This window comes from Aristolochia californica, unplaced genomic scaffold (assembly GCF_029961685.1).
Source record: "Aristolochia californica isolate CCGP_79_NKW_82.1479 unplaced genomic scaffold, dmAriCali1.0.hap1 SCAF_8, whole genome shotgun sequence".
Classification (NCBI taxonomy): domain Eukaryota; kingdom Viridiplantae; phylum Streptophyta; class Magnoliopsida; order Piperales; family Aristolochiaceae; genus Aristolochia; species Aristolochia californica.
The window spans coordinates 4690709-4762797 of NW_027182279.1; the positions used below are offsets into that span (position 1 = coordinate 4690709).

At 36.0% G+C, this 72089-nt stretch overlaps 4 protein-coding genes across 4 annotated transcripts; 1 reads left to right on the forward strand and 3 right to left on the reverse strand.

Annotated features, from left to right (window-relative positions):
* Positions 1 to 13848: 13848 nt before the first annotated feature.
* Positions 13849 to 15606, reverse strand: LOC137939086 (large ribosomal subunit protein eL6-like). The gene is made up of 4 exons (XM_068784277.1): positions 15272 to 15606; positions 15064 to 15170; positions 14242 to 14423; positions 13849 to 14143 (listed from the first exon to the last, which is right to left on the reverse strand). Exons 1-4 carry the CDS (start codon positions 15526 to 15528, stop codon positions 13988 to 13990), a joined length of 702 nt encoding a protein of 233 aa, XP_068640378.1. The 5' UTR covers positions 15529 to 15606; the 3' UTR covers positions 13849 to 13987.
* A 13055-nt stretch (positions 15607 to 28661) lies between these two features.
* Positions 28662 to 29531, reverse strand: LOC137938203 (uncharacterized). Its single transcript, XM_068783195.1, has one exon. The coding sequence runs from the start codon at positions 29529 to 29531 to the stop codon at positions 28662 to 28664; it is 870 nt and encodes a 289-aa protein (XP_068639296.1).
* An 8333-nt stretch (positions 29532 to 37864) lies between these two features.
* On the reverse strand, positions 37865 to 44006 carry LOC137938740 (large ribosomal subunit protein uL13y-like). Its single transcript, XM_068783762.1, has 4 exons — positions 43645 to 44006; positions 43420 to 43536; positions 43254 to 43341; positions 37865 to 38190 (listed from the first exon to the last, which is right to left on the reverse strand). The coding sequence occupies exons 1-4, from the start codon at positions 43914 to 43916 to the stop codon at positions 38047 to 38049; spliced, it is 621 nt and encodes a 206-aa protein (XP_068639863.1). The 5' UTR covers positions 43917 to 44006; the 3' UTR covers positions 37865 to 38046.
* Positions 44007 to 45373: 1367 nt separating this feature from the next.
* On the forward strand, positions 45374 to 59323 carry LOC137939067 (vacuolar protein-sorting-associated protein 37 homolog 1-like). The gene is made up of 7 exons (XM_068784242.1): positions 45374 to 45660; positions 45963 to 46187; positions 47716 to 47803; positions 51938 to 51977; positions 58090 to 58136; positions 58256 to 58376; positions 58864 to 59323. Exons 1-7 carry the CDS (start codon positions 45644 to 45646, stop codon positions 59025 to 59027), a joined length of 702 nt encoding a protein of 233 aa, XP_068640343.1. The 5' UTR covers positions 45374 to 45643; the 3' UTR covers positions 59028 to 59323.
* Positions 59324 to 72089: the final 12766 nt, after the last annotated feature.

Consider the following 72089-nt stretch of genomic DNA (forward strand, 5'->3'; position numbering starts at 1 on the left):
TTCTTGATGACTATGAGATGATTTCTTAAGAATCCATTAATAATACAAACTTCCTTGATTGAATGACATCTCTAATGGCAATGACACCAAAGAAACATTCAAATGCAATATAGTCAATCTAGGGATCCCTATAAATTGAGGCTTGGAATGACCTATATATAACATCCGATGAATTTTTTAATATGAAGAAAAATAAAAATTAGCATAAATTTTTAAATAATTAAAAATGAAAAACCTTATTGGTGATTTCAAATTTGTTTTTATCCTAACATTTATTTACCATTCCATGCATTCATGTTGAAGTTCACTTGAGAAAATTTTTGTTTTAGTTATTTTTAACGATAAAATACAGATAATGGCATTGTTGTAACATATTGAAATAAATGGCATCCTTATAAATGGTGTAACCTCTTTAAAGAAGAAATTTTTGGGTGCAACCAAAGTTCAATCGACTTAAGTCTGACCTCTAAATTAGACTATCAGGTTTTATCATGGACTAAAAATTAATTCTTACAAACTAAAATTATGAGATATTATTTGTATGAGCACGTCTAAAATCCTAAATGTATAGGATTCTACATGAAGCATATCATTGATATGTCCACCTTGTGTTTAGATGATGCTAAGGTGAGGCATGGTCCATATTTTCTATGATGTTTCTTTTAATCATTTTAGTTTGACATAGCTAGAGCATGCCACATTGGAGTATAAGGATTCAAGAACTAAGTTTGACATAGCTAGAGCATGCCGCCGTCCCTGGTACGTTTTTTTCTTCCCTTTATCTCTGCAATTTCACTAGAGGTATTTAAAAAAAAAAAAAAAACTACCGCCACCGTTTCGCCCGACATCCTCGTCATCGCTCGCCACAAGCCGTCGCTTAGCGACCTGCCCCTACTACTCCACTCAGCCGCACTCCGCCATCACACGTCGTTCACTCTGACAACCACAGTGCCGGCAACCACCCAGTCAGCGCCGCACAGAACCCCCCGCTCTTCCTTCTCTCTTCTCTCGTCACCAATTTACCGCCAAAATCAGTAGACCCTGTTGCTGCCTACCACTCGCCCTCGCCGCCGTTTGCCCCCAGCCTGCCGGCGTTGCCCCCCCTGTCGCCCGTCTTGGTAGCACTGAGATGTTACGGTCCCGGATCTGGCACAAGGATTCTTTGGGTGGATCTACAATCTGCCACGGATTACCGTACGGATAGTAAGGATTGAAGGAAGACATGGAGAACGAAAACGAAAGATCAAGCCAAAGGGAGACTTGAAAACCCTAGAGCTCGTTGAGGAGAACTCTAAGCCTCTTTACGCTAAATTTAACCTAATTCTTAATACTTCAATGCTTCCGTTTCTCATTACTCTTACCCCTTAAATAGGGTTTACCCGGTTAGGGTTTATGATAAAATATTCTAAAAATACCCCTATAAATAAAATATTCCAAAAATACCCCTATGACCTAAAACTGAAATAAAATAAAGTAAATTAAATAAAACAACTAAAATAATAATATTATTACATGTATAACATTTAATGTTATTGTGTGCATAATATTACACCACCCCCCCCTGGAAGACGAGCTTGTCCGCATGCTCGAAAGTAGGGTATGTATGCCAACGTCTCCACCTGTGCCGAAGTAACATCCGTGATAGTTATGAACACCCTCAGGATGCCCAAACTTGGAGTTTTTTTTTTTTTTTTTGGTGGCCTGGTCCGAGTTGGCCTGGGTTGACTCGTTTCAAGAAACCCGGTCCGGCGCGCGACTCTGTTTCCTGCACTCATCAAATTTTCCTAACTTAGGAAAATTTGAATCGAAACCCATCTTCTTCCTTAGGCGAAAATTTCGCCGACGAGTCTTCTGCGAAAATCGGAAACTTACCGTATCCTCTTGCCGATCCCGAACATAGCGGCCGTCGGTAAGTGCGAAAACCTTGTCGACAGCTGCTCCTTCCCTCACGGCACCGACGAAGGCGGGCGACGGTCGTCTTCCGTCCTCACGGCCCCGAACAGGGCAAAAATTTCTCTGATGGAGTCTCCTGCTACTCCGGTGGCAAATCGGAGCCCGTTGGCTCCCTCGGAACAGAGACCCCTTGCGGAAATTTCGCCTACGGTGCCGACGAGATCTCCTGCTTCTCTGGTGACGAAGAGAAGTCCGTTGAGGCGTCGCCACTTGGAATTTTTCCAAGATAGAGTGCTCTCCGAAACACATCCCGATCGGAAGAAGCACCGGAAATATTATCTTCTCCTGTTTGGCAAGGTGTTTTGCTTGTCGTGAGCCTTGTTGGTGTGAATTCAGATTTGAGGTCTCACCTAATTTATCCAACGCCGACGAGGTGTTAGCAGAAAACCCCTCCGATTTTGGATTTCTCGAGTCCCTACCGTCAGATTTTGGAAATTTGGAGTCCAATTTCAGATTTGTGTCCCCAATTTCGGATTTCGTCGTCGTTGGAGAGACAGGGGGTGCTCTGATTTCTTGCATCTCCTGCCCTTCCGAGACATGTCGAGCGACTTCAGTAGTGAGTTTCTCTCTCGCAGCAAACTCATCTCCCCCTCCGTTTTGGGCTGGCGTTGTGTTCCTTCCACTCGTTAAACTTGTTACGTTGTCCATCCTCCCATTCAACCTCTCTATATCGAGATTAAATTTAGAGAACCTTTCGAACATCTCATCAAATTTTTTGTCATTATTTGCCTGACATCTGAGGATCAACTCCAGTAATTCACTTTTGCTGATTTTCGTTGGAGAACCCTGCTCTGATATTACTGTGTTCCCGCTCTGATACCAGTTGTTATGGTCCCGAATTTGGCACAAGGATTCTTTGGGTGGATCTGCAATCTGCCACGGATTACCATATGGATAGTAAGGATTGAAGGAAGACATGGAGAACGAAAATGAAAAATCAAGCTAAAGGAAAGCTTGAAAACCCTAGAGCTCGTTGAGGAGAACTCTAAGCCTCTTTACGCTAAATTTAACCTAATTCTTAATACTTCAATGCTTCCGTTTCTCATTACTCTTACCCCTTAAATAGGGTTCACCTGGTTAGGGTTTACAATAAAATATTCCAAAAATACCCCTATGACCTAAAACTGAAATAAAATAAAGTAAATTAAATAAAAAAACTAAAATAATAATGTTATTGCATGCATAACATTTAATGTTATTGCGTGCATAACATGAGACGACCTAAGTTAAGGGGAAAAATTATTTTCCCCCATTGGGCGCACCGTCCAACAAACGTACGTGCACAGTGTGCGAACTCGCACGTGGGCTTTTACAAGTGTGAGTTTTGCACGTGCGGTATTTTTTTTAAAAAAAAAAAAACCTTTTCATTCTATCTGGACAATGCGATTCAATCTGCCCTAGCCACTGTCTTTCCACCAGAAGATACAATTCCGTCTGCACCAGTCGCCTCCAGTGTCGCTGCTCTACCACTTGACAATGAAATTACGTCCGCACCAGCCACTTCCAGTGCTACTGCTCTTCCATTGGACGATGCAATTCCGTCCGTACCAGCCACCTCCAGCGCCACTGCTCTGCCACCTGACGATGAAATTCCGTCCACACCAGCTGCCTCCAGTGTAACTGCTCTTCTACCAAACGATGTGATTCCGTTCGCCTTAGTCGACTCCAGTGCCGCTGCTCTGCCACCTGATGATGAAATTCCGTCTGCACCAGCCACCTCCAGTGCCGCTGCTCTCTCCAAACCACTTCCAAGAACATTCTTTGTGAATATTAAGATTGGACTCTCCTGTAGGAGCTCCATCTTGCAGGGGCATGATAGAGATAAAGATAAACATAGTGATAGTTATAAAGATAATAATAGAGATAAAGATAACTAGTGTTTGAATTAGATATAAACTCGGATTGAAGAGTCCTAATCACTTACACTCTCTCTGTGTAATTCTATAAATAGTTTACACCTGATCAATAATAATCACGACAATATTATTCTTTATTCCTATATTCTATGTCCAGTTCCTTAACTTGTTCAATTTCTCTTCCAATCGACTGTGGGCGCCGTTGCTTGAAACTGGAAGAGAGCCAGCCATCTTGCCTTGGATCAGTCAAGTTCTTGTTTGCAATGGAAGAAGAATTCGGTGAAATCTCCCAAATGGGAACTAAGCAATTGAATGCAAGCCAGAGAAAACAAAACGAAGAGTTGGTGTTTGTTTGTCGCCTTCAAAGGCCTTTTTTATTTTCTTGGGTTGGCATCAATCATGATTCTTTAAGCTTTTTTGCAAAGGCCATAAGCATCTCAATAAAGGCATGATTTACAGAGTGGCATGTCTTGTTTCCCCACCAAGATCCAGCATTCTCAGATTCCCACTCTAAAACTAATTACCCATGCAGCGTAAACATGCATGTATGGACCTAAAAGATTGCATTTATGATCTAAATGGAAGCACGGTGGGCGGCAAAAATGGAATTTGGACAGGTACCACTGTTGCTCATATTGGATGTCAACCCCAGTTTATTTATTCAGTTACAATTTTTGTGACGACAGGGCAAGATAGAGAAAAACAGGCTGCTCTTTGTGGATTTTGTATCTAAGACGATGGTGTTGGTTCATTGATGCCAAGACTCAATTATATAATTCACTCATGTAATAGATGGAAAACTCATCATAATCTCTCTCTCTCTCTCTCTCTCTCTCTCTCTCTCTCTATCTATCTATCTATCTATCTATCTATATATATATATATATATATATATCCATGGATTATGTTTACAGGACCAAACCGCAGAACTTTGTTAGTGCATTTTACTTTTCTTACTCTTAATTTCATTTACACACATTTTTATTATAGTATCAAAGCCGATGATTTATCCTCTCCATGAAGTTAGCTTTTTGGTATTTTTCAAACAAACCAGTTTTAATTTTTTATTGAATCATCCTTATTCAATGAATATTTCAGTTAAATACAAATGATTTGCCTTTGGTTTTATCAAAATCCATTGATAAATAATTTTTAATTTCAAGTTTTTAGCATTGGGAAGAAAACTATTTGGATCTTTTCCATTTTAAACTACTATCCACTTTGCTCAAAAGTGAAACATTTGTTAGAAACGTTCCATTCCGGGTATTTTGCCTTTTATTTCACCAAAATACATTAGAAAACAAGATCGCAACAGTTGATTTATTAACTAAGGCTCACTCGAGTCAAGAGGAAGAAAACAAGCCAATTTGGCTTGAATGAATATAGTGGAGGATCAAGTTGAAGCTGGAAATCTGAGCCCATTATTCATTGAATACATTAAAGACCTAAGTATAAAAAAAAATTGCGGTTTTTTATTTTGATATGCTATTGTAACAAGTAGAAGTCAGAAACTCCATCTTGAGGGGGAGTGTTAGAAGATGTAATTTCTATTTACTGAGGTTCTAAGATTATATTTTCTCATAGAATTTTCTTTTCAAGGGTGAAGGGAGCAGGGATATTAGTATCTTTTTGTCATTATTTTATGTCATAAATAGGAAGAGGGAACCTTAGACATCCTCTTCTAATTTTAACATGAATTGCTTTCTCCAATCAAAATTTCCCCATGTTCTAGATCTCTCTTCCATGCCTTCAACCTTTGCTTCTCTTGCGCTTTGAATTTTCATTTTCAGCTCAACCGTTCAATTTCCAAACATTGAGAACTTGTTTATTCAAGATATTTTAAACTCACACAATGTCTCTTCCGACTCTTAAGGATTCCATGACACTCCTAAGATCTCTATATGTTAAATCAATTTTGGAGTTTGAATTTGAATATTTGAGAAGCCACCTTTCAAGGGGTTAAGTATTTCTAAGCTATTACTTTGAAATCTTTAGTGACTAAGCATAATACTAGCTAGAATCCTTGCCGCATTACTTTGAAATCATATTATTACTTGTTGATACTTGTTGAAATCAATTGGTTGTACTTGGTCTAATAAATTTGAACTCAGATCCTTTACTTAGAAATTTTTACTTAGTTCAGAAAATTATATGTGGGCTGGAATTTTGAAACCATATTTACATTTGAGCTGCTCTCCCCGATTTTAAAAACCTAACCAAATGTATTTCGAACTTAAAATTTTAAATCAAGTCAATTAAATACCTATTGAGATACTATTACTTAGTGTAGCTGCATAATATTGATAGTAAATTTTATTTGAGCTTGTATTGTCAAGCCGGTCTATTAAGAGGCTATATATGATGAATAGCAAGGAAACAATCCTTGTGAGTATTCTCAACTTGTTCAGTGACGCCATTATGTCTAAGGATTAGCTGCAATTAAATTCATTTGGGGGTGTCTACCCAAAACTGCCTAGTTACATGCTGACAAATCCCTTTGTAGGTCTAGGTAAGTGTACCTAGTTGTTGCTAATCGTAAGTTCCAATTGTAGGTTGGTGTGTGTTAGAAGACATAAGTGATATTGAGTGGCATTCATATAAAAATATCATATGTTTTATCCTTTCTTACAACCTGTAAGAGTAAAAGGCAAATATATATTTTTTATTTTTACATTATTATAAATAGAGTAAGGGGGACACAAGAGATACTTAGAGTTAATTCCCTATGTTTGAGTACCAAATGACATCTACATCAAGTTACCATAAAAGGCCAATCACTATCCTCACATAACAAAAAAAAATTACAAAACATGTCCTCACATAGAGTTTACAACACACTAGGCTCACTTGCCTAGACCCACACTTTGGGATTTCTCAACACACTATTGATTTTCAGGATTTTGTGGACTTAGTGTTTGTAACTTGATGTAAGAGAAGGAGGTGAGGAGAAGAAGTGAAGGATTACAGGAAAAAAGGAGAGAAGGACTCCCCTGCCCCAAAATTTTCTCATAGGACCTAACACAAGTTTCTTGAAAAATCCAAAAATCCATTTGGCATCTAAATTGATTTATTATGCTTTAGTTTGTTGTGTTTGATCATGCTTGTCTTATAGATTTATGATGATTTGTATGTGTAAATGGGTATGATTGCATTTGTGTCTAGATATGTGAGATCGTATGTCTCAACCAAACTCTGTCCTTGAGTTTTGAAACATATAAGTTTTTTTTTAATTAAAACATTAAAATTTGCATTTGGGCAAAAAAATTTTGAATCCCACATAAGCATTACACTTTACCTATTATTGTTGATTTGGCAAATTCTCCTTTATTGGAACTTGAATGTGTGTATGTGTGTGGTTGCCTTTGTTTTTGTGGATGATTCTAAGTGCTACCATTTGTTTTGGGTGGAATGCCAAGGGGCATATCAAATTTGGCCTTTCAACAAGAAAGATTGAGATAGAAGTCATGCAACATTTTCTCTATGCACAATTTTTTTTGTTTTTTTCTCATATATTTGAAATGAATTAAATTAGAAGCATTCAAATTAAATTTTAATGTGTGATTAGCCATGATTTGGCATATGGACTATGTAGTGATGAGCATAGAGTTGACTTAGTACATGATTTGAAATGTGATTTGCTGCATTGAGTGAATTACTTGTGACATTTAGAATCCTCTTTGACCTCTAGAAAGTTGAAGTTTTTATCCCAATCAGTTGCCCTTAGAGAAAAGAAAATGATTCTTAGAAGTTGTGAAGTCCCCTAGCAAGATTGACTTCCAATTTGATGTAGTCTAGATGTACTCATAACATTTCTTTGCCCCCTTTTTGTCATTTCAATAAAAAGTCACATTTATAGAATGACCATTTTAATAGTGATCCTCTTTGGAAAGTATAAATTGAAGTGGAAAGTCCTTGGTGAAAGTGGTAAAGAATGGGAGGATGAAACCGAGGAACCCATAGAAAGTGAACCAAGGAGAAGAGGTCCAAAGAGATCCATGATTTTCAAAAAGTTTGAGTGCCCCATCTAGCACCAAGACATGAGCCTAGAAAATGAAAAGAAGTCAATTGACTATGTGAAAGAGCTCGTTGACAAGGCCACCTTGGTGTTGAAGAAGTGAACAAGGGAGTACAATAGTAAAAAAAGAGGGCAAAGAAGTGAGAAGAGATATGTGAGATGGAGTAAAGGAAGTTTGGAGAGAAAAAATGACATTTGAAAAAGATGTCGATCAAGGAGTTTGAGAGAATGTGGGAAAAAAAAAAGAATTTTGGTAGCTGAAGTATTTGATGTTAGATAAGGAAATGAGATTGGCTGAAGAGAATCATCAAAGTCACCTAAGGTTTGAGAAGGTAAAGATGAGGCTATAAGTGTCTAAGGAAAAGTAGAAGATAAAATCAATGAAGAAAAAGATGAGGAGAAGTTTATTGTTGGCTTGGGTAACTTCTCAAAAGGGGGGTGAATTGAGATATTCAAATTAAAAATTGGTTGTGTGTGTAAATAAAAATTCATGCATACAAACATTTCAATATAAAGTATAACATACACACCCCATAGGAACAAATAGATTTTTTGTTACCGATATTCCCCTAGTGGTAGTCACTGCTCAAGAACCCTTGTTTGGGAAATTTCCACTATATGCTCTAATAGCTAGAAATATACAAAAATAGATTTCGGCTCTCTTTAGCACGTGTAGGTCAATACACGATTTGTACCATCCCAATATCCCCAAGAGATTGTTGCTAGATTCTAACTCTAGATAGGCTTTTCTATCTAAAATTAAATAGGTTTTAGATGAACCTTTCACAAATACAAATAAAAGAAAGGTAAAAATTACACCCTTACTTGGAAAGATGTTTCTCCTTGAGATATTCAAGTTTCTTCCTCCTTTGTAACACAATGTGAAATGATCAAGGATCTTAGACTATATAAATGCAAGGATTGATTGAAAGAGAAAATTTATTTTATAAAGTATGGGGTTCTCTCTTTCACTCTAAAGCACTTTAAGTGATATTACCAATTAATGCTCATTCTCCTGTCTACACATGGTTTGGTGGGGGTATTTATAGCTTTCCCAACTCAAACTAGTCGTTATTTGCCCGTTTGCAAAAATCAGTACTTTGATTGATCGATCACTATAAAGTGATTGATCGATCAATCAATTAAAACAACTGCTATTCTGTCAAGTAACGTCTTATTGATCGATGGACTGATCGATCAATATGTTACCATTGGTCCAAAAAAGTTGAGTTGACCGATTATTACTTGTGGATGATTGGTCAATCGAGGGTTTCTCTGCCTGTGCAATACAAGTATGACCGTTCAGTGTATTTTGGTACATTCGATCATGCTTTATGTCCCTTCTTGGCAAGGTTCTATTTGATCGATCAATCATGTGGGATGATAGACCATTCCTTGTGAAATTCACTTGCCTGGACAATATTGATAGATCAATCCAAGTGGGATGATCGATAATGCGTTATAGCATGGAATGGCCATGTCCTAAATGATCGATCAATCAACTATTGTTGATCGATCATGCTTTATATTTTTGGCCTATCCAGTTTTGGATGATCAATCATTAATAGTAGTTGATCAATCATTTCAATGCCAGTTCAAAAGTGTGGACTTTTTAAAGCATGAGAATATTTTTCTCTAAGTGCTCTAGCATGTTCTAAATGATGTTTATGGTGATTCTAAAGATGTCTAAGTACAAATTATAATCTAAAGCCTCAATTTCACATATATAGTTAAGGAACGGGAGTTATAATGCTCTCTTAAAAAGTGAACAAGTTTAGACATTCGTCTATTACACTTGAACGCTAGTCTTCTCGTTGTCTTCTTCCTTGTGAGTGCTTCTTCAAGAGTTGTTCTTCAATTGTACTCAAAGTCTTGAGTTTGGCTTGAATCTTTAGAAGTTGAGATACATTTACTCTTGAACATAAAGTATCTAAATACTTAGATTTTCAAGTTGTTAGATCAATTAAGTTGTGTTATCATCGAAAGCAATATGGGAGTCAACCTACGGTCAATAGAGGTATGGTTGATTCCATACCCACACTTTCACTTAAAAATAATCATGAGTTGGACAAGTGTTGGAAACTCCATGACAAACCAACCACTATAAATCAACTAACAACTATTTATGAACCAAAAGATTATGAACCAAGTCATCCTACCAGCTCTAGAGTGGGGAAGAGGATTATGCAGTCTTTAAAAATCTTAAGAGGATGTTGATTATTCCTTTCATCACTTCAACAACTACTATTGCCACTACAAGTATATCTTTTTTTTCTTCCATGACTTCTCGTTGGGAAGATTGATAATTTATCAGACTTTGTTTCCTTGCCCAATGAATCAGTTTGTATCTATCATCGATGTTTTTCAAATAACTTTTTAAGGCATTGGTTCTTTTTCTTCATCTCCATCTCCATCTCTACCCTTTCTAATGTTCTTTATGGGACTTAATTTTCACCAAGTATTATTTGTTGGTTAAATCACTAAGACACTTGGCTGTTTTGTAACTCTTTTTCTACTCAGTGTGTCTTTTAGAATAATCAAACCAAATGGTTGAATAGTGGAGGCCATGAATGGAGAGGTCTCTATTATCTTGATAATGATGCAATTTCAACATTAATAGTTGTAAATCAATAATCTCACTAATGAGACAATAGGCTCAATCTCCCTTCCTTACCTGTCTTACAATATTTAATCCCTTCATTAAAATTTGTTCCTAGTTTTGCTTGTGAATTCTGTGTGACAAATAAATGTTTTAGAAGTTTTTCTCATTCTCATTTAGAGAAAGTTAAGTCTAGTCCTTTTGCTTTAGTCCATTAAGATGTATGAGGACTCACCAATGTCTAATATTACTCAATCTCATTACTTTGTCATATTTGTCGATAATTGTAATCATGTGGCTTGTCTTTATTTAAGGAAAGACCAATTTGAAGTGTTTAAGGTTTGGTTGGAAGTAAAAATTGACATTTGTTAGGAGTTGCTTGTGTACTTTTACTATCTATTAATGTTCCTCTACCAGCCATATATTATCCTCACTACATATTATCTCATTAATCGTTTGCATTCAAGTGTACCTGATGATACATCTCCCTTTTTGGCCCTATTTCCTAATTCCCTTTCATTTCCACCTCCACCCAAGGTGTTTGGATGTGTAAGCTTTATTCACAACTTATCTTGTAGCAAAAATAAACTTGAAGCCTAATCATTTAAATGCTTCTTTCTTGGAAACTCTTGGAATCAAAAGGGATGTGTGCGATATCATCCGGCTTTACATAAAACTTTTGTTTTAGCTAAAGTTACTTTTTTTGAAGATCAACCAATCTATTCACACACTATTACTTCCCCTAAGTTTTTCTTCCATTGCAGGTATGTCTCAACTTGCTATGCCACTAAACTAGTCTTTACTACAACCTTTGGTACATCCACAAGATGGGACCTTTTCTCCATTGTCTGATCACCCACTTGGGTCATTGATTCTGATTCTGAGGTTAGTACCCCTTCAACGCCTACTATTTTTTATCAACATTATGATGATCGACCCATTACCCTTTAGAAACCTACTCGTTCAAGTGTTCAACAAAAGTCCTCTTCTTACCATCATATCTCTAACTATGTGTCCACTCAGATATTGTCTTCAGGTTATTGCATTTTTTGGCAGCCCTCTTGTTTATCACTCTTCTTAAGAGTTATCAAGAGGCCCATCAACATCCAAAGTGGAAAGCTATCATGGAAGAAATATGGTTGCTATGTAGGACAACAAAACATGGGAGTGGACTTTGCTATCACCAAAAAGAAAATTGTGAGAAATAGATGAATATTTATAGTGAAACACAATTTGAATGGCAACATTGCCAATATTAAGGCTAAGTTAGTAACCAAATGATACTCTTAGCCCTATAGTATTGATTATTAAAAAAATTCTCTCCCATGGCTAAACTTAATTTACTACATGCTTTCATCTCATTAACTGCCAATTTTAATTGGTTCCTTCATCAGTTGGATGTTAAGAATGTTTTTCAAAATGGAAAACTTCAAAAAAAGATCCATATGTCACAACCATTGGGGTTTGTGGTTGAGGGGGGCTCACTTCGTGGACTTAAGTAATCTCCACATGCTTGGTTTAATAAATTCAATAGAGTGGTCATTGTTTTTTGGATTTAAAAGATGTGAAATAGATCATTTGGTTTTTGTTAAAAATCAAGTACTTCTTATGGTTGTATGTGGTGATGATATAATATCGATAGGTAGTGACAGACAAGACACTCGATAGACAAAAGAAGCAATAAACAATTTTTTTTTACTTGGGCTATAAAAGCTGCAATCTCAAAATGGCATTGTTTTGTCATATCGGAAGTTGTATTTACTAGAAAAACACCAATATGCTTGGGTGTCGACCTCTTAACACTCATATGGATCAGAATGCTAAATTATATAGTGAGTTAGGTAATGAGGTAGATATGGGTAAATTTCAATGGCTTATTTGTGAACTAATTCATCTCATTAACTTGACCAAATATATCTTTTGTTGTAAGTGTTATTAGTTAGTTTATTCACTGCTCTCAATTGTCCCACTGGTAAGCACTGGAAATGATACTTGGATATCTCAAGAAAAAACATAGGCAAAGACTGTTGTATAAAAATAATGTACATATTAATGTGAAAGGTTTCACAACTGTAGACTGGGTTGGATCTTCTGACAATAAAAATTTTACTTTGAGGTGTTGCACTATGGTTGGAGGCAATCTTGTTACTTGGTACAACAAGAAACAAAATGTGGACAAAAGATCAAGTGCAGAAGCGTAATATCATATTATAACACATGTCGTAGTCACTATTATTAGAACTTGGTTTTTTATACAAGATCTAGGCCACTACATTGTAATAACCAGTTTGCGTTGCATATTTCAAATAATCCAGTGTTCCATGAAAGAGCAAAACTTATTGAAATTGATTTTCTCTTTGTCAAAGAAAAGCTACGAACTAAAGTTATTTACACGAAATAATTAAAAAAAAATGTAAATTTTTCTTTCTTCTCCGCTTCAGATTGTCTTATTGAAAACAAACTTGATCTAATGATCTCTAAAAAAGGTCCTAAGTCTGTTCTTAAATATGCTGTGGAGGCCAATTAAGTTTAGAAAAATGAAACCATTCCGTTCAATGCAAATACTCATTACTGGCATGAAGAGCGTACAGTGAGATTTTAGAAAAAACTAAATGATGAACTAGCACAACCATCCAAACTTGAGATTAAAATGAGTGAATCGAAGTGATTCGGCAACTTCTGAGCGTAGTTCAGTGATGAAGTCTTATTTTGAAGAAGTGAAAATATTTCATATTTGTTTTGACAGAAAACTTGAATTTTTGCTTTCTTATAACTATAAGGTTCTATACGCGCCTTAACACTCTTAGCTATTTATGTCTATTCATTTTAAATTGCAACCAATATTACCTTCTAATATGTGCATCTTATAAATTGAATGAACTAGATCAATGGCAAAAACAAAGGCTTTCTACCTGATAGAGGCTTTCTACCTGACAGTGAGAGTTCATGGACTTCTCTATCAGCAAGGTAGTTGGAGAGTCCACTGGAGGACAAAGGAAGAAGCAGTGGGGAAACAAAGAAATTGGAGAGAAAAAAATAAAAGAAAACAAGTTTCTTTTCTCTTATATAAATACCCATGGAAAATGAGAGAAAAAATGGAGAAAAATATAGTTTTTCTTGTTTAGATACCCAGACTGAATCCTTTGCATGGGTCTCAAATCACATTTGACAGCTGATTTGGGTCTCGACTAAAATATTTGATTTATCAGTCCAAAGACTCTATTACACTGCACCACATGAGTTTGCAGAACTCATAGCTACAGTAGATACCAACAATAACAAGCTTCATGAAGCCGTAAAATGAACTAAGAAAAACTGAACCCAGTTGATAGGACCAATCGAGCCTATCAATGCATACATTTGTCTATCAAAAACCTTCATTAAGTACCATGTATAACGAGCCCCAATTAATCCTCAAACTTGAATCAAATAGAAACAAAAATTTCACCAATAACTCCAGCTGATGTTCCACTGGTCAAACTATTAACTGTTAAAACTACAGATACGAGCAAAGTGAAAGCAAAAGTAATAGGGAGCCCATACCCATGCAAAAAGGGTTCTCTTCTAGAAAACAAGCTCATGGGGTTTCATGCCTGACCTAAGAGAAAACCTAGCAGCCAAGTAATTCTTCAAATCGGGAACCGCCTCAATTGACTTCAACAGCTGCACATCTACTGCCTTCTGATCATCCTTCTTCTCCTGAGGAAGAACCTTTGTCTCCTACATTTTATTTTTGGCAAAGCCAAGCAATCATGCCACTGATAATATATAACTAAACTTCTATCACAATCATAGCAGAGCAAATGAAGATAACATACCTCTTTCTCTCCTTCAAAAAACTCGCCTTCTGTCTTCTTTTTCTTGTTCTGGACTTCTCTTGCAAAATACGTGTCATCAAATTTTGCAACATCTACTCCAATGAGGTCAACCTTGGTAGAGGTTGCAATCACATATGACTGGTTGACACGTCGGAGAGGAACACCGTTAATTTTGAATGGACCTGCCAACAGAAAACAGATACCAAATTTCACACCACCACAGAGAAGGTCCAAATAAAGCTACACTCTTTGAAGGAAAAACAGGATGCAAAATCCGAATAACAGAGACACCATGTTGGGCAATCTAGCTACTCTAATAACTTATATGGCATACAAAACAGACAAGTCATGCTACATTTCAGCCAATATACAATCCAGTCAAGTGTTTAGAGAGGCTTGTATGGATAAAAGACACAAAAATAGAACAACCTACTCAAGCAGACCTTTAGATGAAAAATATCATTTTATGAGCAGCAAAATTACCAAGGAGAAGAACACAACAGAACCAGAAAAACTTTGTAGATGGCGGACATACATATACAACAGTAAGCCGGTATTGTAACATATGTCGGGTAAGGGGTAGTCTCATCGAAATGAATCAATTTTGTTTTATCCTAACTTTCAGTTCCGAAAGACCAACGCGATCATGGTTCAGGAAAGATGATGCACAACCGTACGATGGGAAGCACAGATGTGGGAGTATAAAACTACTCAGATATCAATAAAAGAAAATCCGTCTAGCACAAGAAGGTAATCCTTCAGATTTCAGATATACACAGGCACTCATGTAATCAAACTAAAAAAAAGGCCACAATACCGCACCAGTGACCAGCAGCAAACCAGAGGAAAGCTGTTTTAGGAAAACAACCCTCTTGCCCATGAATCGTCCAGCTAATAGAATCAAAACTGTCCCAGGTGTGATGCTTGCCCTAAACATCAATAACAGAAATCCAAGTAAATAAAAGCACATAATCATGAAAAATAAGGAAAAGGTGAGAAAATGAAGAACAAAATACACAAGCCAAAACACCTGAGCTTGGTGGGATTGTGTTTCCTATTGTTCGCCAAAGGCTTCTTCACATCGTCGGCAGGGTAGTACTTGGGGGCCTTTTCGACAGGTTTAGGCAATGCTGGCTTTGGGTCGTGTTTTGGGAAGACACCGCCGTGTTTAGCCTTAATGGCCCAAAGACCTCTTTTGTGATACATTTTCGATCTAGAGTACTTGCCGATACCCCGAATGAGCTCCGGGTTTCGGCTGACTCTGGGTTTCCTCTCCTTAGGCGACATGGATGATACTGCGAGAAAGTTCACCCTTCTGGAAGAAGCTCCGGAAACGAAAACCCTATAGGAGGTCGGAGGGGATAAAAACCCTAGAATCCACACACCTTTGTAAAGTGGACCATCAACATATTTCCAATAATGCCCTTGATTTTTGAAGCTACTCAATTATCTATAGTGACTCGAGCGTTGGTTGGGTCACCATTCTCTTTCATTAAAATCATGAAAAAAACATTAGGGTGATAAATGTTGGGTATCAAGGAGAGGTGGAATACTTCACTCCATTTCCCCCTATCTATCTATCAATATATATATTTATATTAACTACCATTTCTATTAAAATTACTTGTATGAATATTTTGAGTTTTATACTAATTTTATAAATTCATTTTATCTATTTACCCATTATTCATCGATGATCGGGTAAACAAATGGATAACAGAATGGCTTATTCCGTTTTGGTCAAAACGACCAATAAAATAATTATATGAAGAACGGAAGAGATGATGGAATACCTCTTATTGGTTTCGTACATTACCTGTTTATACCCCTAATAGCAATGTCACGAAGCAATCCATTTTGGATCTGAGTTATTTTTTAATTCTCTTTTTTCTATATTCGTATCCTTCATTAACTCTGGAAGGAGTTGGTTTCTAAAGTGGCTGGTCATTGACATTTGAAAATTTTTTATTTATTAAAAAACCAAATTAGTAAGGTATAATTTAGACCAATGTTATTTTTTATTTATCAAATTCTTCATGTCCTCCCATAATAAGTTATTGATTATATATTAATTATATGTACAAATCTTTATTTGATTACAAATTTTAACTAATATATTAAAAAAATATATATTGTATTTTACTATATCATATAATTTGTAAAATTTATACATGTTTAATATAAAGTGTTATTTTATTATATTATATCAAATTATATGATATATCATAAATACTTTGTATTAAATATTATGTTATATTATAATCAAAATTATATTAGTTGGTAATATAATAACATGTATACTATATAATTTGCATTATAACATGTATAATATATTACAAAAATGATTTGATTCACTCAAGTAAGGGAAATTATTGAATGTACCACATGCTTAACCATCCTAGACTCTACACTCTGATAGGTTGTAACTTATCCCTTACAAGATAGATGTCATTTAAAGCATCAATCACAACATCTTGTTGTTGAGAGATGAGATCTCCTGACTTTATAGCACTAATCCTCTCTTATCATCCATGGGACTAAGGGTCCTTCCCAGTTGTAGCCTATTGAAAAAGTGTAGGTTATTGGGCACTAGAAAATCTTGTATGTATTGAGTGTACTGACATATATATATATATATATATTAAAACTATTGGGAATGATGGAAAACCAAGGTTAGGATTTGTTTGGTTAAGAAAATTGTAAAAACCTAACTTTATCATAAGTTACACAAAAATTTTATCATAAATAAAAAGAACTCACCAAGAACTGCTCTGCTTGCATTGGGGTACATCTTGAGCTATTTTTTTTTTCAGTTCTATTACTTAATTGGGTTTGTTTTCTAATTGAGCCAATATTTTCAAATCTTCAATTGGATTTTTAAATTAAACATGGACTTGAAAATCATTTGAAATTGTATAGCTTGAGCTAGAAAGGCACATAAGAGGGGTGTATGTGTGAGTATGCTTGTATTGTAAAATCAACCTATTAAAAGTGTATTTGTGTGAGTAGGAAAGTGTAGGAAAAAATGTCATAGGGAAATTTTCTTGTTGACCAAATGTTTTCTAGCATTCGTGCCATTTTTGGGGACGAGAAATTTTTTATCTTGATTATTCTTGATTCCTCTTACTTTTAAGAAATGTTGAAAAGGATATGAAATTGAGTTTCCAATTACTCCAATAGGAATCTATAGGAAAAATAAACCAAGAAGCACTAAAGTAGTACTTGATCACGTACCTCTTATATTCAACCTTATTTTTATTACTTACAAAAAATTAATTGATTTCTAGTGTAAATACAAACACCATAACTAAATTTTCCATTATTCCTTTGGTGGTCAAATGTAAGAAAACTAGTCAAAGGGATTTTTTTCCGATAGGAAATTTTTTTAATAAAAAAAATAGTTAAAAGGGAAATTGATTTTCTCATCGTTTTATTTTTCTATGGCGTCACAAATGGTCCCCCCTGAAAGGCATTTGCATGTACTGAAGTACCAAGCAACCAACCTTTGTACCACCATTGGACAAACCTTGTGCAAGCAAGTCCGCTATCTCAATTCACATCATTCTAATGCTTTAGAGATTGAGGTTGAGCTATAGAAAAATGTGTTGCATTCTTATAGGTTTGGCAATTGTTGCCTGTTACTACCGAAAATCCAATTATGATCATTTGTCGGCCTGGACTTAGATAACCTAGTTTAGCTATTGTAAATCCCTATTGTGGGCAAATTGATGTAATCAGTTTTTGTGAGCTTTTTGTTATATGTGACGATTGGCTTTTTATGTTGTAGGATTGAACTTCACAATAGAAGACATCTTGGGAGTGAATGTAACAACCCGAGTTTAGGTTGCGAACCACTATGTAACACCAAAACGCGATTTTAATCAAAGTTAGCCTAGTGACCAACAGTTAATATTCTGAAACCACAATAAGGCAGATGACTATTAAGAAAAGCAGGTTGCAATTGCACTTGCTTAGATAAATGAACTAAATCATAAATCATTTGTTGTAGCTCCCAAAGTTAAAAGCTTGCTGGGGAGACAGGGAACAACGCTAGCCATGGACTTATTCCATCTTCCACAAACTAGAAGGTGAGTGATTAATATTCTCTTCTTTATAAATGATAAGGCAGCAAGCACTCTTGTCGTTGACACCCAGAAAAAAATGATCCTTCAATGTTGACAAGCAGACAAGATTTCATCTGTTTGTCTCCCTGAACATGCATCAGATAATCATAAAAGGAGTCTCTTCACAGTCTGTCACCCATCTCTTGTCCAGTTGCAGGTAGATTACAGTCATCTAGCATGGCTTCTTCGGGGGAGATGTTGTGTAGATGTCCATGTAGCCTCAGAGATTTGCACCAATCTTTTCAAAATTTTCTCCAAGAACAGGGCGGACCAAGAGTTGGATGAATCGGTTAGGCTACTTTATGTGATTAAAATGACTAAGGAAGATATAATGCAGATGAAAGAACATGTTAACGACATCCAGTCGGCTCTTCACCGAAGACCAGGAGAAGAGTTAGACATGGAAAGCGAGATTGGTGTGTACCAGTCATTCAGAAAGAAGATGAAGAAGAAGATTGCCAAGCACATTGTGAAATTTTTTATTTTTTATACAAAAATACATTCAGAATACGTTTATATATAGGGAACGAATCCCGTTTGAAATTAAAATTACAGATCCGTTATTGTTGGATCATATGACCAGTTAATCTCGGATCGTAAGACCCATTATGTTCGAATCTTCAACACTCCCCCTCAAGTTGGAATATATGTTAATGATACTCAACTTGTCGAGTAATGCCTCAAATTGGGACAAACTCAACGCCCTAGTAAATAAGTCTGTAGTTTGGTCATTGGTTCGTATGTGGGCTTACTTGATCATCCCGCTTGAATCTTTTCATGAACTAAGTGACAATCAATTTCAATGTGCTGGGTTCGCTCATGGAAGACCGGATTTGAAGCGATGTGTAAAGCAGCTTGGTTGTCACAATACAACATAGCTGGTTGAGTATGTATGATTTTCAAGTCTTTCAAAATATTTTTCAACCAAGTAATTTCTCAACATGTAGTAGCCTTGGAACGATACTCTGCCTCGGTAGTTGATTGAGCCACCGTTGTTTGCTTCTTTGTTTTCTATGAAATGGGTGATTGTCCAAGAAATATACAATACCATGTTACTGACCTTCTTGTGTCCCTACAACAAGCCCAATCTGCATCGCAAAATGCATTTAATTGGAGTGTACTTGTAGAGGATAATAGAATACCCTGTCCTGGAGTTTGCTTCAGGTATCGAAGAACTCTATGTGTTGCCTCAAGATGTGGTGTACGTAGTTTTTCCATAAATTGGCTTAGAACATGGATGACGTAGACCATATCTGGTCTAGTGATGGTCAAGTAAATTAATCTTCCCACAAGACGCCTGTATGATGAAGGATCATTTAAGAGTTCACCATCGGATTGTGTAAGAACCAAGTTTTGCTCCATTGGGAACCTTGTAGGTTTTGCTCCTAGAAATTCAGCGTCTTCTAATATTTGAGCTCACCAAGATCATTAAGTTTGAATTGCTTGGATAATAACTGTTTCACATCTTCAATATGTTGCAGATTGTTACCTACCAAAATCATGTCATCAACGTATACAATTATTGTTGTAAAATTGCCATTGTGGGATTGGACGAATAAAGAATAATTTGCCTTTGACTGATGAAACCCAGCAATCTTGAGGGTTGTGAAAACTTAAAAAACCACTATCTAGAAGCTTGTTTCAAGCCGTATAGGGACTTGTTTAGTTTGCACACTCTAGTCTCCCCCTTTCGTCCAAAACCAGGGCGTAGTGACATGTAGACATCTTCATCAAGATCAACAAGTAAGAATGCATTGTTAACATCGAGTTGGTGAAGATGTCATCCTTGGATAACATAAACACTCAGTAGGACAGGTACAGTAACCAGCTTGGCAACTGGGGCGAACGTCTCTTGATAGTCAAGTTCTTCAATCTGGTTGTATCCTTTGGCGACTAGACGAGCTTTGTAATGCTCAACGGTGCCATCAGATTTGAGTTTGACTTTGTATACCCATTTACATCCAATGGGTTTCTTTCCAGGTGGAAGAGAGATGAGCGTCCATGTGTGGTTAGCATGGAAGGCTTGAATTTCATCATGCATTGCTTGACACCATTTAGGATCCTTCATGGCCTGTAAGAAACTAGTGGATTCTTTTGTAATGGTTAATGAAGTGGTAAAAACTTTATGAGATGGGGATAACCAGGCATAAGAAAAAACATGAGAGATTGTATAAGGTGTACCTGATGTGGTGACCATGTTGGAGGTAGAAGATTGTTCAGGTCGTGACAGTAGGGTCGCTTCCACATGAAAATCCTGAAGAAAATTGGGTCGCTTAATGGGTCTGGTAGAGGGGCGACAAGTAGGAGGTGGTATTTGGAGGAAAGAAGTATGATCAACATTGGGAATGTCAAGACTTGGAGACTGAGGAGGTGTGTCTGATAAAGGTATATCTAGTAGAGGGTCATCATAAATAGTACACATTATAGGAGGAGGAAACTGAGACTCTTATTTGCAGCGGAAAAATGTTTCAGAGGGATTTTCATTTCAAAGAAAGTAACATCTCGGGAGATAAATACTTTATTGAGTTGGAGATCATAAACCCTATATCCCTTTTGTTCATAAGGGTACCCAAGAAAAATGTAATGGATGGCACGTGCATCTAATTTGGATGGTTTGTGGGCATGAGAAGAGGCAAAGAATAAACATTAAAAAACTCGTAAATGAGAGTAAGTAGGGATAATATGAAATAATTGTTCATAACGTGTTTTATCTTGCAAGGCTGGGGTAGGTGTCCGATTTATGAGATAAGCATGTTAAAATGGCATCTCCCCAAAATCGTTTAGGAAGATGGGCTTGAAAAAGTAAGGTTCGGGCCATGTTTAGAAGGTGTCAATGTTTGCTTTCGGCTACCCCGTTTTGTTGCGGGCTGTGTACACAACTGGTTTGGTGGATAATGCCTTTTGACAAGTAGTAAGTGGCAAGAGTGACTTCAGGGCCATTATCACTACGCACAACTTTCACCTTGGAAGCAAATTTGGTTTCTACCATACTAATAAAATTAGTTAGGTGAGTTTGAGTTTCAGATTTGTGACGCATCAAATAAATCCATGTGCATCTAGTAAAATCATCAACTATAGTAAGGAAATATCGGGCCCTAGAAATCGATGCAATATGGTAACCCCCCAGATATCAACATGTAATTTTTCAAAATATGATGTGCTAGAAATTGTGCTCAAAGAAAATGACAATCTAGTTTGTTTAGCCAAGGGGAAAACCAGACAATTGTTTGAACTATAGGAATTTTTATTCAAAAATAGAAATGAGACAGATACTTGATGTGATGGATGCCTGAGACGTTGATGCCAAATACCAGATGGAGAATGTACGGAATAACATGATGATGGTTTTGGACGATCAAGGTAGTAGAGACCCTGCTGTTTAGTTCCCGTCTCAATCATCTTCCCCAAGCATAGGTATTGTATGGCACAAAAATAGGTAAAAAACACGGTGATGCAAAGAGAATGATGAAGAAGCTTGCTGATAGAAATAAGGTTAAATTGAAAAATTGGGACACATAAAATATTGTGAAGAAACAAACTAGAAGAGAAAACGACTTGACCAACATGTGTAACATTAGCATGAGAACCATCTGGTAATTCCACTATTTTGTTCGTAACAGCTCGCCAACACGTAAGCAATGTATGACAGCAAACAATATGGTCAGTGGTTCCACTATCTAGGATCCATGTGGCTTGATTATTGGGAGAGGAGAAGTAAAGTGTTTTACCTAAAAGTTCGTCGTGAGTAGAGGAGTTACCCACATGATTTGCCATTGATGGCTTGTTATGATTGAGCATTTGTAATATTTGTTGGCATTGTTCCTAAGTAAAAAGAAAGGAATTGGATATGTTCTTGTTCTCTATGGGCTTAGTGGATTTTGAAAACTTGAGTCTTCGACAGAAATCAACGGTGGGACCCTTCAAACCGTAATAAGTATATTTCAAATGTGTCTGACAATTTCTAGCATGGTGACCATCTTTGTGACATTTTGTACAGGTGGAGGAGCCACCTTTCTTGCATGAATTTCTGACAACGAAACTTGCTACCTCAGGTTGAATGATGCTCCGTTTATCAGATACATCTTTCTGTCGTTCATGTCTGAGTACTAGAGAATAAACTTTGCCAATCTTAGGCAAAGGTTCCATTGTCAATATTTGTCCATGTACGGTAGTAAAAGATTCACTTAATCCCATGAGAAACTTGATGATTTTCTGTGTTTCTCAATAGGATAGTTCCTCTTTCATAGAGCCACAACGACAGTGTGAGATAGGACAAAGAGAATCTCTCTCATCCCACAGTCCTTTGATTTTTGTAAATATGAGCTAATTGACATATTATTCACAACGCAATCATGTATTTCATTCTCAATGTGAAATAATTGGACGTTGTTTACTTGAGAAAAAAGGTCGCACAACTCATTCCAAACTACTTGTGCTCCCTCACAATAGAATATATTTGCTGCAATATCTCTGAAGATTGAACTCAATAACCAAGTTTTTACAAGGATATCACAACGAATCCACTGTTGTAATTCATTGTCGGTATTGTTGTGTGGTCGCTGGAGAGATCGATCAACAAAACCAAATTTGTTTTTGACTGTGAGGGCCATAATCATGGAATGACGCCATGTGCTATAAATTATCCTCAGTGAGAGGTTGTGGTACAAGAACCAACCCAGGTTGATCTGAATGGTGAAGATACAGTGGGTGAGTCAGATTAGCAAAGTTGGATGTCATATTAGCTATATCCTTGTTGGAAGCTAGTGTGCATAGACTGCGACTCTGGCTTCGGCTCAGGACTTCGAGCTAGACTCCTTTGGTCCAAGTTGACTCGGCAGAAAACTGGTTCGGCTCGGCTTAATATATCGGCTTAAATGATTTTGGCTCGGCACAATGTTTTGGTGCGGCTCAATGGTTCGGCTCAATTATTTTGGCTCGGCTCGGCTCAATATTTCGGCTGATTTTGGCTTTGGCTAAGACCTTAGAAAAAACGCTGATTTAATTTAGTGCATCAGCACCTAGGTCACTTTGTCTCTTCAAACAAAGCGCGAGAGACAATAACGAGGGTCGTCAGAAGGCGCAGTCATGGGACTGCGCCAGACATCGGAGCGTGGTTTGTGAGCATCGTCTGCGACAAAGGAAGGACGGAAGGTAGTGGCCGGGATGGCGCAGTGGCCGGATCTAGGAGAGACCTTTGGTGGAGAATAAAAGAGCTCTGATTGCATCTCTTGACGATCAGCGCAGGTTTATCTCCGTCCATCGAATGAGGGTATGGACCTCGACGAAAACATCGCCAGAATCTTAAGCAGCAACAAGACAAACGGGAAAAATAAAATACAAAGAGCGATCTCAATATCGTCGCTCTGATATCATGTGAAATTCTTTATTTCCAATACAGAAATATATTTAGAATACATTTACGTATAAGGAAATGAATCCCGTTTCAAATTAAAATTACAGATCCATTATTGTCAGATCAGATAACCAGTTAATCTTGGATCGTAAGACCCGTTATGTTCGGATCTTCAACACACATCAAACACTTGAAGAGAAGTGCGGCCAAATCAACCCCATGCCTACACACCAGGATCACAAATGCTCTGAGAGAAGCAACATTAGTCGCCATCTCCTTCTTGGAATCTCTCTTGTCCTTCATGTTCATATCAAGGGCCGAGACTAGGAGGAGGTCACTCGTAGCGAAATAGATTGGCACAGGACGTGTGGCGAGTGAAGAAGGAGCAAAGGGGATGAACAAAGTTGCAAGGGTAGAGGCCGCTCTAGATTGTGCACTTGTTCTACAGAGGTAGTTCTTGACACTTTCAATGGCTCTGCAATCGAAGTTGGTGGAGAAAACAAAAACAATGAAAGCTTGGAGCAGGATGTGTTGATTTAGATAACAATGAGTTTGGCAATTCCTTCAGCATTGCTCTTCTTCATTAATCTCCCTCTTCATCATATCTCTACTATTGCACTAATGATTTTGCTGTGAATCAAAAGACAACAAGAAAATAGACTTGTTCCATTGCGAGAAGAAACATTTTTTTTAGTAAAACCTCGAGGAGAATATGTTGTCCTCTGGTGTTTGCTCAACTGACATACTTCACAGTTTAAACGAGACAATGTTTTTAAAAAAAAGGAAATGCTTGTTGAAGTCATGCTGTTGGCTGATGTCCGAACCGGTTGTGCCATAATCTTGCCTCTGTTTAAGAAATGGAAACTACAGTTAACGAAGACAAGTCCAAGTAATAAAGGTCTATATGTTCATGGCCTCCACCAATCACCTGCTTCGTTGTTAGATCCTAAAAAACACAAGAAGAATGTGAGATGGTGATGAAGCAATTGAAATGTTTGGTGAGTTGGCTAATAGACAAAAAGTTTAAGGGAAACTGGGGAACAAATAAGACATCAGTAAGCGGAAGCGAAGGTGTAGCAGAGGAGGATCACTTACCAAGAACTTTGGTTTGGGATCCGTCAGCTATGGTAACAATTTTGTCCGATAAACAAGTAGACAAAAATGTAATAGACTTTTGTTACCTGTCAAATGCTCGGTGGCTCCTAAGTCAATGATCCAAGATGGAAGGCCAAAATGGAAGAAGAAATAAATTCTTTATATGAGAATCAAACATGGATGTTGGTTCCGCTTCCTTTCTCGAAGAAACCCGTCGGTTGTAAATGGGTATTTACCATCAAACACAATCTCGATGGTTCTGTGGCTCGTCTTAAAGCCCGCCTTGTCGCCAAAGGCTACACTCAGTGCTATGGAATTAATTATGAGGAAACCTTCTCCCTGGTGACCAAGTTAAATTCGGTATGAGTCCCAAAAACATTCTCGGATATCTTGGAGATTCTTTAAAGAAGGAACTTTTCCTTCTAGTTGTTTGACACCGACCACTAACCAAAAGATCCAACCTTTGTTGCCTTTTTCCTTAATTTTTTTTCTTTCGTCGTATGGCTTTCTCATCTTGTCTCACGTGGGATACACTCCAATGAGAAGATAAAGGTATGTAAAATTATACCAAAAAAATAATAGATCCAAATCAATCTTGTGGGTCTTCTAATGAAGGAACTTTCCTTCTACAAGTCATGTGCCAACTAATCATGTAATTCCAACCTTTTCTTTCCCTTTTTTATTTTTAAACTTTTAAGAAAGAGGACCAAGAGTAAATCTTAATGACATAATCCCGAAATAGTGAGAGAACAACATGGACTTTTTAAAAAATAAAATAAAAAATTCTTGCCCCAATGTAAGCACCTTCATGAGTACAAAAATAAAATAAAATAAAAAAATTGAACTATAATATCAACCTTCAAATTTTCTACATATGTAAATATAGCCTTTCAATCATGAAACACCATGGAACCATCAATAGAATAGCAAGACTCCATTCATCAAACAAAGAATGAGAAATCCACAAGCCATATCAATCTAAAAACTTATCTCTTTTACTGAAGATAGCATGGATTAAACACATTGATATTAACCAACCTGAAGCTAATATATAAGATGTAGTAACTCAATCTTTTTTTATCAAAATATGCTTAATAAAATTTCAACTTTCCGTGATATACAACAACATTCATCTCAAGGAAAAGAAGAGAAGAAAAAAATTTTATCTTTGTGAGCCAAAAGAAGTTCAAAACCTAACCTTGATCAATACCTCAAATTCCACCAAAAGAATTAATAAAAACTTGATTAACCAACATCATAATTTTGGGATCCCAAACCTAATACTTTGATACCATGTTAAATTTTGGATCCCTTGATAGTTACTCGGCCAAGAGGGTGAGATAGGAGAGAAAGAAGAAGAAGCGAAGAAGAAAAGGAAAGGAAGAAGGAAGAGAAGAGAGGGGCGACTAAGGAGATGGAAAGAGAGAAATAGGGCTTGAGAGAAAAGTGTAAGGACGAATTTGAGAGAAAAGGGAAAACTCAATGATCTACCCCTTGCCTTGAGTCTTTATTTATAATTTATTAAGGAAGGTTACAAGGACTACATTGCCCTTAGGGCTACAAGCACTCTAAAGGAAAAGACATAAGTAACATACATCATCTTCTCTATTTACACCCTTGTGCCATCCTTATGAGAAGGACACTAATTTATACCCTTTGTCATCTTTTTTACGTGGGGAAGGTATTTACCTTAATGCCCCTTTGAGATGTCTTCCAACAACCTTGATGGAGGAAATAATAAATATAGTTATGCTTTTGTTTCAAGCTGGGATTACATCGATACCTTCCAGCTTGAGGGGGTGAAGTAGAAGAAGAAGTACAAGAAAGAGGTATTTTATTCCACTTGTTGTGGTAATTTTTATGTGACCGAAATATTCAAGAAAGGGGGAGCACAAAAGATGAAGTTTTTGCATTTATGAAGAATTGCATCTATGAAGAATTTTTTTTCAGCAAAATAAAATTGAAGAACAAGAATCCTTTTCATTTCAAGTAGAAGTTATAAACTCCAGCTTGAGGGGGAATGTTGAAGAGCAGATATGGAAGAGTCTTACATGACTCTCACAATAAGAAGTCTTGGTGAGCCAAAATTATTATGGAAGGAGGTCTCACTGAAGAGTTTCAATTAAAAGGTGTTTTAGTTATGTTAGTCTAATATTTATGTTCAGTTGTTTAATTATGCTAGGACTTCCTTTAAGTGTTAGACTCTAGGTATAATTGAGACAATGGTAGTTTAATTGTAATTGGACTCTACAACTTTCTTCTATTATAAATAGGGGTTCATGTACTCAGATTACAACAAGTTAGTGAAGTTTTTCTCATTCTAGAAATTCAACATTATGCATAAAAATAATTCAAGATAAAATGAAACATGCACACACCACAAGGACAAAGAGTTTTTGGTTATCGATGTTACCCTAATAGTAGTCATTGCCCAATAACCCTTACTTGGAAAAATTTCACTATTTTTAAAAGCTCTAATAGATGGAATTATAAATGAGAGTCCGATTCTCTTGGGCACGTGTGGCTCAAGACATAATTTTACAATGCCAATCTCCCCAAGAGATTGTTGTTAGATTCTAGCTCTAGCTAGGCATTTCTATCTAGATTCTATTGGTTCTAGATAAACCTTTCACAAATTCAATAAAAAGAAAGGTAAAAATAAACCCTTAATTGGAGATCCAAAATTGAAGTTCTCTAAATCCCAATTGAACTTGAGGGGGAACTTGACAAGAGAATTTTTGTATAATTTTGTAATTATTTTTTATTGAATTAGAAAAATAAAAGACAAATTTATCAAGAGGTTGATTTTTATTGATTACCCAATTAATTAAATTGAATTTTTTTCTCAAACCCAATTTTTTTGAATTCTTGATTAAGGATTCAAATTATCTCTTCTTAGCCTATAAATAGCCCTATAGTTGATGTAAATATTCACTTTGATTCAACTCTCCCATTCTCTTCCTACTCATGAAGTAGGCTTTTGAGGCCAAACAAGTTAAGATCACTAGTAAAATATGTTAAAAGACAACATAAAACAATGAAAATCATTTAAAAATGATTTTTAAAATATTGTATACTCAAGGTAAGTTCATTTCAGCTCCCACTATATCTATTCATTTGCTCTTTCTTTTTCGATTCTCTAGAGAAAGTACATCCTCTAGAAAATTTCATTATGTATTAATGGGTCCCTAAAATTTTCATCTTTACCTTTTTACTTTGAATAAATACATAAATACAAACTAGAAGCTACTCTTTTAGTCAATGTTAATTAAAGTTCCCCATAAATTTTGGAAGTCTTGATCTCAACTTCTTAAAGTTGTTCTTGAAACTCTTATAAGTTACGAAATGACCATATATTTTCGTTAATTTCCTCAAAATATGCCAAAAGTTTCAAATACTTCAACAACTCTTATAATATTTTAATTTTTTACTACTATTCTTGTTATTGTCTCCATCTATTGAAGTAATTCGTGACTTGCATGTATTAATTCAAGACTAGACAATAAACATGATATCAAAAGCAGTTTTTTAAAATAATTTTGAATCATTCAATCCATACATGATTCATATATAAACTTTACAATGATATTGATTGGCAATGCCTTCATAAAACATGAGCTGCCAGTGCGGAAAACTTTAGGGTCTATTGGGAACCAGTGGAAAATAAAAGAAAAGAAAAGAAAATAAGAATTTGATCATTATTATTCCAAAAAATAGTTAGTGAAAAAAAGAATTTGATCATTATCTTATTTTTATTAACTATTTTTGAGAATAATAATGGTCAAATTCTCATTTTCTCTTCTTTTCTTTTCTTTTCCATGGGGTTCTAAACAGACTCTTATTGTTCCTTAGTAGCTTAGGGCGTTTAGGAGAGAAACCCTAATCTTGATTAAACGCCTGAACGTGCTCTCGAGCTCTTCCTCTATCGCTCTTATACTCTTCTCCAATCCTTCCAATTGCTTCTGAACGTTTTGTGCCTGTATTCCCTCGTCTTTGCCTGACTTGTGTCTGCAAAGTGAACTAAGAGAGACCTCTATCCTTGCTGTTTCGCTCATTCTCTCTGTTGCCTCCTCAGGTGTTACCAGCGCCGTGCCCATCCATTTTGAGATCAATGACCACCTCGTAGTCACTGGCTTTGAGATGAACGTGAAGGAGATAAGAGATTCAAAGAACAAGATGGTGATGAGCCTCGCCACCCTCAGCACACTAATAACCACTAAATGATTCGCTTTATCTTTGATGCAGCAGAATATGGACTTCTCTTCGTTTCTCTTCAAGTCTTTGATGCGCTTTACAATCTCCTTCTTCATCTTCTTTCTGAACGACTTATAAACACTGATTCTTTTGTTCAGTTCCGTCTTGCTAACTAATCTTCGACGAAGAACAGACTGGATGTCATTGATGAGCTCTTTCATCTGCAACATGTCATCTCTAGTCCCCCTGATCGCATCTAACAGCCGAAGAGATCCATCCAGTTCTTGTTCTACCGAATTCGCATGATGGGCTAGAACTTGTTTACTTCGCTGCGATTGAAGCAGGTCTTCGACTGATTGGTACAAGTCTCCGAGGCAAGTCGATGTTGACCGCAAGCCCTCCCAGCCCTTCAATTTGTTCAACTTCTCCTCCAGTTGAAGGTTGATTGGATGTGATCGGGCAGGCATGCTAGTGGAGCGAATGTTGGAAAAGTTGCTCGAGACTGCAATTAGTGCGTCTACCATGTCGCAAGAAGGGATAATTCTGAACTTTTTCTGTATCGGAACTCTTTATATATAGAATTACGATGCATGAACAGACACAAATAGAAGGAATCTTGTTTGCTTCCCAATATTGAATAGCCATTTGGCTTATAATCTCATGAGCATATAAGACCAGAGGCCATCTTTTCTCAATGCTTGTAAGAACAACAGTACGGGTGGTTTCTGTTCTAAATTCTAATTGATTTGCGCAAATGAAGTACAAAACGTGGGATCGAAACATTTCTTCGTAGTTTATGAACGTACGGATCTAAAAGATTTGGTTTGGTTAACCATGATCTAAATCGTTAATATGATAAACGATCTCCAGAATTGGGACAGCGAGGAGTAGTGAAGCTTTCAACGAATGTGAACTCCTGCGGATAGTTGATGTACAGTTGATTTGAATTATTAGACTACAGAGCTTACTTTCTTGTAAGTTTCGTGGTGCCATTAATATGGTTTGTTATATATGAATTATTAATAGAGCACGATTCCTTTGAAGATTCACTAGATCTTGTTGTGTTTTGAACCGACAGGAACTAAGATAAAGCATGGTTTTGGAGCTTTTATTTGTTTTTTAACAGAGAAAGAGATGGTCTGGATTTTGTCTTCTTCTCTCTTGAGCTTTGTTAATTCAATCTGGGTGTCTCATGTTCTTTTCGGACCATTTGGGTTCATTCCCATCTAATTAAGCCCACCCCAAAGAGAGTTGGCAAGTGATGGGCATGACGGATTTGTATCAATAACCTTACAACCCCTAAAAGAACTCTACTCTTAAAAGTTGATAAAAAATTTTATGATTATGTACAACTCATAGTTGTGTATAACGATCAATGTTATGAAAATCAAATTGATTACCAGCCCAAAGAGGGTTGAACTTGGGTCAACCAGGTTTAACTGTTGTTTGACATAGAATTATGTCATTATTTTAAAATAAAAAAATTTCTAGATCAATGTAAGACTTTCTCGTGATTTGCCTATTAAGTGAAGGAAGGACCCCTACCTTCCCATCGCCTGTGCAAAACTTTAAGCGCTTATAGCTCAACTAAAAGTAAATAGATAGGCAAATGGAAGGCACATGTGCACAACCACAAAGATTTTTTTTTTTTTGTTATCGATATTTCCCTAGTTGTAATCACCGCCCAATAACCCTTTTTTGAAAAAATTTCACTAATTTGCTCCAGTAATGACAAAGAGATTTGGCTCTCTTTAAGCCAAGTGTAACCCCCAATTACATTTTCCCAAATCTCTCTACAAGAGATTCAATATAAATTAGATTTTGGCTTTAGAAAGTAATACCTTTCTAGATTCATGGCTCTAAAAGGCCAATAGTTCTACCTTTCAAGGTACAAGAAAACCTCTAGTAAAGAAGTGAAAATATAAAAGAGAAAAGTGAAACTTATAATTTTCTTTTGGGGAGATAATCTTCTCCTAGTGATATCCATGCTTTCAAAACTTTAACCACATGGAATGATACGTGTGGAGCTTGATGGAAATCGGTCTACTAAGAAATTCACATAGAATGAAAAGATATGCAAAATTTGGGTTTTTTCTCCTGCAAAAGGGTAATATTAAAAATATTTTCTCAGAGGTTTGGTATGCTACTATAAGTTCAATTCATATTCCTTTATAAGTTTTGGAGCTTATATATAGGTTTTCTAGCCAAAATACTTGTTATTTGACAGTTTTCAAAAACTGCACAAAGGGATCAATGGAAATGTATGACCGATCAATCAAACCCCAAAGGGTAAACTTTTAGCCTTATGATATATTATGATTGATGGTCTAATTGATGTCCTAGTAAGATTTTGATTGACCGATCATGTTTTGTAATTTCTGTCAGCAACAATTTGTATGGTCGATAATGCCCAAGGGGGTTGATTGATCATGCCTTATAAACTTGTCCATTTCTAGATTAGTTGATTGATCAAGCCAACATTGGATCTAACATGATTTTACCATGTGTCTAACAATCTCTCCTTTTATGATGATGATAAAATCCCTACTTTGAAGTTTATATACTATAAAAGTACATGTTTATAATTTTGGAAAAGGTATGATATTGCCAAAGGATCGTATCTTTATACATGTTCCTAATTTCATCAACCATATGAAATTAAGTCTTAAATGTTCTAGCATTACAACACGGGCTCCCCTTAGATTTGTGTGTGCATGCTAATTGACTTCCACTTGATTTGTGCATACCTGGGTCTTTCTTCTAATATATTCCTCTTTAGTGTAAACTCCCCTTTATCGAAGTAGGACTAGAAAGTTTTTTAGATTATCTTGCAATTGGATCCTAATCCTTTTCTATCACATTTGGCAAAATTCAGTATATGTAGAGGCACAACAATTATTGAGTTTCATTTATCCAACAAAATAACCTTTCCCTTAATGTGTAACTATTCTGATTATGAGGAAATGCCTAATATACAATTATAGTTGACTCAAGACATCCAAACATAATTACTTGCAAGAGCAACAAATCAATGATTGGGAACTAAGCTCATGCCAACAAAGTGGCTAAATTTGCCAAATCTTGATTAAGTTCAATTTGTTGTCGTATGACTACGTTTTAAATTTTAACTTACGACTATGGATCTGTTTGATCGGTGGTAGAATCATATTAAGCTCTATTGTTTTGATAATAATAAAATGGGTAGCTTGAATGTGTGCTACTAACGGTGTTATCTGTGTAGTTAGACGCATTCCTTCCAACATGAATATTACAAGGTCTATCACAAAAGCTAAAGATAACAAATGCTGAATCAAGTTCCCCAGTCAAGACCCAAAGCAAAATGACTTTGAAGATTATTGCTACGAAGAAAACTTACAAAAATAACAAGAGAGAAGAACTAAAAATTAGGGTCTAAGGATCATTAGAACATCTCAAAAACTCTCTACATTGTAAGTGAAAGCCTACCAATCTAGGATTGTTAAGCACATGTAATTTAATGGAACTTTAGGACATGCATATTTCAAAATCATGTTTAGCCAATGCATTAAAATGCTTTATAACTTGTTAAACCACTTAGAAATAAAATTTCTCATACTTTGAAATCATATTGAGCAATCTAGCACAGGATTGATAGATCAACATTTGCCAATGATCGATCAACCAAAAGTGTACAGGCTAAAAATATAAAGCATGATCAATCAACCAAAAGTGCATAGGCCAAAAATATAAAACATGGTCGATCAATCAGGGGTGATTGATAGGTCAATCAAAACTTTTGTGCTATAAAGCATGATCGATCATACTTGTGCAGGCAAACGAAATTACAAAGCATGATTGATCAACCTATTAGATTGATCGATCAAGCATAACAATACCATTCATGGACATAAAACATGATCGATCATAAACCTTACTTTGATCGATAATTCTTGTATTGCAACCATGAATTACAAAGTATGATTGATCATGTTGAGTGCACTGATTGATCAAATTAAGTTTGTTAGCCCAAAAAATTTGTTAGAAGCTCACATGCATGTTCATCTATCGATTGAAATATAAATTAGTAAGCTATTTTCATTGCAGCAAAAATATAAAACCAGAAACTCATTTCAATGTCAATCATTACCGTGCTTATCAATCATTTCAAGTTTCACAATTCTCAATGTATTGAGAAAACTCGAAGGACCCTTAAATTATCTTATAAATGTCTGAAGAAAGTGCTAAATAACTACAAAGATCATAAGAAACATGGACTCCTCATGATGATGTGATTATGTTTATTATCTTGCAGAAGAGGTCCATATAAGATCTAAATTAGGAAATGGCAAGTGGAGGGTCACATGGCCTAAAATTGCTACAAGAATTCAAAGACAATGGGAAAATAAAAGACGAAAGATAATGTTATCAATTGTTAAAAAATATGAACAACAATATAGAAGGTTGATGGTTGAAGTATGATCGATCAATGGTTTTGCTCTGATCGATCATGCTTTATATCCCTGGTTGAAAATATTGGAATATATGATGTAATTAGGGTGCCACTGATGTAATTGGTTTACATTTTCTGTCTTTTCTTCACTCTTATTAGGGTGAAGGGTATACTTATAATATTGGTAGTTTTGATACCTATAAATATATCTTATGAGGGAGGGTTTGGATCAAGTCCACAACCTCCTTCTTCTTATTTTCTCTCAATGTCTGTTTCTCCATGACCTAAATTATGGAGTCCTAAAAATCAACATGGTATCAAAACATTGATTTTTAGGACTCGTAGCTATGGTTTCATTTTAGAAGTCCAATTTTTTCCCTTTATCAGAAAAGCTCAATCTAATTTTTAGCCTGTATTTCATCATACACATCGTTGGTGTAGAGGGTATTCTCTCTTATAGTTCTGCCAAAGATATATTTGATCTTCCTTTATTTGGAAAGATCTTGTTCTCGGTTATCCGCTCTACACAACAGTCACCAGCACCATTGTGTTGCCATTTCTGGATGACAAGTCAGTCTCCTGCTCCGTTAGTGATTCTGGAAACCGAGCGAGCTCTATTTTTCTGCTTTGATTACTGTTTTTAATCCAAGTTATCCCGTTGCCGTTGTCAGAGAAGACAACTCTACCAATCCCATCTTTTGCCGTTTTATTTTATTTTCACCCATCGGTTCGTCCTACTTACCGTCCTCAGTCGAAGCCTCCCCATCACCGCCTCGGTTGTTGTTGTCGGTTCTACTACTCCATTAACATAAGAAGTTTCCATTAACTTTGTTTCATCCAGCTTGGCCTTATCTGCCAGAGACGTGCTCGCTGGAAAAACCAGAGACATTATTTGTTGAGACTTTTTATTCGTACCCGTGGGTCTTTTATCGTCGTCTTGTGAATGACAGGCATTACCCACTTTAGTTATTATTTTCACTATATTCGTTCAAAATCCTTGAGTTTGGTTTCGACTTATGTTTTATCACCCATTTTTACCTTGTGAGAGTTTGTGTCCAGTTTCGTATTTATCATTGGGACACCGTGATGGAAGAGATTATTACTACATTTATGTTATTTGGTTTAAACTGGGATAACTGCCATTAGTTTTCATTTTCTGTCTCTTCTTCGCTCTTATTAGGGTGAAGGTTATACTTGTAATATTAGTAGTTTTGATACCTATAAATATACCTTATGGGGGAGGGTTTGGATCAAGTCCACAACCTCTTTCCTCTTGTTTTCTCTCAATGTCTTTTTCTCCATGACCTAAATTATGGAGTTCTGAAAATCAACAAAAAAACTTATGTTTGATCAATCAATGTTTGAAGGTCGATCAATCAATAACATAATTTTATATTGTTTGGACATCATAGATTGATCAATCAATCAATCCACTAGGAATGATTGATCATGCTTTATATCACAGTTTGGTCATGTTCTGGTTGATCGATCATGCTTTATATTTTTGGCCTATGTACTTCTGGTTGATCAATCATTAACATATTTTAATTGATCAATCTAGTACCAATTCACTAAGTAGATTTTCAAAGCATGAAAAAAATGACCTAAGTGACTCTAACATGTTTAAAGTATGTGTATGCATCATTAAAACATGTATAAGTTCAATTTTGTCTTAAAGCTCCAAAAATTTCCATTATACCTCAAATTTTGAATGTTTGGGGTCACTCTCTTACATAGACTGAGTTTTGTGATTTTTATGACTTCTTAAACTCTAATCTTCAATTCTTTGCCATTTTCTTTCTTAGGGTGTTTCGTGAAGATCACTTGGACTCTGTTGTGTAGCTCGAGGTCTTTAAGAAACTTTTGTTGGTTCATTGTATAGACCTTTGACTTTTTAGTTTCTTGAAGGAAATGCATATGAAATGATATAATTACCATTATTAAATTAATTAAAATTTGTTATTATCAAAATCAAGAAGGGAGTCAACACTCGGTCAACAAATTTACCAACTGGAAGTTTTGCTGTTATGGCAAGAGGTGAAAGTGAAACAAATGAAATGACCGAAGTTATTCATAATGAACAATATGAAGTGCAAATAGGATATAACGGTGTAACGGATTCAGGGGTTGAACAAACACCTGGGTCAAGTGATGAGGGTGGCTCAACTAGTAGCCATAGTTGAGGCCGTTGAACTCCTTTGTGAATAATTTTAAACATTGAGCTCAAGTAATGGGGGAGAGGACGAAGTAGTGGTGGCTTGTATTGAACAACTTTATGCTGCAATTCAAAAATTAGCAAAAGTTAGGAATAGTTCTGAAGTAAATTAATAGATTTATTTTATTAAAAAAATCTTAATTTAGATACAAATATTTACCACCATGCTCCTTCTTTGTTGGATACAAATTAAAAAGTCAGTCATTGATATGAGAAAAAAAGGAATTTTTTAAGTTAATTTTTAAGTTATTCTTTGAAGAAAGTAGAAATATGAGGATAATAGGAAGAGACCATGTTAATTTATCTGTTCTATAACCATTATATTTTGGATTTTTGCAATTATTTTTTATGCTATGATTTTTCTTGTTGACAATGAGAATGATTGTTTGTGTTATATATGAATTTTTAGTTATATAAGGGAATTTTTATGTTAGTATCGATGAGTTCTTAATGTTTATGTGTTTGTTATATAGTTTGGTATTGATATTTTGTCATTATACAGGTGTCAAGACTACCATTGTTATTAACAATAAGAGTGTTGTTGTTGTTGTTGTTTTAGGAGTAATGGTAACCTCCATTGTTATCATGCCAATGTATTTTGAAAATGGTTATGCGCCAAGGGGTTCATATACTCTTAATGATGGAGCATAATAAATATCTATTTAGACATGTTTATAGGATGAGGTCGTATGTGTTACGGTCCCGGATCTGACACGTGGATTCTTTGGGAGGATCTGGAGTCTGCCACGGGTTACGGGTCTTCCAGGCATTACCGTAGAGGTAGTAGGAAGACATGGGGAAGACGAAAACGAAGATCAAACCAAAGGGAAGCTTGAAAACCCTAGAGCTCGTTGAGGAGAACTCTAAGTCTCTTTACGCTAGATTTAACCTAATTCTTAATACTTCAATCCTTTCTTTTTTCATTACTCTTACCCCTTAAATAGGGTTCACCCGGTTAGGGTTTACAATAAAATATTCCAAAAATACCCCTATAAATAAAATATTCCAAAAATACCCCTATGACCTAAAACTGAAATAAAATAAAGTAAATTAAAGAAAATACTAAAATAATAATGTTATTGCGTGCATAACAGTATGTTTTCAACAACCTTTGTAATTTTTGAAGAAGTATGAAACTTTTTTGTGAACACCAAGAGTATTAAAGTCGAAGAGCAACTTATTACATTCATGGTTACCATATGTTAGGGCCAAACTATCCAGTATTAATGGAACGTTCTAAATGTGCTTCAATAGAGTAAAGATGATTTTCAAATTAAAAAATGATTACATATGCCCTCCTTCAACTAAAAATATCCATCCAAAAATAGCGGGCAATGATAAACATTACCTATATTTTAAAATAAACCACTATTACAACTATTATGTATTTATTTATTTTAAATAATAATTATATTCACTTTCAATGTGCAAATTTTAGAATTATATTGGAGCAATTGATGGGATTTATATATAAAGGCCCGTGTCATTGGCAAGTACACTGTTGGGTTTTGGAATCGGAAATAGTACTTTAACCAAATGTGATGGCAATTTGTAATTTTAATATGGAGTTCATTTTTGTAGTAGATGTGGGAAGGATTGGCAATTGATACTCGCATTTTCATGCAGGCATTAGATGCACCAAAAGGGTTTGTCATCAGAAGAGGTAATATGTTTCTTTCTTTTTTGTACATATTAGCTTTAGTCATATTAATAATTATTATTGTTTTATATTGTAGGAAAGTACTACTTGGTATTTGTTATGTATACTAACTTGCTTAAGTTTTTGGCATCTTAACGTTCAACTAGATATTATTTAAATAAATATGATGAAAATCTTCTCCCTTAGAATGTGGCAAAATTATTCAATCGTCGGCATTCATCATTAAGAATCATTAACCGTTTTGTAAAATCATAACAACTCAAACATGGAACAATATGTAGAGTGGAGTAGTTGATTCAACTTGACCGATTTATTTTTAGATAAAAAAAAATTTGTTTCGAATAATTTTCATTTATTTCTTTAGAAAAGATAGAAAAATATTTTTAGTTTTTCCTAGGATATAAATTTTTTACCGGGCCTTTATAGATTTTCAAGGAAACATAGACTTATTAATAAAAAAAAAACTTTTGGAATTGGAAAACATTTAAGTCTTATAATTGATGAGAAAATTGACTAACTGGCGTAATTTGCAACAAACTGAAGAAACTAGATATGGTTATTAGAAGCCACCAAGTAACTTTAATTTAATAAGATACGCAAGTAACAGAAGAAAAGACTAGGAGAAATTATCTTCTACCAACTCTCGGCTACAAGGTTTAGTTCTCTGACGGCAATAAACAAAAAACAGAGATCTAAAACAACAAAACTGACATTTTGATCTTTTGCTACTCCCTCCTAGTACTTGATTGGTGTAAGAATGTCAAGCTGGGTGCCCAGTCGCTCCTCAGCAGCATGCTCGGCCTTCTTCCTGAGCTTTGTGAGCTGCTTCTTCCTCTCATAAGTAATCTGAGATCTTTGTTTCCTCTTCTCCTCAAGCTCCTGATTAAATAAACCAAAACACAATTATACACTAGGTCATTTGGTGCAGAAAAATTTAGAAATAAAGTCACATTAACAGCAAAGTTTGCCCCAGCACAAGCAGATACACCTTTATACACAAACACGTCTTATTGTTAACTTTACAGAAAGGCATCTATGCCCTTACAAAATAGAGAAACAACAACTGATGACATACAGCCACAAATTTACAAAAAAGAAAAAAAAATTGAGAATATGAACAAACGCGACCACTGCCTTCTCAACTCTAGAAAGGTCCCAGTCTTCAACGTTCAGAGAAAACAACTTAAAAAGTTCATTCTCAGAAAATAAATAGAAATATAGCTGCTCTAGCAAATGTAAAGGACTTGTATTACTCTCTAAACACACATCTAAAATTGTCACATATCTTCTTATTATAGACTCTAACACAACCATGGACTTGCCTAAATAATTCATGTCAGCACAGTAGATCTTTCAACAAAATTAAACTTTCTAAATTCTAATTACTAACTTGCTAAATTAAAAACAACTTGGTAATAAAAGAATTCCAGTAACTAACCCTTCAAAACTTTACTTTGTTCACATTTTTTCTATTATTTGTATTCTTTTTGTCGATTGTTACCATTTTTCCTATTATTTGTACTTTTTTGTTGATCTTATTTTCACCCTTTTGTACTTGCCCTTAGATGCCCTGCTTGAACTTTCTCTTAATAAAGCCTCTCATCATTATCAAAATAACTAATAAGGAAATTGCCACTAAAAAACTTATTATCTTTAAGACTTTCCTAAATTGACTACTAATAGAAGAGACTTACTAACTAAAGACTCTCCTAGTTGGAACTACTGATAAACTAAGAAACTACTAAAGGTAGAAAGTTGCAGAATTTTCATGAAAGTACTAAAACTGAGGTATTTCCTAAAACCGTAATTGGCACAAAACATAAAGTGACCATGTTATGATCTTGGGGGACCTGACCTGGGGTATGAGCCAGCCTAGTAAGGGATAAATTTAAGTGTCTAGCTTTTCATGTTCCATTAGCTATGGAGCTTTTCGTGTATTGCCGATGTACCTAATATTTGGTATCAGAGCTAGCACCATATCACATGTTCGAAAGTTAGAAGCGGCATCCTATGACAAAGGGCTACCAATGCCAGAATGAAAGCCCTCACAAAGGTGAAAAGGGCTACCTAATACCGAGTGGAGTCATTATAGAGTCGACCGTCAAGGAAATTGGCAAAAAAACGTGGTGAATTGTATGATCTTGTGGAGCCCAACTTAGGTATAGGCATTGGGTTGGGGAAAACATAGTATTAGATAGGTTTAAGGGCTTAGCTTTTCATGTTTCATCAGCTCTGGAGTTTTTGGCACATTTGTTAGGTACCTAACATTTAAGGATAAAACCCAAAATTATGTAAAAGCACACATGTACCAAGATAGGGGATGGGTACAACTTGTAATTTGGGGGGGGGGGGATTTATTATTAAATAGTCTAAGGGCGCCACCTTAAGGGTAAAAGTGGCAATTTAATTTTGTTTTCTAAAAAATCTCCTACAGAACCAAGTGAATAAGAGAAGTAGAAGAAAAAATAGAAAGTAAAGAGGCGCCACCACAATATAGAAATTGACGGTGGCACCACCTCCAAAAACAAGGGGCATGGGACATGGGAATGAGGGCAAAAAGGCAAAAATACCCCTCTCAAGGTGCTGCTCAACGATAAGTCATACTTGCCTCTTCATGATAAGATAAGGTTTGTCCTTAATTGATGTAATCTTTCAATTTCCTAGAATCTCCTAGATTAATGTAATTTTTATATTTCCAAGAATCTCCCATTGAGTTATGGGATCCTAATTTATTAAGAAGTTTTCCAAAGAATGCAATGAAATGGTGCTGCCTGAAAAAAGACACAGTTAAGTCTTTCCCAAAATCTCTCTTACCTCTCTTTCACATCTCAAATTCGTGCTCTGATACCTCTCCCCTCTTTTGTCCTCTCTTCTTCATTCTTTTCCTTCTAGTTCTCTCTCTCCCCCTCTCGTCCTACACTTTACTGCTCTTTTATTCCCTTCTCTTATTCCAACCCTCTTAACCTCTCTCTTCAACTCTTCCTTGCACTTTTAAGAAAAGATAAAGACCTTTCACAAGTGGAGTCCTCTGGACCCAACCTAGGGTATGGGCACTTTTATTTTTTTTATAAAGATGTATTTATATTAACAAAAGAAAAATTACAAAGGGGGAGAGAGCAGATCTCTAACAAAAAACGATTGAAGGGTTGATCCATGCTTAGCCAGCACATCTGTTGCCAAATTTGTGGATCTCAGAATGTGAGACTAAATACAAGAAAATAAGGAGGCAATTTCTATTATCTCCCTAAAGATGTCACAATGGCGCCATAGGGGAGGGGATCCACACTCACACCAACCAATGACCACCTTTGAGTCCCCTTCAATGTGAAGGAGACCATTGCACTTGTCTCTAAAAACTCGGAGCCCGTTGAGGAGGCCATGTAGCTCAGTTGATGTAGAATCGAAGATGCCCTAAGGGGCCGGTGTATGAGAAATGCTAATTACCTCAAGAATCCGAAATGACACCTCTGCAGCCAACAATCCCAGGATTACCAAGAGAAGAACCATCAAAGTTCAACTTAAGGTATCCGGGTTCAGGAGGGGTCCATTCCTGCATGACTTGGACCTTTGTTCCAATGTGCATCATTGCCAAGTTTCTCCAATTATCACGGATAGAGGTACCCACAAAGGAGGAGACGGACTTCCTAGTCAAAAGCCAAGAGGAGATATGGCCCGCCACTTGGTCCACGACTCTTCCCGCTGATTCACTTTTTGCATTGAAACACCCTCGGTTTCGCTCACTCCAAAGCCCCCACAGGATGAAACTAGCACATGCGGAAATCATCACTTTCTTGAGACCAGGAAGGGGAGTACCAATGAGCGACTTGCTGATTGGGCCAACCTAGAATGGGATAGGTTTAAGGGCTAGCTTTCCGCATTCCATCAGTTTTGGAGCTTTTAGTATAGTAGTTAGGTACCTACATTTGGTATCAAATTAGGCACCATATTACGTGTTCAAATCCCGTAGGGATGGGTTACCCGATGCTAGGTGAAAGCCATCAAAAAGGTGAAAAGGGCTTCCTAGTCCAGAGTAGGAATTGTCATAGTGTGGGACATCATGGACGGCGACACAGAAGTGTGGTGGATTGTTATGGTCATATGGAGCCCAATCTGGGGTATAAGTGTTGGGTTGGAATAGTCTAGTATGGGATATATTTAAGGGCCTAAGTCTCCACTTTTCGTCAGCTCTAGAGCTTTTAATGTACTGGTTAGATACTTAACATTTATTATTATGATCTTGTAGAGCCCAACCTAAGGTGTGGGTGTTGGTTCCGTCAGCCTAGTATAGGATAGATTTAAACGCCTAACTTTCTTTATTCTATCAACTCTAGATCTTTTGGCATATTGGCTAGGTATCTAACATCCACATTCCATCAGCTTTGGAGCTTTTGGCGTATTGACTAGGTACCTAAGATTTATTTTTATGCACTTGTGGGACCCAACCTGGGGTATGGGTGCCAAATTGGGCCAACCTAGTCTATGATAGGTTTAAGGGCCTAGCTTTCCGCGTTCCATCAGCTCTGGAGCTTTTGGTTCGATACCCTACATCAACATACCGAATCTTATATACCCAGCCAATACGCCAAAAGCTCCAGAGCTGATAGAACATGGAAAGTTAGGCCCTTAGACCTATCCCATACTTCTACACTGGCCCAACCCAACACCCATACCCCAGGTCAGACCCCATAAGATCAAAGAGTAGTTGTCTTCTGATCTTCTCCTTTTGTCCTTCATTTATATAATTTTGATATTCTTGATGAGTGTCTCTATCATCATATTCTTCGACTTTATTCCACAATTCAGTAATGTAATACATCACAATGTCAAAGAAATCGAAGTTCACAGATCCAAAGTTCATAGACTATACAAGAAACCATGTGAGCACCATAGTCCACACAATCCATGGAATTGCACCAAAATAGTTCATGTAAAAGGAAATCATCATGTAATAGAAAGAAATCACCAATTCACAGAAAAGACAACCAAGGCAACAACATCAAGACATTGTATCAAGGTGTCCATACATCAGAGGAAACAAAAACAACTTTCAAAGCATGGGAAATTAGCAAAGAACAAAGCTAATAGAATGTAAACCCCACAACTTTTTTATGGGTATGGCCTAATTAGAACATATAAGGGACTTTAAAAACCAGATTAAAGTCAAGAATGCATGCAAGAGCAATCATCATATGCTATAAAATTCGCTTCAACAAGATATTTAGATAGAACCATTTCAGATAATAAGTATACTTCCTACTTCTGGACAGCAGTTGAGTTTCGGACAGAAAAATACACTAAACAAATCGAATATTCAGAGGAGAGATTTTGGGAGTGAAAGTGGGATGTCAGAGACACTTAGGCCCTAAAAGCCAAACTGGAACTAAGTTTTTTTTTTTTTAAGTAGGTGTGAATATATTGCAAAAAAGAGAGAATACAATACCTAGCTAAAGTGGCAAACTGGAACTAAGTTGCTAGAAGAAAAACCATAACAGTACTAAAAGAGTAGCTAAGGTCACCATATCAGTACTAAAAGAGTAGCTAAGGTCCTAATTGCATATTCAATTCATCAAACATCTATTGGAACTGGGTAACCAACTTCTTACTTTTCTTGAAAGACTATCAAATCCAGCAAAAAATTGCAAATCAAGCAGTCTTGACGCTTAAGAACTTTGAGTGAAAAATAACATCCTAATAATAGCAATCATTTTCAAGACGCCGGGAAGTATGCAAATGGTCCCCTAACCATCATTAACTAGTCAAGTAGAAGTGCATCATAAACTTATGATTATTTTGGGGTCTAGACACCTCTAAGATGTGAAGAAATCACTGGTATCGAATAATACATAGACAAGAATCTCAATTGAAGAGAAAAACAAAAAGAATTACAATGTAATTTACTATGGAGTGTGACTATTCAAGGGAGCGCTGTAAACTTAGCTAACCTTAATGGTATCATAGTGATTCCATCCAACTTCAGACGAGAGCCGACCTAACAAACAATACTTGTGACCCGCTTGAAGCCTCAAAACCCTATAAACAACATCAGGTATTCATTAGTAACCACAGTAAGAACAAAAAGTCACAAACATAAAAAGTATAATTACTCACTTGAGTGCGTCTGGAATAACCATCCTCTTCATCTTATCGTATGGGGGAGGAACTCCCTCGTAAGCTTTGAAACGAGCAAGCGCCGCTGCCCCTCGTTTTGTCTTGTGGGGAATCATTCTGATGAAACAACATAGAAAGCAATTACTTCAAAAACAACTAAAGCGTGAAACAATTTATCACCAAGCAAAAGCCCGTTCAAACGCAAGGAAAGGGGGAAATGCGAACCCTCTGATGGTTCTCCAGAGGATCTTAGAAGGGGCACGAAAGTGGATAGGACCATGGGATGGTTTGGTGTTCATGCGCTTGCGAAGGAAGCGATGGTACTTCATCTTCTGCCGGACGAGGCCCCCAGAAAGGCAGATCTCCTCGCATCGGACCACCACAACCTTCTGCCCGTTGAGCAGCTCCTTGGCCAGGATGGATGCCAGACGACCAAGCATGTGGTGACGAGCGTCCACCACCACTCTGCGAGCGCATATTCCGGAGCCTGACACCATTTTTCCCGTCCCGCTCGGTCTCCGGCGCAAGCCCTGTGAAGTGTAAAGAAATATAAGAGCGGCCCTCTAGGGTTTTTGGTGGCACATTTCAGGGTTATTTTTAGCGCATTGCAATGTCATGAGACACTCGTAGAAGCGAACGGCCCATACAAATCTGGGTTTGGATTAAAAAAAAACCTCAAGAAAAAATCAAAATCAAAATAATAACTATGCTGCTACATGTCACTGAGCTCAGATTCTAACCTACATAAAACTTTGGGTATGCTAACTTGCCTGGTTTTTTGGAACCTTATTGTTCGTTTAAATGAATATGATGAAAATAATCTCTCTCTAACTGCAATTGATTTATTTAACCATCAATATTATTCATTAAGAAGCATAACTAAGGGGACTTTTGGTATGTGGAAGCAACAATTTGTAATTTTGGATCGAGCACTTCCATAGGCTTAGGTAAAAATTATCTTTGCATGTTGTATCATTCATAATTTTATATGGATCTCTAAACGCAATGATGAAGGGAATAAAGGAGAGGAACCAATAGAAGTTTATTGGGGATGATATAGCATTTAGACAAGATCAAGAAGAAGATGAAGCTGATTTGGAGGAACTAATTAACCAACCAACCTATAATGTCAATATCAGATAGAAAAAGGAGAAATGAACAAACTTAATTAGCTACCATTTTAGTAATAATGTAACAACTCAAATGTGGGACAATTATGTCGAGTACAATAGTTGATTTAACATGAACTATAGTTTTTAGATAAAAAGTTATGAATTTTGTATTTGATATTTTATTTTATTAAGAAATTTATTGGATAAACATGGTAACATATGAGATTGATTGTTATTTTTTATTTATTCCTTAAAAAAGGCACTAACATGTCCATTTAATTTTCCTTGGAAATTTAAAAAAAAATCATGTAACCTATTGGTAAGCCCGCATGCGTTATTCATTTTAAAGAAGAGCAAATATGACCTTCTTTGAAGGATTTTAAACCGTGGAGACGAAGGACCGCTTCATGCCCTGCATCCAGATGAAATGTCATCTGCGTTCCACTAACGACTTCATCTCTTGAAGGACGTCATGCGGTTGAAGATCATCTCGGACTTCAAGTTGACTAATCCCCCTAATAGGATTTTATCTGAAGGTTTATTTGAAATATGTATCATAAGAAAAATATTTATAATTTTTCTTGGATATAAATCTCCAACTAGGGGCACTAGCAGGGCTTTATAATCCTACTTTATAACATTGTGGATGATCAATCATGTATTATAAAAGGATGATCAATAATACATTGTATTCGAAAATGTGTTGCTTTCTACATGATCAATCATATGTTTTAAGTTTTTTTAAGTAAACCCGATCAAATTCAGTTTTGTAGATGGAAAAGGCCATCTCTATTTCATGGGTTTCTAAATCGGACCCAATGGGAAAAGCGGAAACCCCTTCCTCGCCGTAATCAAGTCGAGCTCCGATTCGAGCCCACTGTGTCACGGTCAAATAGGTCAAAATAACGCGTCGAGGCGATTGTTAGCATCCTTTGCAGCAAAAGCGCAGAAACTGTCTCGTTTGCTGCATCCAGCGAGAGGCAGGAAGCGGGAATTCGGTCCCCTGTGCTTGGTATTCTGAGGGGAGATTGTTCTTCTTTGCTTATCGTTAGAGGAACAGGCTTGCTCACTTCGTCTCTGCGTCTTCAATCAGTTTTTTATCCTCTTGAGCCATGTTTAAATCGTTTTGGTACTTCTCTTTGATTTCTATGTTTTATTTACATTACTCACCCATTGATCCTCTCAATGTGTTTATTTTTCGGCCTCTTTTATCTTCCTTGAAACGGATTCAACATAGGGATCTAGTGTTACTTGGTTCGTCTAGTGTCTTTTTTTTTTTTTATAAATATTTTAATATTTCAGTTTCTTAGCTTTTTTATCCATATAACAATTTAATTTCTAGAACTTGATTATGTTTTTAGCGAATAATGCCGGTCTGTTGTGTGTCCTGGTTTAGTGCTGTTTGTTAACGGCTGGATGAACATGAAACAGGGGTTCTCAGGAGCAACAATCGCAGCAACCTACACAAGAGATACCAGCTCAATCTGGGTATCCTCCATCGATGGTTGGCTCCTCAGCTTCATCTCGAGTTTCGACTCCGGGCTCTTCTTCCTTTAATGCACATCACAGAACTTCGGACAGCGCACATTCATCTCCACGTGCGCAGCTTCCGCCTGCTGAGGCTGCGGGCGTAATTGCTGTCCTAAAGGATAAGAGGTAGAGCTTGACTATATATGGTTTCTTTATCTTGTTAGGACTTATGATCCCAGTTACGTTCGGGTATTTAATATAGTTAAAATTTGGTTATGTATGTAATTGGGTTTTAGTGCTATTAGAAGCTGAGAACTTTGATCGTGACCTAGTTGTTGGACTTTATTTTCATGTAAAAGCCCACTTTGTGTCTATTATGTCTTATGATTAAAGTGCATCACGTTTCGAGTATTGAGCTATCCTTTGAGTTATAGATTTTGCTCCAGATTTTTGTGTCTGCTTGGTTACCTAGTATATTAGAGCATCTGGAGGTTGGCACCTGGATGTGAATCAATTTTGCTCTGATCTCTGTGGGAGCTCTTAATATGGCAATTATTCCTATAAATAAAAGGTCATTCTTATTCAGCTGACCATCAATCCTGGTCAACATAATGCTAAGTGGAATGGAGAATCTGGGTGTTAATACGAGGGGAGACAGATATTGTGTAGGTGATTAAACAAAACAAGGGAAATGAAAAATATTGAAGCAACAAAATAGGAGTTTTTTTATTAAAAAGAAAAGGTGAAAGACTGTCTGAAGACATTGGTGAAAGTGTTATTCCCAAAACCTGGAAAAGAAAAGAATATTAAGGCAATATACACCCTTTGGCTCAATGGTGACATGGATGGTTTCTAATATGAGATATTGTGTCCAAGTCTCACCAGGGTGCCTTGATGTTTTCAGATGTTGCTTCAAATTATTTAACTCTGCCCTATAGATCCTGTTTTCCCTTTTAAGTAGCCCTGGTTTACATCCTCTGCACATTCTATGTTTTGCTCATTCATTGAAATGTAGGGAGATCCATGCCAGAAATCCTACACAGAAGCTCGGGTGCTTCTTTGTGGTGGTTTCTGTTTCAGTGGTTCCTCGCACATAGCTTTCCACCTCTTCCAATTTAATACTCAGATTGACTGGCAGTTTGTGAGTCCAAGATTCAACAGTTGGATGAAGTTTCTAGCCAACTGGGGCATAAATTTCAGCGAATGCCCATGAAATTTATTGGCCTAAAACTCTAATATCAGGTCATGGTAATCTGCTTATGGAATGTTGGAATGGCCAAATACATTAAGCTGTTCAGTGGATCTTATCTTTTAAACTTACTAGTGCCTTAGGTTCGAGCTTATATGATGATTTTCCTACGAGGCATTTTTGCAATAACAGACCACTTTTCCAATTGATTCTTGGCTTTAAGCTGTCAGAGGTCATTTCTGCTAACCTGGATGTTCTTACATACACGGAAAATTTGTAAATTTAAGAAATGGTTTCCACCATAAAATTGGCTAATGCAAGTTTGATGAAACTTATTACAATAAAGTAATAGCAAGGATTTCTTCCCCTTGCTAGATTTTCTGTGCTAGGGGCAAGGGCTGACCAAATACTGAAAAGATTTAGTACAATGTCTGAATTCCATGTTAATATATCTGCTTTTATTCTTTTTGTGCAACTTTCTTCTGACTGCTTAATGTGGCTGCTTCCTGCATTGTTGTCTTATAGTGTTGATGAGTTGCGAAGGCTTCTAACTGAAAAAGGTGCATATGATACTTTCTTCCACTCCCTCGATCAAGTGAAGATTCAAAATAATGTAAGTTCTAGAACTTAATTGTTGATTTTGTGCTTCACTTTTAATTTTTAACTTTTTACTGTGTTATCGTGGGTCTAGTAGGCCAAAATATATCAGGTATAGTTCTCCATTGTGGATTTCCTGTGCATTCACTGCTTTCTATTTAAAGGTGCACAAATTGATGGGTCATTGATGCAATGGCTCTTTTGATTTCCTGTCCAACCTTGTTCTAATGGGTTCACCTATTAATTGAACCTTTATGCGGTCATAAATGATGTTTTATTATTTTGATAAAATGGAAGAAAAAAGAACTAATAAACTAATATATAAATGCCATTTAACTTTCTTAGCTTAATATGAACTTGTTTTTTACATCTTCTCATAGTAATCTGGTCACTTCTACATAGTGGCTTGGGAGCTTACCATTCAACTATTGTAGCTGGATTGTGTTTTTTTTTTTTTTTTTTTTTTTGAAATTTTGATAATTTTATTTCAAAGAATTGTAGCTTCGCTTGTGCATACAGTTTCTGTAAAATTTGCACTTCATTATGAACAAAAGGTGTGGTTTCTCTTTGTGAAGCACATGCCTCATGGATGAGCAGTGCAGCTTTATGGTGCTCCTTTTCTTTGGGTAGTTATATATTTAGTTAGGAGGAAGTCAAGGATATGCATTGTGTAAGCCAGCTCATTTGACCTCTTACGTCCTCACAACTTAATCGAGTGGCTTTTTGGGTTAAGGAGTTACTTTTCCTTTGAAAAACTGTCTGATGCTTCTTCATCCAATGAGTTTATTCCAGTGAGGAATAAAACACCTCTTTTGTGAAGCTAAAAAATAGAAATCTTTCAAGATAAATTTTTCTTTTTTGGAAGAGGAGTTGGAAAAGAGCATTAAACTAGTTTACTTTTTTGCTATATAATCTTTTTTTTTTTTTTTTTGTTGAAAAGGTGATGATTTTATTGCAAACAAAAAGAAAACAGAAAATACATTAAGGGAGACCTCCCCTTGCAACTAGAGATTGCAGAAAAGTTTTTTTGCGGTATTGTCTTTTTCTTTTTTCTTGATTGATTTTGTGCCTCTCTGAACCTTTCTCTCTTCTTTCTAATCAGATTCACTTTCATCATTTGCAAGTAAAAAAAAGGAAAGAAAAAACTCAGCGTATGTCTCAAATAGATAATGAGAAATCACTAAGTGCTATGAAATTTTCATTATTCCAAAAAAAAAATAAAAAAATCTCTAAGTGCTATGATAATATTTTCACTTTTTAACGTGTATTTAATGTGGATTCACCTTGCGAGTATCCTACATTAAATATCGAGTCTTGTAGTTATGTGTCTGGTCATGTGTATGAATCTATCTAATAAATCCTTTTCTAAAGTTCACCTTAATTTGAGCTCCATGTATATTATGTGCAGTAACATTATATAGAGGACTATATTTTTCTTAATATGGGATAGACGTTAGCGCCCATTTTGTCATAGCTGCACGCATGGTTTCAATGATCCTTTATTTTGTATTTGGTCATCCTATATGAAATACAGGAGCCTTCTGCCCACCTAGTAAATTCTATTCTAAAATAAGTGCCCATACTTTAGTGTTGTCCTACAATTTGATGTGAACAAAGTTTTCTGAGTCATCCTTTAAACTAAATTATTATTTAATTTCTCTTCTGTTGGTGTCCGATGTCAAATTGTCCTCACAGAAACTCATAGTAATCTTTGAATTTGATGGATTTTGAAAAGCCATTGTTGGAGGTTGGCTTCACCTATTCTTCCATGCATTTGCATGCACAAGAAAACACAGAAAACTATGGCAGGATTCAAGTTGAATGGAAGAAGTTAATGATGGAGTTGAATGGAAGAAGTTAATGATGGAGTTCAGCTAGGTTCTATTATGATAGGGTGTTTGGCAGAAGAAACCCTTAACATATAAGCCTTTAACTTCACACTCAATATGAACTTGTCATTGAGATTGTTTACTACTGAAATTTTAGTTTTTAATGCTCTAAATTACTTTTTGAGACTAAATCCTCGCAAGTAGTCGGCTAGGTAAGTGGTTTTCTTGTGGCTAACCCTTTATGTAAGTTATGCAACAAGGAGTATGAGGTCATGCATTACCCTTTGGCCTCTTGGCTTGGGGGGTTGTCTTCAACATTTTTGAAGTGAACTTCTGCTTTCTTGCCTCATTCTCCATGTTCTTCTGAAGGCAGGTAAATGTTAAAGGTTCCTATGGCAGTTGTCCTTTGTGGCCTTGGAAAGAGAGGAATAAAAGAACATTTCAAAGGATGTTCCAATTCCATTGGCAGCCTAATTGGAAGTATTTTTAACTTCATTATTTAGTGGGCTAGCTCCTTTAAGGGCATTCATCTCTACCCTAGTTCTGTCATCCGATTTCAATTGAACTTTGATGGGACTTTTCTGTAGAATACTGGGCCCATGGGAGTTAGTGGTTTAACAAGGCAATGATGATGGATCACTACTCTGTTTCATAGGGCCAGCTGATTGTTGTGGTTCAGCTAAACTGGAAATTTGTGCCCTTGGTGGAGTTGAAAATGTTCTTGCAGTATGCCTCTTTTCCACTTCTCATTGTAGGATACTGCTCCTTTTTCATTAGTTGGACGAATTGGTACTTGGCACTTGTCTCCTCCTTGGAAGAGATTTCTGATCTTTCTAGTTCTCTCTCTATTTTTGGAAGTACACCCTTAGAGGTGGCAATTGTATGACTAATTTGACTAACATGGGATTTCCTGGCTGAATCTTCATGTGGTTAGTCTTTTCTCACTTGCTTGAGGCTTGAGGGTCTTTCTCTCTATTAAGGAATAGTCCCAACACCTAAACTATCCACTTATTGAGCCACAAAAGAGAGCCTATACATAAACTATCCACTTGTAGAGCCACAAAAGAGAGCTTACACCTAAATTATTCTCTTGTAGAGCCACAAAAGAGGGCTTACATGTGAGGGGGAGTGTTAAGGAGTAGTCTTACATGGAGTAGTGAGTACAAAGATCTTGAGTTTACTAGTTGGGAAAAGGGTTTCCTAAGTTGGCTAGTCCTTTTGGGATGGGCCTTGGACCCAACTTAACACTCTCCCATTGGTCTTGTATTCTTTTTCTCTCTGGAAAATTTCTCAATGCATAAAAAACATGGCATTTTGGTATATTATGACAGCCAGTAAACTCTTGGTGATTATGACTTTGAAAATTCAGATAAAATGTGGATAGGCAATGTGGTGGGGACACCAGTATGCCACCGTTCACCCGAGTGTATACTTGGAGGCATAGGGCCCCTCCAGGACCCATCACATTGTGGTTGGGTGATTCTGCATTTTTATATTTTCTTTATTTTATTTTATTTTATTTTTATCTTCCTGATTTTATCTCTTCTGAATTTTGAATTTCCTTTTCTCATTTTATTAATTGATTGTAACCGGATGGAAAGTTATTGATGATCAAATAGAATTTTTTTCCTCTTACTGTTTCCTTTCTTCCCGTTCTTCTTCTTCTTCTTCGTCTATATTCTTCTCCTCTCTTCTTCTTCTTTTCAATTCCTTTTTTCCTTTCTCTGTCTCTATTCTTTTCTATTCCAAACTCCATGATTGGAACAAGTAATTTAAAACGATACACCCCATTCCTCATCAGAATGCAAGCTTATTTTTATGCGTTTTTTGTTTCAGAAAGGGCAGTATTGGATTGTTTGGGAATTAATTTCTCTCTACTTTTCAGTGATAATGCTTGCTAATAGACTCTTACCAATTGATTTTCTTGGATGTTGAGAAGGAGGACATTGTCAAAGTTCTCTTAACTATTTTTTCCTCTATTTTTTTTAGTTTCAAATTTGGCTGGAATGAAGGACCTCATTTTTAAAACGAATTTTTTTGTTATGTTTCTTTAGTTGAACTGTCTTGTTGGAATGCTGGTGACTTCTTTTTTTTTTCACTTGATATGGGTGCTATAACCCAGCCTCTGTGGCCTGGATTTAGACATCTGTAGCTAGACTCTAGAGAAGTGAGGGAAAAATATGGCTAGCTCACTTCTTAATTTCCCTGTGGCTTTAGTTGCATTCATCATTTTGTCTGTATACTTCTTATGTGTTAAAACTTCCATTTGTATCAATATAATGCTGTCATGTTACTTCTTTTGCTGTTTTATTCTTTCTCAGCTACGGGATGAGCTACGAAAGGAGGCAGTCCAAATTGCAAGTGAGTATCTGCTCATACTTCCTGCATTTACGGTTCTAGTTTTGTTTCTGTATGAAGTCAAACCTTCTCTCTCTCTCTCTCTCTCTCTCTCTCTCTCTCTCTCTCTTAGCATAGTTATTAATGTTTCACACCCCAATGCAGTCAGGCCACTGGACTGGGTTCAAACTGTCTTGACATCACATATACATTTATATTATATGTATCCATGTATATCAAATTTAGACCTACATTTAGAAGTATAGATATATGCATCTATTCATATTATATTTAATTAGTAAAAAGTCTTACATAAAAATATTATTGTTAGATGTGGTGCTTTGTATGCATCATATATTTTAAAAAATAAGTTGAAGATAGCATCTATCTTCCTCAACCTGTAAATAATATGTGAAATCTTAAAAATAATATTGTCTCATGACCAAAATTGGAAAATTAGAAATTGTTGGTGAAAAGCGATAAGAACCCATTACTTAAGAGTTATGTAGAAGCATATAGACCCTTTTTTTATTTGATGAGAAGAGAGATTTTATTAAGGGAGAGATGACGATTCAGTGCACTGAAAACAGTCTCAGAAAAAAAAATGAAAATTAAGAAGCCAAAGGGAGGGAGCTCCTAACAATGAAGTGCTGGCGTGTGATGCCCTCTCTTGCAAAGGAGTTTGCAATGCTGTTGGCAGAACGATTTACATGCTTCCACTTAATGCATAGGTCAGTGCAAATATCCTTTTAACAATAAAATGGAGAAGGTGCATGGGTGGAATGGCCTTCCTAGATGCCCAACTAATGATTGTGGCAGTTTTGCCCTCCACAAGGATGGGAGAACAGAATCTCCTGGTGTACACTCTCAACCCTTCCAGATTTTCTTTGTGTGGTGTCTTTGTGCTCCACCAAAGATAAATTTTTTCATATGCAGTGCCTTGCAAGGGAAATACTCACAACAGGTGTACTCAAAAGACGAAGCCACCCTGCTATTGATCCTCTCTACCCCTTTTGCAAATCAGAGAATGAGACGGCCAATCACACCTTGCTTCAATGCTCCTACTCTTGGAAAGTGTGGACCTCAATCCTAAGTAAGACGGGGCTTCAATTCTGTATGCCGGCTGATCTGCTATCTTTTAGTAAGTCGCTCATTGGTTCCTCCCTCCCTGGGCTTGGAAAAATTATGGTCTCTGCCTGCACTGGATTCATCCCCTGGGGGATTTAGAATGAGTGCAACAGCAGATGATTTGAGGCTAAATGTGATTCTGCGGAAAGAGTTGCTGAGTGTGCTTTGGGTAAGATCTTAGTGCGGCTTCTTACCAAGAGGCTTTTTCCTCTTTTGTGGGCACTTCTATCCGCGACAACTGGAACACAATGGCAAGAATGAGATTTGTCTCCAAGGCCCCAGTTATGCAAGAATGGATCCCCCCAAAACACGGTTTCCTAAAGTTGAATTTTAACGGTTCCTCGCTGGGCAATCCCGGGATCGCAGGTTTTGGGGGAGTTATCTCAAATCCCTTTGGCAACTAGCTTTTCTCGTATGCTAGCCCGTTAGGCATTGCTGATTCCACGTCGGTTGAGCTTCAAGGTCTTCTTAATGGACTTCGCGTTTTCAGAGATAATTGTAGTGGCCCTTTGCATATTGAAGGAGACTCAAAGGTGGTAATTGGTTGGTGCAAGTTCGAGTATGCTTCTTCCTCCTTGTGGCTCCACTGGGACTCTTTTAGGGAGATTCTCAAATTTTTTCTCAATTTTCTTGTATCTGGTCTCACATTCCGAGATCTGCCAATTCGGTAGCTAATGTGCATGCCAGGACTAGAGCAAACCTACAATCTCTTGTTGTTAGGAATTTGCTCCTATAACTTGTGTATTTTTCTTGTTTTTGTATAAATATATATCTTTATAAAAAAAAAAACCCTTCCAGGAGGGCCCTCAACTTTGCTACCGTGGAGTCACAATGATTGAAAGGGTTACAAAAGACAAAATAAATACCACCCTAAGCATCTCTAACTACACTACCCCTACATACCAGCGTGGTGGTCTGGGGTTGCCTCTCAAGCTGTCATCAAAATTAAATTTTAGCCACCTCTCAGAAAGGGGACACTAGTTAGGGATGGAAATATGATGCTGGGAGAATGAGGTGACAGATCTCCAATTATCCATAATGACAACACTGGAAGGTGCTTAAGGTCAGGGATTTTACTTGCCCTAAAGTGAATGTGAGGGGTTGTTTTTTCAATTGCGTAACCAATGGAGGTTGAGAGATTCTCAAATGTTCTTTTGTTTCTCTTCCCAAACACCCAGTAGGTCGCTGTCATGGAGACCTGCCAAAGTTTACTAGTGTTTGAATCCACTGGAAAGCTTAGAGACTGCTCAAAGAGTTGGAGAAGAGACGGAGGTAAGCAAAATTGAATCCAAAGTTGTGCAAAAATAGCTTCAAATGTGCAAAGTAAAGGTGCAATGGAGGAAGAGATGATCAATTGTTTCTTCCAAAGAGCTACAAAGCTTCCAAGTGTGGTTCTCAATAGTCTGACTTTGTCTGACGAGTTGTTCTGTTGTTAGAATTTTTCCTTTTATAGAATACCAAAAAAAGTGGTTTACTTTTGGTAGAGCCAAAATTATCTAGGTGAGAGTCACAACTTGCATGGAACTTGGCCAGTCAGCTGATCATATGGGGATGTCACTCTTTGGTCGCCAAAGTTGCTGTATTTTCAAGCCATTAGATTGTCTCCCCTCCCCTTAATATGGAAAGTTTTAAGGTGTGAGAGAAAATTATCTTGCTGTGGCCTTGTCATTAGATAAAGCTCTCCTCGAGATCTGGTTTTAAGATCTTGAATTTCATCCACCAATTAATGATTAGTGAACCAAAATTTCAGGGTCTCTGACAATTCTAAAGATTGCTGAAAAGGCTGTGGCTAGGGGTTTTGTCTCCCACCTAGGGGTCGAGCCAAAACTTGTAGTTCCCACTTTGAACATGAGTCTGAAATACATTATCAAAGCCAGGGAGAGTTTGCAAATGGAGTTCCAGATATTTGTCGCATCATGGGGAATGGATCCTGAAGGTATCCTAGTGTTGGGTTTATAGTTGCGTTTTCATGATAATGTTCCTCCATATTCCATTCCTTTTGGAGCAAAATCTCCATAGACATTTAGAGAGCAGGGTTATTGGAATTTTATGTATTTTATATAATCTTTCTTTCTGGTCTTTTTGGAATTTTATGTACTTTTGTATATTCTTTCTCCTCTTTAATGTAATTCTTATCTTTTTAAGAGAAAAAGCTTTTATTGCATTTATGTTGTCGATGTCTTCCCTTGATCCAGCTCTCATGTTACCCCAAGATTAAATCTTCATTCAATCAATGTTATTTTCTTACTGTGGTCATAGTTGTTGGCAGAGTTCCCTAAACTTCTTTTCTTCTTCTGTTCCCTCCTATTTCTATGCAAACAAATTCATCTCCATATTCTTACTCTTCTTTTGCCCACTTCTTCTGCCTCTCTATCTGTTTTCTCTTAGTGAGAAACAACTCTTCGTAGTTCTTTTGACATTTTTAGTTCTTTTTGTTGTTGTTTTGATTGCCCTGCAGAATTGCAATTAATTGAAATTACCAAAGTTGAAGGTACCTTCGTTATAAATTCAAATAGATTAGGACTTCATAAATTTTGCATAAAGTAAATCTGTTTTTGCATTCAAGGGCAATTTTTACTTTTGACTATTCCATGGCCTATTTTCGAATTTTTTTCCAGATTTTTTCAGCAAATTCTTTCCTAGAATTTATTTTCCAGAACTTCTGTTCTCAGAAACCACTGCCAGAAAATATTTTTCCAACAAAATCATCTTCTTTCTCAGAAAGTCTGAGGAAAATTCAGAAGTAATTCTATAAACATTTCTGAAAACCCAAGAAACATCTTTAAAAATATCAGAAGATAATAGACATCAGAAAATTTAAAAATTTATCAAAACTAGGAAGTTTCGAAAACAATGTCCCAAAGTTGTGTGTCTTTTCTTATTTCTTCATCAATTCAGTCCCTTGGTTTTGACATGACTTATAAAACTGGTCCTTCCTTGATTAAAGTCAAATTAGGGAGCCCAACAAATTATTTCCCCTCTAATTCCATCTCAAAAAAAAAAAAGATGAAAAAGAGGGCTATTTTTATTATTTTGGTGAAATCAAACTCATTTGTTTTGTGTTGGATCTCATTTGTTTGTTGGTTTTGATTTGAAGATCACTTCCATTTTCATGTTCAAACCTCTTTATTACCTTGTTTATTTCGACTTTATTTTGGGATGTAAAATTCCCTTTTGTTTTTGAATTTGATTTAAATCCCTTTTTTTGAGTTCCTTGAGTTGCTTTACTTTTTTTGGGTCTAAAAGATTGATTCTTCTTTGTGATTGAACGACTATGATTGGATAAAATAGTTCCAAAGACTGTCTAATCTAAATTTCTCTACTTCAGTAATTTTATCACTATTTTTGTTCAAAATTATCTTTTATGTTTTTGTTGATTTTGAATTTTTCTATGCTAACCACTCTTTTTCTACCTTCTTTATCTTCTATCTTTTGTTTTGCCCTCTAGTTAGGGTTGTGATAGTATCTATCTTTGTCTTTATTATTTAGTTTTCAGCTTATTGAATCTTTCTATCTGCTGTAGGCTCTGTTCAATTGATCATCTTGATATGGTACTACTATTAAATGGAAAAGATAAAAGATACACATTGAAAGCAATTTGGAGCATCCTGCTGTGGTTCCTTTATTTTTCAGTTCAAGCTGGCTTTATGTTATGTCCTCCCTAACTTATGGGGACGTTACTATATAAGGATGTTGAAGAAATTTGGTCCAAGCATTTATTGATAGTTGCAAATGTTGCGGTGGACAAAGATATTTGGCTATACAAAATCAATATCTTTGTGAATATTTGTAAAATGTGGAGTAGACAACCTCAGCCTAACATATTTCATCACAGAGTCCTCCAGTATGTGAATTTACCAAGGCTTCAGTATCGACATCATTAGCATCCATCAATGGCAAGCTAGATGTCCAATTGTGGCAAGTTGGGTATTTATGCTCTGTATGCACTAACTTGAGGGAGAGTATTATGGTATACTCCACAGAAAGAAAGTTCATTGTAGCACTTGAGCAGTAACAAGGAAGAAGACTCCTTGTAGAAATGGTTATTTTTTTTTTCTTTCTCTATTAGAATTTTATTCAAACCAAGTAAAGTTCATTGTAGCACTTGAGAGCAGTAACGGGGAAGAGACTCCTTGTAGGAGTTGTTATTTGTTTTTTCTGTCTCAGTTAGAGTTTTATTCAAACCAAGTAAAGTTCATTGTAGCACTTGAGCAGTAACAGGGACAAAGACTCCTTGTTGGAGTTGTTATTTATTTTTCTTTCTCTATTAGAGTTTTGTTCAAATCAAGTAAATTGTGAAGTGTCAAACAGATGATCTTCGACCACCCTTTTCTCTTCGCTTCTCAAATCTGTACTTGTAATCTTCTGATTCTGCAGTAACATATTGGAAGCTTTTGCAGACCAGGTAACTGAAGAATGAGTCCTGGTCGTCAGAACAAATGCCTAAAGTCCTTTCATTTAGTATCTTCCTTCATGATTATCTTCTCGTCTTCCGTCTGTACCGTATGTCTCTCTGCTCATGCCTGCCATTGCTCTCTTTGACTGCCATGACCTCTAATCTGCATTCCTGGTTTCCAGGAATCTTCCCCTCTGCTGCTTGTCATTGAATCTTGTGATGGAAAAAGTGTTGATGTCTTTGCTAGTATTTTTAGTCAACCAAAAGTATTGGCATTCTCATTGATTTCACTCTTACATCTCTCATCTTGTCCCTGTATGGTCGTTTGAAGGAAATACTATTGTGTTATAAAACTGGTTTCAAGATGTTTATTGTGGTGGGCTTTAGGGTTCATCTTCATTATAAGGAAGGAGAGTTGTTAAGAATCTTTAAAATTTCTATATATTTTTTGTAATAATTTCTATACTTTTCTTTAATATCATTATCTTTTTTGTATTATGAAAACATGTCCATATGCATAGATCTGATTCTTGAGTGCATAGCTACTTATTATTACCATGGACTTGTTTTTAACACATGGAAGGATATGATCTGGCTTATTCTCCATTGTAGGCGACAACTTGGAAAAAGAACCAAGAATCCTGGAGCTCCGGAACCAGGTGTTTTACATATGTCATTTTTCTCCTTTTATATAAGTGTTTTACATATGTCCTTTTCCTCCTTTTATGATATAATTTTGAACCGATCTAATCGTCTTCCTGCTTACGTGAGCATACAGTGTAGAATTATCAGAACTACTGAGCTAGCTGCTGCAGAAGAGAAACTAAATGACTTGGAGAAGCAGAAGGATGAAATCCTTAAAAGCTATGCTCCATCTACTCTGATCCAGAGGTTACACGGTAGTCAATGTTTACTTTTCCTTGAATTCTGATGTGATACATTTCGTTCCTTGTATGTTTGTGATGGTACATTTCATTCCTCTGATGTTGGTGACGACACATTTCTTTCCTTGTATATTGGCGTGCAGCATTTCTGATACACATGGGGTATTTAGTTAGTGTGACTTACTTTCCTGCACTGGAAATATTGCTATCCTCTTGCATAATCCGAAAACAAACACCTGGATACATTTTGTGTCCGAATGTGCATCAAGTACATTCAGCCATTTAATGTCTCTCTGATCCATGTAAATCCAGAACTACCATTTACTGCATCGATGTAAACATCGTCCACATGGTCAACAAAATGTAATCTTGTACCTTGCAATGGACTATGTGGACATATTTGCATAATGTTTTTGGGGTCTATATAGCATGAAGTTGGTGTTATTGTCTTGATTAGAGTGCAATTCAGTATGGTAATAATTAGGAAGGGTCCATTTCGCAGATGCCTTGGAAAAAGTAGAGGAAGAGTCTGAAGAACTTCACTCGGACCTCCTTGCGAAGGAAATAGACTTAAGTGCATTTGTACAGAAGTATAAGAAGCTCAGAATGACATATCACAGGCGGGCACTTCTACATCTTGCAGCGAAAACTTCTGCATCTGGATGAGCTTTGGATTGGTATTGGTTTGTGGGCATGTTGTGCTTGTGTATAGTTCATACAATTTAATGGTTTGTAGCAGGTGGGCTCTTCTCATTATTGTTCCCTAATGCTAGTGTGCAAATCTGATTTATTATATGTTCCTACTTCTACACCTCTCGTGTCTATTGTTAGTCACTGTTAAAATTATGTGGTGTTCTAACTTCTAGTTTGACCAGGTAACTCCACTAACTTAGGCACGAATCCAATGGTAGAGCAGTAGTGCCATGTGTAGTTTCTACTGTATTGGTAATCTTCCAGGCAAATTTATGAGACCTATTTATCTTAGAATTTTATAGTATTGGTAATTTTTCCAGTATTATCTTAGAACATAATTTCCTGGAACACAAGTTGAAGAGAATTTTGTTATTTTTGAGTGAAAAGCAAACCACTCTTTGTTCTTTTATTTTCTGGAAAGGCACCTCCCTGGAAACTTGTCATAGAAAATGATGTCATTTTTTAAAGAGCCTTTTAGAGGGAATTGATATAAAACCTTCTCCTTCCTGCCCACTTTCCTTCCCTTTCCCTATAGTGTTTGCTAGAAATGCTTTTGACTAAGTTACATATTTCTTAGAAACCTCTTGATAAAATCTTATTTGCGCCTTATTAGGAAATTATAAAATTTTTTAAAGAAAATTCTAAGGAAAATTAAATGACCTGTTAGTGTATTTTTAGGAAAATAAATAAAAATTAATAATCAATCCCATACATTACCATATTTATTTGATAAATATTTAGTAAAATAAAATTACATTTATTATTAAATACTTACAAACTTTTTTCATATGGTTTTTTAGCTCATCTTGGTTGAAAATTTTTACCTAGAAAATGATATGAATTTTCTGGTAAATATTTTCAATTGGGAAAATGTTTCAAAGAAACATAAAACACTAATAATCCCTGGAAAAGGTATTTCTACTTTTCCAGCATTTTCTGGAAAAAGTCACAAGCACGGCCTGGAAATTTGCGTTTATTCCTTCCACCATTAAATCAATGCCAAAAAGAAAGGAAAAAGAAAGTAAATTTGGCTTTTTGAGGGCATAAACTGAAATTTCTTTGGATGAGGAGTTCACAGACATGGATGCAAATGGGGGTGGCACATGATTTAGGAACAAGGTTTGCAGATGACTTGGTAGGGCAAGGACGAAGTTGAAATTGTAGCCTGTTAAAGGAAGAGGAGTGGGGTGGCTGGGCTGGGCTGGGTATGCTTGGATGCAGTTACATTTTCAAAACACAACCTTGACCCGAGTCATCGATCCAACCAGTTGCCATCCCTATATTTGAACCCTCAAAATTGATTTGCTCATTAACCTAATATTTCAAAAAGAAATATTCTGCAAATTCAGTCTATCTCGATTTCAAAACAAGAAATAATCTAATTAAGGGAAGCCGAATATTTGCAAGCTATAGGCTCTAATAGTTGGTTCCCAACATCAACATATGACTATCATTTCCTTAAAATTTATACTAATGGCTATTCCACCTCGTTTTAAAACTAATTTTATGTCTTTAGTTTGAATAAAATTTGAAGCCTAAGTAGATGCCCCAAAGCCAAAAAGAAGGAAATTGTCCAAAAACATTTGTAGTGTTTGATCATATTTTGTACAAAAGGATTGAACATAAGCTAGAAAGAAAGAAAATGTTTGGAGCAAAATTATTTAAACATACTTTTTGAACTAGAAAACCATTGGAGTGAAAGTTTTTTTCAATATATTTTTTATTGGAACAAAAAGCATAGTGAAAGCATTCTAGGAAGTAAATGTTCGGGGGGGAAGGGGGAATCAATATTTAATGTGTAACACATGTCACACAAGGAACACCAACATTTTTATAGTGCTTCACAACAAGGGCTGGCATCAAGCTGAGCCAAGCTCAAACCTGCATATGTTCGACCTTGGCTTGATTTGAATACTTCGAACTCAATCTCAACCTTGAGCGTAAAATTGGAATAGAGCTCGAACCATATTCGAACTCCAACCTACATTGCATAAAATACATATCAAATAAATTGTACATAAATTCTATAGAAAATTCTTGACCTCTGCCTAAAATTGTACATAAATACAGTACATAAAATCTATTTAAAATTATCCATATACTATGCATAAAATTGTTCATAAACACACATAAAATAATGCATAAACTTTGTTCAATAACCAAACACAAAAAATTAAAAGAAATATCAATATCAAATTGACAATGAACCAAACAAAAACTATAAATCGTATAAGTTTATAAATTCCAACTCTTTCACTTCGTGATAGAAAAAAATATGCTAAGTCCCCATTCACATGAACTAAATATCCATCTATGACAAAAACAAAAGCATAAAACTTATTATTGTCTAATAAAAAAATACTCTTTGGATAGTAATTACTTAATGTAGTGAAAAATATTAAAGTTACCAAAGATGAAAAAAGATAAAAAAATCAAGTAACTGGTAGCATTATCTCCACATGATTCTTCTAATAAATAAAACAAAAAATTGACTAAAAAATATAACAATAAATAATTATTCAAAAATAGTACCCCTTTTGATTTTTCTTGACACCGTAAAGAGCTCGAACCTAATCACTGCCACAAATTAAAGCTTGAACTGTATTTGATGTCAAAGAAGAACGATATACCATCAACACTGAAGGTAGACTCTGAGACTAGTGTAGATATGAGAATTAAAAGGATGTCTACTACCATATTAGATAACCCAAAATTTCAAGTTATTCACTTTCCACCATTCTAAAACAGCAAAATTATATTTTGATATTTTCTCACAAATATACACACCTTATTCAAGAAAATTATCCAATTCTAACTTTGGTGAATTCACTATTTTCACTTGTTTCACTTAAGTCATTAACTTTGACCAACTTGAATTTGATGAAGAACTACTACTTGAAAAATCCCTTCATTACTAACTTCCACATTACATATGGATACATATTCATCATAAATATCTAATAAGGTAAGCCAAACTAAGTTTATTTTCACTCTAGCTTCCACCTCTGAATATATATCTGAAAAACACATTTCAATCAATTTTAATTTGACCATTGGATCCAAAACTGAAGCAACAATCATCAAAAAATTGCATTCAACCCAGTACTTCTTAATTTTCTCATTCATTCTACTAACCACCGTCCTAATGAAAATATTTTTACTCGTAGAATAAAAATTAAAAAATTATTTTATCCTATATATCTCACTAAGGTACAATTTGAAGTAGGGTAATCACTCCTACAAATGATATTTGTGACTGCATTAAAAACTTCTAGAATCTCACACACCATTTCAACTTTTTTTCATTCATCAAGACTTGACAAACAATCATAAGTTGGCTCTCTATCTTGAAATCTAAGAAACGCATCTTTGAATTTTAATGCAGAAGACAACATGTTATAAGTAGAGTTCCAAAGAGTTAGACAATCAATAACCAACCTTTTTGCACCTGGCTGTAGTTGCCGTACAATTTTAGAAAAAAAACTCGAAGTCTAGCCTTAGACTGAATTTGACACTCTCACACATATTCTCATTGATATCCTTAATTTCAACAAGACCATCTTGGACTAATATGTGTAGAATATGAGCACAACATGGCCCATGAAATAACTTCCCACCACAGACCTATTTTCTATTTCTTAAAAAAATCATCTTTCAAAACTCTTATACAAGCATCATTATATGCAACGTTATCAAATGTTTTACTAAATACTTTATTTTTTTTTACCCAATATTTCAAATACTTGTAAATAACATCTGCTATGTCAACACAATGACGAGGAGGGTGAACATGCACAAGACTCAAGACTCATTTTTGTAGCTTCCAATTACTATCAATAAAATGCCCATTAATAACCATGTATTTGTTCTTTTGAATTTGGGACTTCCAAATATTTGTGGTAAGACTAATATTATTAATCTCTTTTAATATATTGAAGAACAGATATGGAATAGTCTTACATGACTCTCACAGTAAGAAGTCTAAAAACGAATTAATATGGTGGAGTTTGATAAGAGTCTCACAAGAGGAGGTCTAATAGAAGAGTCTCAATTAAAGGTGTTTGAGTTATATTAGTTTTCTATTTATGTTTAGTCATTCAATTGTTTTAGGACTTATTTTTAGTGTTTAACTTTGGGTGTAATTAGGATAAGGGTAATTTAATTTTAATTGGATTATACTTGTTTCCTTTATTATAAATAGAGACTCATTGTACTCCAAATTACAATGAAGACTTTTACTTTTCCAGAAATTCAACATAATAAAATTTTCAATTTCTTTTACAGAATATTTTTTCATTAGTCACATTTGCTATCTTCATTACAAAATTAAATCCCTCATCTTCTACTATCATGAATGAATGCTCATACATAAGATGAGCAATCACTACTCTTAATCAGTTTGATAATATTTGACTCCAAAATCCATAAAAAGAAGGCCAGAAGGACTCAGATCAACATTAGACCCCATTAGTTGAAAGTTTACGATTTTTTGTTTTCTCACTACCAATTTTCTACTAGGACAACATTTCAAATATTGGCTTATATGTGAAATCATTCCACTACCAATAATACTCAAATTGGTTTTACAATGAGTACGTCTTTTTTGTACTTTCTGCAAGTGAGATTTCATTGAATTCAAACCACACATGTGACCTTTGTTGAACTCAAATTGGTTTTACAATGAACACGTCTTTATATTGCATAGGAGATTAAAGAAAAATCAGATTTTGTTTCTTGAACGAACATAGGAGCATGTCTTTAACGAATCAAATACATGTGCTATAAGGATCTAACTCACTTTCACAAGGCCATGGGATTCACTCATTATTCTAATTCAGCATGTAAACATGTATAATTGCATAGAAGACATCTTCGTGGAGAACACAAATTAACCAATGAGATCCAAATTTATAAACAAATAAAACACGAAAAGGCACATAGACAAATATCATCAATTAATCCCTACCACTTGTTAGTCGTAATACATGATACACTAACTAGTCATATAGGCTAAAATAAATGCAAGCACAAAGCAAAGGAGATAAGCTATTTTTTTTTTTTAAAAGTGGATATATGAAGACCAAATGACATTATAAGTATTAAGCACGAAATGTAAGTATTAAACACCTACTAATTTTTAAGTATTAAACACGATGCATAGATAACGTCAATTTTTGAAGAGCTCACAAAAATGACCCTTTTTCCATAGCTCATAGAAAGGGAAAAATGGTGAATGGACAATGCAAATGGAGAATTTTTTAAAAGAGGGCCATTTCTCCGTTTCACCGTTTCTTCCCTTCTCCATTTCTCTTTTTCTTCACAGTATCAAGAACGTCAATTGCTTTAGTTTTGCTAATTATGGAGAAATTACGTTTTTGAATAGCTCACAAAACTTCTAATTTTTTTTAATTCGCATCTTACATAGGGCAAAAATTATGAACACTGACTGGTAAATTTTTTAGAAGAAACAGGCAGAGAATTAGGATGAAGGTAATCAACCTAGGAAAGATGATTTACATGTGGTTGTGGTCTATTCAGTGGCTTCCATTGGCACTATCCAGGTCGGTAACACCCAAATCGTGTAGAGCGACGAAGAAATTGAAGAAGAAGAAAATTAACATGGTGGAAATAGTTGAGGAATGGCTGGAATAAGTAACACACCTAAAAAATAGGCAAGATTGCTAGCTGCTATTTAGAAAAAATCACATTCAAGAATCCAGACATGCCCTATTCTCTCATCTCGACGAAATGGCTCTCCAGGACAAGCTCAACGACCCTCATCCGAAGGCCGAATAAATCAATCCCTCAACTCTTCTCGGTTCCCACACTCCTATCCAGGGATCCCGCTATTAGCTGCTAGTTTAACTAAACAAGCCGGCTTGCAAGCTGACAAATTGAACCGTCGCTCATTCAAGTTAAACTCATTTACATAAACGAACTAGAAACCCGATCTCAAATTTGATTTGAGATTGGTTTTATTCGAACCAAATAGAGCTAGTGCTGAGTTGAGCTCGAGCTATTCGCGAACCGGCTCGGTTTGATGCCACCCTTATTCACAACCCAAACCTAAGTTATTATGTCCACTCTCAAGGTGTTTGCACTTTAGACTTCATTTTACTGTAAAAAGGTCAAACAACATCTATATTAAAAAGCCACAAGTATCAAATATTGCCTACCACTTGATTGACCATAAAAACCAATTTATAAAGCACTATCTCAATAGAGTTTACAACGTCTTAGGCTCACCAGCCTAGATTTAGACTTGGGATTTTATAGTGGATCACTAAGCTACACAATCTCCACACAACGATTTTTAGGGACTCACTAGGCTATATAAGCCTTGACACACACAAAATTTCCACTAGTTTATCATTACAAGATATGTAAATTGAAGTTTAGGACTTGCCTACTCAAGGCTTGTCCTTTTACTACAGCAAGGTCTACTTGCTTTGAAATCAAACTCACCATTTTCCTCTCAAATAGGTTAACACAACAATTTAGCTCAAACAAAAATTAGAGGCCCGATCCTAATTTGATTTATAAATCACGAAAAATAACTCAATTACTAGACTTCAATTAGATATGAAATTATTTGTTCCTTTTGAAAAACTCAGATAATGGTTGAAAATGAAGAATTGATTTGAAGGCAACTTGGATACAAGCAATATGAAAATAAGAAGCACAAATTTAACGACGGCTGTTCTAAATACAACAATGATTATGGTATCAATAGTTTTATTAAATTTGGTAAATGATGAGGTAGCTCAAATGTATGAAATATATGAAATTCGATCTCAAGAATGGTTCAACAATCAATGATACGAAAATCAATGGTATGTGTTGTTTTTCTTGTGTAAACACAATGAAATTGAAATTAAATTCAAGAACATGGTTTAACAATTAAAATATAATCATTCAGCACAAATTCAAGTTAATATTAACAAGGATAAAAAAGAGTGATTGTACTTGGCTTTTTTAAAAATAAAGAAGAGGTGAGCCTTGTTAAAGCCAAATCAACCTCCTCAATCGATTTGAAACCATGAGAACACTTGGGAGAGGATCATGATCACTTAGAGAAGCATAATATCCAAAATCATGAACAGAAGGGTAAGCATCATCTCCAAAATCTTGTAACGAGGGGTTTAAATAGAAGAGTTATAATGTTTTAAAATTAGTTGTTAGAGTTACAAAATGACCTTTTTATTATCTTTGAAAAACTTACAAAACTTTGATGAAAAATTTATGAAAATTCAAAATGTAAGACTTGAGCTGTTGAACACAAATGGTAGGTCACTGTCCAAATTAGGACACCAAATGAGCTTGAATTGACTCTGAAAGTCAGATCTACATGTGCTATCCCTGATGTAGTTGATTCCTTGACATGCAATTGTCTGCTTTGTAGATTTTTGTTGCTCTCAAGTAGTCATCTACTATCGAGTAGTTGATGGCTTTAACAATGCTGGCTCTCTGTTTCTTATGTGGTTGACTCCTATTTTTTAAGTAATTGACTACTACTTCCATGAACTCCATTTTGGGCTCTTATGAATTGTTTTTTCTTCCTTAATTTAAATATTTTTTTTCCATTCAAATATTTTTTTGTAAGGCATAGAAATGATCTAGAACCTATCAAAATTTCATGGAAAACACATGGCTACTATTAAGTGTTTGTTATCATCAAAACTTGGTAGAAAGAAGATCTTTAGACCAACATCCTCCTTACATTTTAGGCTTGCATTGGCATCATTAGGTTTCAAAATTTTATAAATGATCTACCATTGCGATCAACACCTCGATTCAAATATCTTTTATGATTTTTATCAAGGAAAAAAAATCCCTTGGTAAAATTTAACGACTCTACTTTAGAATGTTAGAGCTCCATTTCCAAACGAAACTTTCTGCCTCATTTCATGAATGAAGATTACCATAGTAACCGTGACCCTTTTCCAAAGAACTCCATACTTTGAAATCATTTTAGCAATTCAATTTATGGGTTTACAAGCTTATTCCATAAGTTTTCTAAAAATCTATGCACATAAGAGCTTTTACTTTTAAATCATTGATTTTTCTTATCTAGATTCATGTTAGATCTAATCTTAGTGATTGTCAAATCATATTCCATTGTCTAGAAAGTCTATTGATCTTTGACATTTATATCTTGTGATAGTTGGGATCATATTTATATGCTAATCAACATAAAACTCTTATTTTTAGATTATTGGATGCTTTAGCTCTTAGTTTATACATTAATGTCCTAGATTGTAAAATCATTTGCAATCATTCAACAACTATTCTTGAGCCTTGAATTTTATATTCTCTGATTGGTTGAAAAACTTTAGAGAAATCCATGAATCATATATCTTTTATTTCAAAATATTTTGAAAGTACTAAGGGATTTTAAGCTTAACTTATGCCTTAGATTTTAATATCGTTTGTGTAGTTTAATAAATCATTATTTTCAAAACCAATATTTCTAGCCCAGGTGGCTGCTCAAGAGGGGAGTGAATTATGAATTACATGTACACAAACTTAAGGTGTAGAAAAAGTGTTGGAATTTAAATATCAAAGTATAGTGGCTTGATGTAAATTTCCCTTGTTTTTGTCCTTTTCTCTCCCTTCTTAGGGTAAAAGGTAAAAATATAATTATTATTTTTCTCATTAATAAAAATACATTGAGAGGGAGGATTAGGACATCACTTCAAGCTAATCCTCCTTGCTTCCTTCTCTCTCAGACTCTCACTCAACTTTGGTTTCTACCTTCTTCTCACGTTCTTCTTCTCCCTCTTCACTTCATCTTCGGGTTCCTCCCTCTCTTGTGCTGATTATCTACTATATTATCATGGGATCCTAAATCCAACATTGTATCAGCGCAGTGGATGTAGGCTCCCCACATCAAGATGATAATTAAGAGATTTTATTTATCAAGCTTCACACGGATTATTCTTTGTTGAAGAAGCAAGACTTGAGTTGCACAAAGATAATTTCTTCACTATACTCTTTTTCTAATTTCTTTCTTCTTGCTTTTGTTAAGCTGGGGTGAATGGTCTTCAATAGATTTTTCTCTCTACTTCATTCACACAATTGGTTCCTTACTGTTCAAATGGATGGTTTTGCTTGTTTGTTGTGTCAAGCTTCCTTCTTGGTCATTCAGACTCTACAGTGGATGGATATTTCTCGAGAATTACTGTTAGGCCATTAGGACAGTGTGCTTTATGACATGAATCACTTGTTTCTTTTTTCTATGGGCTTTCCGGATAATATTCTATTGGTTGAATAGATTTGGAAGCAAAATTTTCCATTGTGGCTTTAAGCTGGTCGAAGTATATAAATACACATCATTAGTAACTTAAGTATTTGTCATCATCAAAATTATCTCAATGGGGATTATGAGAGCAAACAAACAAGGTACCTGACCAATCACATGGACAAACTTCAATAAGCCCTTTTATATGTTTGGTATGGTTTGACTCCCACTTGGCTAGGCAGTTGGCAAAGTCTAGATATTTTACAAGTAACCCAAGAGATCTATCTTAGTCAACTAAAATATTGATGTCCTCAAAGTGTCAAATATCGGACCACTATGCAAGAACCGTTTTGAGTTGTTATCTCCTATTTTACAATTTTGTCACACTAATCATCCTAACCAATAAATAAAAAAAAACTTAATTATGATAACTTGCATTTCTAAAAGATTTGAAGACATCACAGAATTTTATTAGTCCTGGACCAGCTGATCAGTTCAATAGGGTTGAACTAAATAGAAAGCTTCACCAGGTATGTTATGTATCTATTCCAAGATTATTTAATCAAGTCTGATAGACTAACGAGTTTAGTTGATTAAATAGTTGGTCTGGTCACCTAAAAATGCAGGCCACATGGGAGAAGCCTCTCACAACCATCTACAAGAAGAAGGGGTCCTACCCCCCTTGCCTCTCTTTATATACAATGTCGAGGGAGATGGGAATGTGCAGGCCCCTCCCTGCTAGCAAATAGAGTTGGCAGGGGAGGGGCGCATCCTAATCCCTAGCTTCGCTTTTTGCCAACGGGGAAGGGGCACCTGGCCTTCCTTCCGTCATATGAGAGTTCTCAGAACTAAGAAAAGGGTAGGGGACACTTCCTAGACAGAAAATGGAAGGGAAAGGTGGGTCACCTCTCTCCCTCAACTCTTCTATTGAAAATTATTGTATTGTTAGAGAGAAACCAGCATTTGTTCAACTAATGGTCAAACCCAATTGACCCATAATCGATGTGACCAAGCCAAAATAAAGAAATAAAGAAATTCTTACTGAGTTGTCATCATATAACTTAGAGAGTTCATCACAACTAGTTTGAGCTCTTCCAATGCACTCTTTATAATCTACAAAAATATGTCTAAATACTTGTATCATAATTTACTCCTGGTGCTTCAGCAGGAATCCCCACCTCCAGGTCTACATGTTTCTTATCCGAAAGTCGCGATGTATCCATGGAGAAGGATCGGTTCAGCCTCATATTTGGACGTGGTGATTTCCTCTCAATTGTCGAGAACAGAGAAGTGCAACGATTAAGCAACGTTTTGGAACGTATTCTGCCGCAATCGGAAGCTTCATCACTTACAGAAACGGACAGTGCCTGAATTTGAGGAACGTTATCAGCTACCTGCAAAACCAAGTGTGGACTACTCGGGGCTGTGATCTCCAACCGGCAAATTGGGCAACTTGAGTGAGATGCGAACCATTGATCAATGCACTGGAGATGGAAGACATGTCGGCATGTGGGTAGTAGCCGAACCTGGTCACCTTCATCCAGCTCTCCCAAGCAAACTGAACACTCCGTCTGGTCTTCGCGGAATGAACCCCTATGTTTGATTGCATAAACTCGGACAGGGAGGGACTTGAGGACATCTTCAGCGACGGGATGGGCTCTAATATCCCGACGAGTGGATACCGCCGGCGACCTTCTTCGACAACATGTTGACAATAGATAATGGTATATCAGTATGGCCGCTGCAGTGGCGGCTATTGCAAGCACGGTTACCACGATAGTGTGAGGGAAAGGTTGGAAGGTGAAGGCAGTGGTGACTGTAGGGAATTCATCACATGCCACTTTGTGAGAGGGAGATGTGGAAGATATCCTTTTGTAGTAGAGAAGATGAGCCTCGAAAAATGACGATTTGATCAACAAAGTAGGGGGGAAGACAGGATTGGAAGACAAAAAATTATTCTGAAACATTTTCTTGGTCTCATCAGTTCGAGCTTCGTTCGGCTTATATAGATTCTTTCTTTATAAACAACTGTCGCGGTTTGGTGAGGATTCGGTTGTCTCGGGGTGCTTTCTTTCTACTTGAGCCTGCCACGCCGGAGCGCCCAATGGTAGAGAAATGGACGTCGAAATCCTTGGTATTTTTTAGAATTTTCCAAGGATGTGCATAAAAAGGCACAGGGGAGAATTGCACAGGAACAAGCTGTCCGGAGCTCAACCCAACTCCAGCTTTGAACTTTGGGCTCCTCCAGAAACACATACAGATTATATATATATATATATATATATATGCTCAGCAAAGCTTTAAAAAGTTACTAAGAACCATATAATCACACTCAAACAAGAAAATTACTGAATTTGCTTTACATATAACTGATTAATCAGTCAAAGAAGAGAGCTGATCCAATATGAAAAACCATTTGATGCGAAACATGTGAAACACTATCTCGGCCAGCCATCCGATCTACAACTATCTGAATCGTCCGATCTACAACTATCTCAGCCGTCCGATCATGATTGGACGTCTGAGTTAACCGTTTAGCACCAAATGGTTTTTCATATTGGATCAACCGTGGTCAAATAATACATGCATCTTTGATGAGATTAACTACAACACTATAAAAAACCAGGACCATAAGAGTGACATAGGGTTTGACCTGAATAAATGGGAATAAATGGCCTTATTAAGTTTGAAAACAAATAACTGCTATTTTGGGGGGCATGAGTCATTTCTCCTTGATTGTAAATAACCATTTGTGCCAATGCTATAGAGAAGACAAAATCAGCTGAAAGAGATCAAGCGACTCGTTAGATAGGAAGTCATTATCAAATCCCACAGCTGTTTTTACCTACTCTTCTTGTTTTACAAGTGGTTGGTTACCTAAGAGAAAAAAACAACACTCTCTTGCATGTAAATAAGTGTCCACTTGGTAGTTTATGAGGAAAGATGGACATTCAATGAGTCACTATTAGATTTATACAAAAACTATCACCATTGAATCATAGTCACACCACATCAAATATTAAAATCACATGGTAACAAATCAGGCTTAACTTGATCTATGTTTTGAATTCTCTCGAGGCTTGTTGTTCGACATGAAATCTTCGACATGAAATCTGGGAAGAATGTGAGTGAACACATTAAACTTATTGCAAATTCATTTTTCATCATATTAGCAAATTCTTGACATAGTGAGGAGTTTCTAGAACCAAAAATGATATCACACAGGGGTTTGGCCAACGATCAGATTTTGATCATGGTTCTTGGTAACTAGGGTTTTGTCCATACTACCTCTCCTACATCCATTTTTCGGCAAGAATTCACTAAGCCTTTTACACCATGCTCTAGAAGCTTGTTCTAACCCGTATAAAGCTTTGTACAATTTGTCTACATGGTCAAGCTTACTCATGTCTTCAAAACCTTCAGGTTGTTCTACATAGACTTCTACATCTGTGCACACATTCAAGAATGCATTTTTTACATCCATTTGGCACAATTGAAATTTCTTATAACAAGCATATACTAATAGAATTTTAATTGCCTCTAGTCTTGCCACTGTTGCATATGTTTCCTAAAAATCAATGCCTTCTTATTGGTTATATCATTTGGCAACAAAGTTTGAATTTTTTCATGGGCTTTGTTCCTTAAAGCCCATTTTGTTTCTATGAATTGTTAGTTTGGGGGTCTAAAAGACTGGAACAAAACTTGGTTTCTTTCAGTTTGATTTATCTTTTCTTGCATTGCCATAATCCAAAAATCATCATTTTCAGCTTCAGCAACGCACTTGGGTTCTAATT

Excerpts from the sequence above, each read along its gene's own strand:
- LOC137939086 (XM_068784277.1), bottom strand. The coding sequence starts at position 15,528 with ATGTCGCCTAAGGAGAGGAAACCCAGAGTCAGCCGAAACCCGGAGCTC. Across the intron at positions 15,171-15,271 it reads CACAATCCCACCAAGCTCAG|GGCAAGCATCACACCTGGGA; the intron begins GTGTTTTGGCTT and ends ATTGATGTTTAG. Across the intron at positions 14,424-15,063 it reads TGGTTTGCTGCTGGTCACTG|GTCCATTCAAAATTAACGGT; the intron begins GTGCGGTATTGT and ends TTCTGTTGGCAG.
- LOC137938203 (XM_068783195.1), bottom strand. The coding sequence starts at position 29,531 with ATGGTAGACGCACTAATTGCAGTCTCGAGCAACTTTTCCAACATTCGC.
- LOC137938740 (XM_068783762.1), bottom strand. The coding sequence starts at position 43,916 with ATGGTGTCAGGCTCCGGAATATGCGCTCGCAGAGTGGTGGTGGACGCT. Across the intron at positions 43,537-43,644 it reads CTCTGGAGAACCATCAGAGG|AATGATTCCCCACAAGACAA; the intron begins GTTCGCATTTCC and ends TTGTTTCATCAG. Across the intron at positions 43,342-43,419 it reads GTTATTCCAGACGCACTCAA|GGTTTTGAGGCTTCAAGCGG; the intron begins GTGAGTAATTAT and ends TGTTGTTTATAG.
- LOC137939067 (XM_068784242.1), top strand. Across the intron at positions 58,137-58,255 it reads TCCTGGAGCTCCGGAACCAG|TGTAGAATTATCAGAACTAC; the intron begins GTGTTTTACATA and ends GTGAGCATACAG. Across the intron at positions 58,377-58,863 it reads TCTGATCCAGAGGTTACACG|ATGCCTTGGAAAAAGTAGAG; the intron begins GTAGTCAATGTT and ends TCCATTTCGCAG.